At 35.6% G+C, this 72,089-nt stretch overlaps 4 protein-coding genes and 1 pseudogene across 4 annotated transcripts; 4 read left to right on the top strand and 1 right to left on the bottom strand.

Annotated features, from left to right (window-relative positions):
• Nucleotides 1-18,491: 18,491 nt before the first annotated feature.
• Nucleotides 18,492-20,401, bottom strand: LOC120013556 (1-aminocyclopropane-1-carboxylate oxidase homolog 4-like). The gene is made up of 3 exons (XM_038865390.1): nucleotides 19,745-20,401; nucleotides 18,941-19,331; nucleotides 18,492-18,862 (listed from the first exon to the last, which is right to left on the bottom strand). Exons 1-3 carry the CDS (start codon nucleotides 20,347-20,349, stop codon nucleotides 18,596-18,598), a joined length of 1,263 nt encoding a protein of 420 aa, XP_038721318.1. The 5' UTR covers nucleotides 20,350-20,401; the 3' UTR covers nucleotides 18,492-18,595.
• A 1,791-nt stretch (nucleotides 20,402-22,192) lies between these two features.
• LOC120012348 lies at nucleotides 22,193-22,601 on the top strand (annotated as a pseudogene).
• Nucleotides 22,602-25,532: 2,931 nt separating this feature from the next.
• LOC120012480 (secreted RxLR effector protein 161-like) lies at nucleotides 25,533-26,015 on the top strand. The gene has a single exon (XM_038863902.1). The coding sequence runs from the start codon at nucleotides 25,533-25,535 to the stop codon at nucleotides 26,013-26,015; it is 483 nt and encodes a 160-aa protein (XP_038719830.1).
• A 14,502-nt stretch (nucleotides 26,016-40,517) lies between these two features.
• On the top strand, nucleotides 40,518-42,058 carry LOC120012478 (uncharacterized protein At3g50808-like). The gene is made up of 5 exons (XM_038863901.1): nucleotides 40,518-40,553; nucleotides 40,646-40,816; nucleotides 40,919-40,993; nucleotides 41,641-41,803; nucleotides 41,940-42,058. Exons 1-5 carry the CDS (start codon nucleotides 40,518-40,520, stop codon nucleotides 42,056-42,058), a joined length of 564 nt encoding a protein of 187 aa, XP_038719829.1.
• An 8,768-nt stretch (nucleotides 42,059-50,826) lies between these two features.
• Nucleotides 50,827-57,888, top strand: LOC120011966 (ubiquitin-conjugating enzyme E2 variant 1B-like). Its single transcript, XM_038863169.1, has 5 exons — nucleotides 50,827-51,086; nucleotides 52,710-52,849; nucleotides 56,883-57,008; nucleotides 57,086-57,212; nucleotides 57,627-57,888. The coding sequence occupies exons 1-5, from the start codon at nucleotides 51,059-51,061 to the stop codon at nucleotides 57,683-57,685; spliced, it is 480 nt and encodes a 159-aa protein (XP_038719097.1). The 5' UTR covers nucleotides 50,827-51,058; the 3' UTR covers nucleotides 57,686-57,888.
• Nucleotides 57,889-72,089: the final 14,201 nt, after the last annotated feature.

The raw sequence follows: 72,089 nt of genomic DNA, 5'->3' as shown, positions 1-72,089 counted from the left end.
GCAGTTTACCAGCTTTATTGAAATCAGTCTTGTTACCGTTGATACTATTGATGCATCTATATATTGATCTTGTAAACAATCTTTCAACTTAATGAAAATAGTTTCCACAAAGTTCTTTATGAACTTGTGAAGGCCCCTCTCTTCAGGCTTGAGGAAATCCCACCATTGCCTCTTGCGTGTTTGGGACTCGGGAGATGGTTCGTTCATCAACAATAAGGCCGGGGTCGGCTTTTGGGCCATACTCCTTATCCCTTTCTTTTTTTTTTTTTTTTTTCCTTCTTTCTTGCATGTTCAACAAGCAAGCTCTTTACCATACTCTTTAGGGGTGTACATCGAGTCGGGTCTCGAGTTATCGATTTAGGTCTGTCCTGACCTGGTATTTTTTAAAAATCTTACGATCTAACTAGTAACTCTATTAAGAATTATCGGGTAACCGGGTTCTGGGCCACCGATTTATCAGGCTACAAGGTCCGAATCCAAGGTTACTCGATAATGTTTAAGAGCACCCACAACAACTCTTGTATATCCACTCTATCTGCTAGTTTAGAGGATTATTTGCAAAAGAAGTTGAAAAAGCTGCTCCCAACAACTCTTCCAAAATGGCGGAATGTTAGAATGTATAAGCGGATCGACAGTAGTCCGCTTGATGTTGTCGACCACTATAGATCCGCTACATATTTTTTTATTAATTAAATAATGAAATGGACCCACAGCTTTATCCAACTACCAATCATGATTTACTCTTTTATTTTCTTTCTTGATTTCTACAAAGGTCCGCCTGGTGATAATATATTATATACAATTTTATTTCTTTATTTTTCTTTAATTTAGTTTGTGCTAAAAAAAGAATTGTAATTTACAATAGATTTTATATTCTAATAGCCAAACATTCTTGATAATTAAAATAACAACATAAAATTATATTTTTATTAAATAAACTTAAAATTATATAAGAAGATAATTATAAAATAAATATAGTGTAAATTATGATTCACTATAAATATTTCATAAATACTATTAGAATATCTTGTGAAATATAGTCGTTTGATATATGACCGTTGGAATTTGATCCAATAGAAAATATTTCATATAATTGTATCAATTTTTTGTCAACGAATTCAAAAACAAATTTCTGAAAAATACATGATAATAATATATACTTTATATTAATTATTTTTAAACATTTTTCAAAACAACATTTGTATATTCAAATGGACCTAATGCAGGCCTACATAATATATACTTTATATTAATTATTAAACATTTTTCAAAACAACATTTGTAGATTCAAATGGACCTAATGCAGGCCTACAGTAGATTATCTATTACAAGCCTCCATTCCTATTGCACACCCCCATTTTATAATATAACGAGGCAGGTGCCCATGCGTTACAACGGGACCTATAAAATTTGTTAGAAAAATGACACATCGTTATCTTTCCATTATGTATATACCTTATCATATCATTCAGTATATTATTATAGAAATAATATATTTCTACGTGCACAATAATGTTCACAGAAGCCTCCAAGAGCTGGTAAAGAAGAACAATAATAAAAGTGGGGCTTACAGAGCAGAGCAATTCTATTAGGCAATAAAGAAAAGAAGAGGACCACAATTGCAAATGGAAAAAAACATGTACTTCATGGAATGCACATCATTCTCTTGCAGTCAAGTGAAGCAAAAATGCAAACTTAAATGGTTTACTGCTTACTCTAAATTGCATTGCTCCAACGCTTCAGCATGTCACCAAGATTATCTAATCTCAAATGCTTCACAAGATAGGAAATTTGTACCTGAAAAGTCAACACAGTTTCTACAATATTGAGATACAATGACTTAGCCCTTTTATCCATTCTATGTTGTCAAATATTTGAGGCTTAGCATCTGATTTTTTGAGCGATCAACTTGTTTCAGAACATAATAGATGATTTATAGTACAGTGACAATTAATACCTGATGAGCTTATTCAAGTTCAGGCAATCCTCAATGAAGATGAAAAGCCATCAAACTAATAAACATGTCTTCACGATACACCATACCTAGCTACCCAAAGATGAGAGGGGAAAAAATTCAAACATAAAAAGTAGAACTGTAGCTGCACCCAACTCCTAACCAAACCATTTCCCTCTTTAAATAATTTCATCCTGCAGCAGTAAAACTATTTCATAACAGTTTTTCAACTAAAACTACAATATCACTGTAGGGGTCAAAGTCAACCTCAGCAAATTACATGGGCCCCGAAGCCCAACGACAACAACATAAAAGCCCAACAGAGGCTAGGGCCCCAAGCCCAATGACAATCAGGCCAGAGCATACAGTCCAAAAAAGGACTTGGTATTTTAAAGGCAATACAAAGCCGATGCAAGTAAGGCCGAACCAATAACTAAGGGACGAAGCCGAAGCTAAGGCAGTTCCTCGTTAAATGGTAACAGTCGAAACTACTGTAAACTACCTCAAACTACCGTAAACTCCCTCAAACTGCCATGAACTTCTCCAACTACCACAACTGCTGGTAACTACTCAAGAAAAGCATAAAAGGAGTTCATTAGGCTCAGGAAAGGGGACTGGGGTTGGGGGGAAAAATTCTGACTTTCTCACTCACTCTGTAATCACAAGTGATAAATAAAATATCATATAGTTCTGCACTGTGGACCTAGGCTCAAAGCCGAACCACGTAAAATCTTTTTGTTTTGTCTTACATTTACCAACTCATTCTCAACAATTTGATTGTCGATAATTTACATCAACAGTTTGGCGTGCCAGATAGGGGGGCAAATGTTTTATCACAATGGCAAACTCAGAAGATTCACGAGATGATGCTGTAAGTGAGAAAATGAAAGCTTTGATTTAACGCTTCGACAAACATGAAAGAAGGGTCCAACAGTTGGAGCAAGAAAACTTGACTGTTCGAAGAGAAAATCAAAAGCTACTTGATCTTATGAATCAACCTTCAAGTCCACACGTAACCAGAACCGTCCCTGCAAGTACTGTCCCAAGTACTTCTGTTCGACTCAATGATGGACAACACAAATTCCCAACGCAAGTATTCCCTTGCCAGGATTTGTACATCAGACAGAATCATCATTGGCATCAACATCAACCCAGTTTCTGAGGCCAACGGCACAATCCATGGCACCATTGTTTCCTATACCAACGTCATCTTCGGCTATCCCAACAATTGGTGCGTGGTCAAACATAACTAAAACATTGCCAGAAATTACAACGAGCGAAGTGTCGACAAAAGACTAGAAGAAATGGAGTCAGCCTTCTTCAGAATACCAGGCATGCCACCACCTATAAAGAAAAATCGTACTTTCCTCAAATCTCCATTTGTTCATGCCATTGCCATGGAAGAGCTCTCAAAGAAATTCATCATACCACATATTAAACCTTATGATGGTATCACTGATCCAGAAGATCATGTGGATCAGTATAATCAACGATTGACTCTGGTACCATACCCATTCAACAAGCATGAAGCATGCATGTGCCGAGGATTTAGTTCAACCTTGGTGGGACCTCCTTTGAAGTGGTATCTTAATCTTCCAGAAGGGCAAATCGCTTCATTCGCACAATTGGCCGATGCATTTGTTGAACAATTTGCAAGTAGTAGGAAAATAATTCCAACATCAGATGATCTATATCGACTGTGACAAAAGCAAGGAGAATCTCTACGGTCATTCTTGACGAGATTCAATAAAGAAAAACTGGAGATTCCAGGATGCTTAGATGAAATTGCGATCAATGCATTTCGTATGGCTCTTCTTCCTGGAAGCAAATTATATGGAAAGCTTACCCGTTATCCATGTAAGTCTTTTCAAGAAGTTCAGGCAAGAGCAAGCGTTCAAATTAAATGGGAGGAAGATGAAGGAAGGCTTCTAGAGCGATTAACAGAGCAGCCTAAGAAATCTGAGCAAAAGCAGACAAGTTCAGAAGCTCCGCGATATCCTCGCAAAGATCCTAAACCAATCGATTTCAAGAAGAAACCTCGATCTCCTGAATACAATTTGGTAATTCCACCAAATGAAATCTTATCAGTGCTGAAAAAAATGGGAGATGCTGTTAGATGGCCCGACAAATTACGTAAACCGCTAGATCAACGGGATACTTCCAAATGGTGTGAGTTTCATAACGATTACGGGCATACAACAGATGACTGTTTCACCCTCAAAAAAGAAGTAATCCAATTGCTAAAGAAAGGTTATCTTCGGGATTTACTATCCGAAAGAGGAAAAGCGACGTTGTCCCAAGCTGAAAGAATAGAAGAGGAACAGAAACCACCTCCTCCAGAGATGACGATTAACGTAATATTTGGTGGATCGGAGATTAGCGGAATTACACATTCATCGGCAAAGAAACATGTCAAGCAAACAGAAAATTCTGAGGGATGGAATGATAAGCCGATGGTACAATTCACGAGACAAGTTATCAGCTTCACAGACGATGAGATGATGAAGCTACTCAATCCACATGATGATGCCCTGGTAATAACTTTGCAAATTGCCAATTGCGAAGTTAAAAGAGTCATGATTGATGATAGCAGTTGAGCAAATTTACTGTTCATGTCCACACTCCAAGCAGTGGGACTTTCAGAAGTCGATATAATTAGAAGTCCTATACCACTCATTGGCTTCAGCGGAGAACAACAATTCACCATCGGCTCTATTCCATTGCAAGTATATGCAAAAGGAATAAATCTCCAGGTTCGGTTTAATATAATAGATTGTCAATCTCCATATAATGCGATACTTGGACGACCTTGGATTCATGCAATGAGGGCTGTGCCGTCAACTTATCATCAAGTGATACGGTTCCCAACAAAAGGTGGAATACAAGAAATATATGGGGATCAACATCAAGCAAGGAGTTGCTACGAACAAGCATTGAAAGGAAAAACCAAAGCTTTATAGCAATTACAGCAAGGGCCGATTCTAAGCAATCAAGAAGAACCGACTAATAAGGAAATAGAAGAAATCATCATTCATCCTGATTATCCAGACCAGAAGATTCAGATTGGAGCCAACCTAGATCACCAACTTCGAGAAAATTTGATCCAATTCTTGCAAAATCATAAGCATACTTTCGCTTGGACGCATGCATATATGATTGGAATTGATCCGAATATCATCACTCATCAGTTGCAAGTCGATGATAACTTCCTTCCAGTGAGGCAAAAGAGACGAAGGTTCGCTCCAGAAAGAAATAAAGTCATCAATGAGGAAGTTCGAAAGCTGCTAGATATTGGATTCGTCCGAGAAGTTCAATACCCAAACTGGCTTGCAAATGTGGTTGTGGTAAAAAAGAAGAAAGGAAAGTGGAAAGTCTGTATTGACTTCACAGATCTAAATAAAGCTTGTCCAAAAGATTCTTTCCCACTCCCTCATATTGATATACTTGTGGATGCAACAGCAGGGCATGAATTACTCAGCTTTATGGATGCATTCTCTGGATATAATCAAATCTTAATGCATCCAGATGATCAAGAAAAAACTGCATTCATAACCGAACGTGGCACATATTGTTATAAGGTGATGCCGTTTGGATTGAAAAATGCAGGAGCAATATATCAACGGCTCGTCAATCACATGTTTGCCAGTCTGCTTAAAAAGACAATGGAAGTATATATCGATGATATGCTAGTAAAGACTCTGAAAGCCGAAGATCATATCGAGCATCTTAGACAAGCGTTTGAAATTATTGATGCTCATCAAATGAAGTTAAATCCTCTAAAATGTGTATTCGGAGTCAAAGAAGGAAAATTTTTGGGATTCATAGTTACACAAAGGGGTATTGAAGCAAATCCTGATCAAATTCAAGCAATACTTGATATTCCTTCCCCCACAACAATACGAGATGTACAGCGTTTGGCAGGGAAGATTGCAGCATTAAATCGATTCATCTCCAAATCTTCCGAAAGATGTCATCATCTTTTCACAGCATTGAAGAAATCAGCCAATTTCGAATGGACAGAAGAATGTGAGATGGCGTTAAAGAAATTGAAAGGATATCTGACCAATCCTCCAATTCTTGCGAAGCCAAAAATCGGATAATGTGTCACCACAAGATAAGAATGAGGCCAGAGCACTACAACGAAAAGCATCACGTTACACAATAGTTAATGGCATTCTTTACAAAAGATCATACCAAGTAGTTTTACTACGGTGTTTATCTCAAGAAGAAGCACAGTATGCCTTAGCAGAATTACATGAAGGTGTATGTGGAAACCATTTAGGTGGCCGAAGCTTAGCCAGTAAAATCATGCAAACTGGTTATTATTGGCCTATGCTCCGCGGCGATGCAGCGGAATATATGGCTAAATGTGATAAATGTCAACGATTTTCGCAAATCGCACATCAACCACCAACGGAGCTGGTCCCAATTTCATCGGCATGGCCTTTCATGAGATGGGGAATGGATATCGTCGGAAAGATTCCTCCAGCATCCGGACAAAGAGTGTTCTTATTAATTTTAACAGATTACTTCACAAAATGGGTGGAAGCTGAAGCTTATAAACAAGTCCGGGACAAAGAGGTTAAAAGCTTCATCTGGAGAAACATTATTTGCAGATTTGGAGTTCCTTATGAAATCATTTGTGATAATGGATCTCAGTTCATAAGCCATAAACTTCAAGATTTCTGTAATACGTGGAAGATAAAACTTTGCTTCGCATCACCAAGGCATCCACAATCAAATGGCCAAGCGGAAGCTACAAACAAGACGATAGTCAACACTTTGAAGAAGAGACTGGAAAACGCAAAGGGAGCCTGGGCAGATGAACTCCCAGGGGTTCTGTGGTCATATTGAACGACAGCAAGAACTTCAACAGGTGAAACTCCATTTTCTTTAACTTATGGAACTGAAGCAGTGCTACCAGTTGAAGTTGGCCTCCCAACAGCACGATTCGAATGGCAACAAGATGAGGAGAATAACATCATCCTCACTGAAGAGTTAGATATGCTCGAGGAACGAAGAAACAACTCATCTATTAGAACGGCAGCCTACAAGCACCGGATCGCAAAATACTACAACAAAACAGTTAACCCAAGAATTTTCAATATCGATGACTGGGTTCTACGCAAAGTTTTTCAGAACACACAGCAGTTGAATTCTGAAAAACTGGGGGCCACATGTGAAGGACCATACAGAGTCATAGATGTTGTCGGCAATGGTGCTTACAAGTTGCAAACCAAAGAAGGGCGGATACTTAACAACAGCTGGAATGCAAAGCATCTCAGGTTATATCTTTCATAAATATAGTATAAGGATCTGGATGATGAATCACTGAAATGTATATATTTTCTCAATCGAGTTGAATATATATACATATATATGCTCAGCATATATAAGTGCCTGACAAACCTTATTACATCACCCCCATCGTCCTATACTTGACTGTTGCAGGATCTGTTAGCATATTGGATAAAATATCAAAATTTGGACGAAGGTCAAAGCAACGAAGATCAACGTCCTCCAATTTCCCAAAAGGTCATGTATACTTAACCCTCTGTTTATTCTAAGATTATTATTTGCATCATAGTTCAAATCTTAAACGTAAAGGAGTTAAGATTGTATTAAGACTAAAAGGGAAGGTAAAAGATAGTGAGAATAAAAATACAAGTCTAAATATCGTCTTCGGCTTCAGAAGCGGAAGTTTGTGTTACATCGATGACTTTGAATTCTTCATATTCTTTGATCATTCGATCAACTTCTTCCTCGTTTAAAGTTCCAGCCTTGTATTGCATCATTACTTCTCCCAAAGCTTTGATTCTTTCCTTTCCAGCAGCAAGAGCACATTCTCCCTTGTAGAAATCGGCATCTTCCTTTGATTCTATCAACTCATCTGATAGACGATTTGCTTTCTCAATAGAAGCACTTAGCTCAATTTCACAATCTTTCAGCTTAGAATCAACTTCTTGCAGATCTTTCAATAATATTTCATTTTCTTGAAATTTGACCTTGAAAGCTGAAAGTTCCTCCTCCGTATCTTTTTGTTGCTGCATTATGTTGGACAATTGGCTACCTTGATCTGTAAAATCAGTTTTCAAAGCAATGTGCCTTCTATCCAATTCATCAAATTTATCTTCAGCTTTCTTTAAAACTTCAGCAGCAGCACTCTTCGTTTTCTCCAATTGAGCTTCGGTCTCCAACCTTAACTTTTTCTCTTGCTCTTCGGCCTTCGAAATTTTTTCAATGTCAGCCTGTAATAATCCGCTAGAAAGACGAATGCTCTTTATCTCCTCCTTTAATTTTTCGATTTCCTTACCAATGTAAAGCTGAACTGACAAAGCCTGAAAGAAGAAGACGAAGGTTACTTTTAATTTAACATTGAAATAAAAATAAATTGAGTTGCGAAAATACCTGAAAAATATTAGAAATGCTATAAAGAGAAGCATCCTCAAGGTTTAACTGAGGAGGAGTAAAACCAAGGGGATAGGCCAATTTATATAGATCAGGAAATAACTCAGCAGGCCTTGAATAAAGAGGGATGTTAGGGATCGACATTTCGAAACTCTTCGCCGGGAGATTAGATGGAAGATCAGCACCCGATAGTCTCAACTCCTTTTCAATTAGAGCTCTCAGAGGTGAAACTGGATGAACAGGATCTTTTCCTTCTCTTCTCACAGTCTCCTCTATCACTTCATCATCAGGAACCTGAATGATGTCATCGGTCTCCTTGTTCAATCCCGCACTTTCATCTACCAGAGAAGGAGACAATATCCTGAGTTTTTTCTTCCATATAAGCGTAGAATCATCATCAATATTGCTCTCAGGAACTTCAGGAGCTTCAGTTACTTCAGCAATTGTTCTTAGCTCGCTGTGAAGTCTCAAGCTAGACTCATGTTTCCTCTTTGTCCTCTTCTCCTTAGAGCTTCTCTGGACTTTCTTACTTTCAGCAATCTCCTTAAGAGTCAAAGGAACGATTACTCTTGGAGCCATATGAGATTCTGTCAAAATTAGAAAAGAAATCGTTAGAAACACGAAACAAAACTGAAGACATAAACGTTTTGTCGACTTACTTCCAAAAAGATACTTTGTTGAAACAAATTTCCAATCTCTTTCAGAACGAGGAACCGTCTTTAAGAACAATTGACAATTCCTCTGAGCTTCTTTAGTAATGGTTATCTTAGGAGATTTTTCTGCAATAAAAAGACAATTATTCATAATAGGATTGAATGAAGATAAAAGAAATCTAACGAATTTTACCTTGAATATTCCAAGAAATAGGAATAGTGTCGTCATCTTCCAAAAGAGTTTCCTTCTTCACCAAGAAATATCTCTTTTGCCAGTTATGATCACTGGATGTTGTCCCAGCGATCAAATTTTCCTTATCTTTCTTCGACAACATAAATCTACCTACATCTTTTTTATTTTCTTGCCAGGAATAAGCAGCAAGAAATTCATGAAGACCAAAAGTAAGATTGTATTTTGCACTCAAAGCTTCTAAAGAAAGCAAAATACGCCAAGAATTAGGCATAAGTTGACTGGGGGCAACTCCAAAAAATCTTAGCACAGATCTGACTAAAGGTCCTAAGAGAAATCTCAACCCACATCTTAACACTAACACATATACAACAGTCCACCCTGGAAATTCATACGAAGCTGATTCACCAGGAGCAGGAATTCGCATTTCTATCTCTTGAGGAATTCCAAATTCGGCCCTATAACTATTTAAAGCTTCTTCTGTTAACACAGAAGCAATGTCCTTGTCTACTACTATATCTTCCTCAACAACCTTTTGCGTCTTACTCTTTGAACGAGTAGTTGGTAAAAAGCTAACCTTAGATGGACTAATTACCTTCTTGCTTGATACACCTTCGGATTCAGAGTAAGATGAAACCCTAAAACTAGCAGTTTGATCTCCTAATTCTTTTTAAGGTATATCACATTCAGGAAACTCATCTTGAGTATCCCTAATAGCATGACTTTCACTCGGAATAATCTGGGGACCAAAATTAGATTCGTCCCTCTCGTTTTCTCTTTCAAACTTATCAATAAATTCTTCAAAGGAACCTAAGCAAGCCATGATTGAAAATTCGAGAAAGAAGAAGTCAAGAAACGTACCAAAAGTCGAATCGTGTTCTTGAAGTTTTTATGATAGTGGGTGGTTACAGTAACCCATTAAAAAACCCCAAGGATTAAATAGTAAATTCAAAATTCAAAAGTTAAAACTCCTCGGAAATCGTTCCTCTCTGAACTAATCAGAGCCGTTCGATTAAAAGTAACTTCTCGATAAATGGCGTAAAAGGCGACGATACATTATCACATCTCCCTAACAACTAGTCAGAATCGAAGCACGATTCAACTTCTATAGTTGCACTCTTTTCCCTATAAATATACTGAAGAAAAACCAAAGAAACGCCACTTCTAAACAAAAACCTTCTACAATCATGAGTTCTTCCAAGCTTCCTATTAGGCCTGAATATCAGAAAATAATGTCCAAACCACCAGCCAAGTCAAATGAAGGACCATTTGGAGTTACAGAAGAACTTCAACAATTGAAGTTCTATCCCGATGGTTATGATCCTTATCAACATGTCTCCGATCCACAAGATCTGGTGATACACTTAGATAAAGACCTCCATGAAGCAGAAAGAAGGATAATAGAACTCACCAGAGCCTACAAGTTGGCAGGAAGTTCACTTTATCGGCTTCGGGATATGTCAGAATACGCTGCCATGGAGGAAGATCCTCAAAAGCTGCGACAAGCTTTACAAAATATTAATCTTTTTATGAAAAATAATCTAGTTAGAATGTATCATGCCTTATGGCCAAGACCTTAAAAGCTTGAGCAATTTTAACTATTTATAAATATTATTCCATGTTTATTTAATCTCTGTCAAAAATAAAACTCTTAGACAAACCGAGAATTTCCTCACTAGATTCCAAATACATTCAATTTCTGTCAAAGATAAAATCTTTAGATGAAGCAAAAATCTCCCCTTTAAAAGACGAAGCTTTTAAAGGAAGACGAAGCTTTTAAAGGAAGACGAAGCTTTATTAAAGGAAGACGAAGCTACTTAGAGTTCCAAAAAAATTCAACTCCAATAAGTTAGCATTAATTCTGATAAATTAACCCTCGAGTAAACCAAAAGACTTTCCAACTCCTCGAAAACAGGCATGGATTGAATCCATAACCGTCCATCTTCCCATTATCTATCACAACTTCCAAGGAAAAAGAAACTTCCTTCATAGTTCATTCATATAAATATGCGAAATAGGAATTAGCAAAAACCAATATTTTCCTCAAGATATCTTCAAAGATGGATACTCCTAACTCTTCACCTGCGAAAAGATTTAGAACCGATGAAAGTTCTACTTCTAAAAGAGATGAAGATGGAAATGATCCCAGATTCAGCCTCTCCCCTATAAGGGAAGAAGTATACGAAGACGATCTCCAGAAAATCATTGAATCCCTACAAGAAGCTCTAATGGAAACCAAAAGGAGACTTAAGAAAGCAACTGATAGAGTTCAAGACTATAGAAGACAACTTATGGTCTCAAAGTATGCCATACAAGGCATTCGATATATGTCATGGGGTAAACAAGCAAGTACTCATGATCCAGATAAATTGCACGAAGCAATTACTGAGATCAAAGTATGCCATACAAGGCATTCGATATATGTCATGGGGTAGACAAGCAAGTACTCATGATCCAGATAAATTGCACGAAGCAATTACTGAGATCACAGTACAACTTGGATCTGTTCTAGATGGAATAGATGGTGTTCTGTACACTCTAGATTAAAATTCCTGTTTATTTTTCTTCCTTAAGTTTTGTTTTGAAAAAAGGTTCCCATGAAGTCTCATTTTGTTCTCTTTAATCGAAAAGAGACAATTTATCACAAATATAAAAGGCGGGATATTTGGATCGTTTGTTTCAAAATTCAATTCCAAAATACGAAGAGACGCCATAATTTCTAAAAACGGTGCAACTGTTTAGCTTCCCCACGTTCTCCATGAATAATTGCTTCTTTGAACGTGAATCTTTCGTCCTTAAATACACGACAATAAGGAAGGAAAAGACATTCCTTCTTCCTTCCAAAAATCTCTCAACACTTAACAAAATGAGTTCTTCTGATTCAACGCCTGCAAAAAGAGCATTGGATGAGAAAGAGAATCACATTCCCTCAAAGAGGGCAAGAAACGAAGATCCATCGCCTTCAAAGGCAGGGACCAAAGAGCAAGGTTCCACATCTCGAATTAACGATGAACCAGACGATTCAGTCGTTGAAATATTTGTAGTGTCTGAAGAATTGTATGAGGAAAACCTTCAAAATTCCATCGAAGGCTTGAAAGGACTCCTGGAGGAGGCCGAAAGGAATCTGCAAAATGAATATGAACGAAACCAATCTTATACAAACGTGCTTAGAGTAGCCAGAGATGCGTTGAGCAGGGTTCGTGATAATGCTTGGGGCCATTCTCGAAATCAAAATCTTTATCGATTACAAGAATCCTTATTAGATCTTGCAGCCCATGTTGGGAATGCAATGAATATCATAAACGATGTTATTCGCACCTGGGCTCGTTAAGAGTTAGGCCACTGTATATTTATTTTCATGTATGAAGTATTTATCTTGACAGAGATGTTTTCATTGTTACTCTCATTATTCTAAAATTGCAATTGCAGAAGAACTTCAACAGTCATAGATGCAAAAATTGCAAACAGAGATGATAAGACGAAGAATTCTAAAGAAAACACAACCCCAAGCAAAATATTTCTAAGTTTAAATCAAAATTAGAAATAGGGGGCAAAGTGTAGGGGTCAAAGTCAACCTCAGCAAATTATATGGGCCCCGAAGCCCAACGACAACAACATAAAAGCCCAACAGAGGCTAGGGCCCCAAAGCTCAACGACAATCAGGCCAGAGCATACAGTCCAAAAAGGACTTGGTCTTTTAAAGGCAATACAAAGCCGATGCAAGTAAGACCGAACCAATAACTAAGGGATGAAGCCGAAGATAAGGCAGTTCCTCGTTAAATGGTAACAGCCGAAACTACTGCAAACTACCTCAAATTACCGTAAACTCCCCCAAACTGCCATGAACTTCTCCAACTGCCACAATTGCAGATAACTGCTCAAGAAAAGCATAAAAGGAGTTCATTAGGCTCAGGAAAGGGGACTGGGGTTGGGGGGAAAAATTCTGACTTTCTCACTCACTCTGTAATCACAAGTGAAATAAAATATCATACAGTTCTGCACCGTGGACCTAGGCTCAAAGCCGAACCACGTAAAATCTCTTTGTTTTGTCTTACATTTACCAACTCATTCTCAACAATTCGATTGTTGATAATTTACATCAACAATTACACTATAAAATGAAGACATTTATAGAGAATAAAGCATGTAAGATAATAGTTATCCATATACAAACCTATTGTACAAAAATATAAAGGTACAAACCTCATTGTTCGAAGATCACAAAACTTGATCATGGATTCACAACTTGTAGCGACAGTGTTATCTTCATGTGGATCCAATGCTCTACCAGATAAGCAGTGCGACATACCAGTTGACTCCTTCAATTGAAGCCTAAATTGGAAAAATCTAAAGAAGTATGAACATGTGATTAGAAAACATAAATCCTTATAACTCCGCATCAGAAATATAATAATGAAAATGTCATGACATCCCAAACTCGCTCATCTTTCCCATCCAAACCCCAAATCCCTGAAATGGGAGGAAGACCTTCCTCTATCCACTTTGTATGCTTTATAACTTCCAAATAAAATCACCAAAGCTTAGTAACTATGGAAACCATATCACAAGATGTCAAGAACCCCAACTAACAAATGATTGTATATAAGGCCATAATCTTTCCAGATAACTGCAACTCTTGAAAATAGAATGAAATATATGTTCTACAATTTTTAGTTACTGGTCATAGACTCATTCTCGACAAAAGCCTCCTCTTTTTGTCATTTATTACTTCCAGAGCTTCCTTTTTTTTTCTTTTATTTTTTGGTCTATCAAAGAGAGAGACATGCAATTTTGGATTCGCCATGGAGGTCAGAGGTGAACACCTCGGCTTGATTCATTTTTCGTTATTGGTCCTTGTCTTTGATTCATATATGTTTATTGTGTGAACGTTACTAACTAGTCTATTTTCTTAAGCACAAAAAACAAGTTATTTGGTACACCAAATCTAACACAAATATTATTGGCTCTAATTCAATATCCATGGCTTCTGTAAATTAAAGTTGGCTGACCAAATTTTGATAAATCGTTTATCTTGGATGGGATCGTTACCTTCTCCAATCTGAGGTCTATAATTTAGAGATTTTAATACTAAAATTGCTGACAATGAAAGCGTCATATCAAGCATCACTTGGCGAGGAAGGGATCAACCTACCCAGGTGCATTCAGTTAGTGGTCAAGAAGAGGACATCGTCTCCAGAGCAAAGAAGATTATGGTCTCCCGAAAAAAAAAAGGTTTGTGTCAATGAAGAGAGTGCGAGATTTGAGAATATATTTAGGGTGATTTCCCCAAACTTGGGACAAAAATCCAATCCAACGGAAGGGAGATCCAACCATCCAAGAGTCATGACAGAATCTGTCGCTCCATAGATTTGGGGTGTAAATTAACACAATCTAATCAAAATTTGGGATTTAGGCTTCTAATATTACACAAACTCTTAGTTAGAGCATTCACATTGATGTCTCTTAACAAATTCTCTATTTTACCTATTCAAATATCATTTTTTTTGTCAATTTACAAATTCTCTATTCTATAACAACTGCATTAGAATTTCTACTCTAAATCTCTACAATATTAGTTTCTTCTTATTTTGTTATTACTTGTGCATATTATTTGATTTCAAGTAAAAATTAAAATATTTACAAAATATATTATAGTTTATATATTAATTTTAGAAATATAATCCAGAGGTTCTAGCTTCCTTAACAAGAGCAAGGCCCCTAGGTTTTGTCTTCGGGTTGGTTGGGCTTGACTGCGGCTTAACCTCCAATGTCGTCCGGCCCCTTTCATGCAGCCTTCTATCTCTCTTATCTTGGACTTTAGCTTGTCCCTAATTGAACTCATTTTTGCTCTTTGGGCTTTTAAGCCCTGTTCCCTTTTAGGATTATGATATGTTATGTTTGGCCCAATGGCCATTGTACTTTCTCGAGGTATGCGGTATGCCCCTCATATTTTGGGCTAGTTTGGTAGAGCATTTGTAAAATAACAGATATTCTAGCAGAAATGGTGATAGCAGAAATGTTGGACAATTTTAGTAGCAGATATGCTGCTTGAATGCTGGGTAGGTGTTTGGTTGAACTTTTACTGTTAACATTTGTGTTGTGTAACATATTGGATAAATTACGTGTAGGGGTATTATACATTTTAATTGTATACCTGTATCCAAACATACAAATTTTATAAAATCAATAAATGTATTTAAATTAATTGAAGAAAATAATAAATTATAAAATAATTAATAAATTACCAAGTTAATTAAATTTAATTAATACATTATTTGGTAAGGGTATACATTATTTGGTAAGTTAATTAAATTTTATTAGGTCATCTAAGGGTATATTTGGTAAATCAATAATATACTGGGGGTAAGATTGGAAAAAGCTGGGTAAAAAATGAAAATTGTTCATTGATGGAGCATTTCACAAAGTAGTATAAATGCTGCAAGAAATTGTCTCGGAATATGTGGCGCAAATTTTTGTTTGGTTGACATGGAGCATTTATACTAGCAAGCAGTATAAATGCTCCAAAAAATGCTGATCCAAACGGGCCCTTTATACGGTTTTTGTTTTATGAAATTCTTACTTACCAAAAACAATCATTTTATTTACTTTTGAAGGATACACTTTTTTATCGGTAAGCAGAGAATAGAGAAACGGAAAAACATATGAGATGCACATTGTTTCAAAATGACGTGAGGGAGGTTCTGTGATAGGACATGCCAATACCTCCAAAACACATTTGAATTCGATTGTTATGAATAATAGGGATTGGTATCGAAAACACTTTTGGTGTAATCAGGAATGGAGCATTGAATAAGAAAGTAAAATCGATTGTTAACAATTGAATTGGGAAACATGGATTAATGAACAAAGGGAGTTTAATTGGATAGGTGGTGGTGACATTAGGTGTCTTAGTGTTTGAATACTTGAATTAATTCCGTGTTTGGGTTGGTTACTTGCATTAACTCCACTTGTTACATTGCTTTAGTTAATTATTTAATTTCTTGTTATATGTTAGTTGATAACAAACAATCAATCTTCCATCTCCAATTGGCTTAGGATTTGGCTATAATTAGTATTTGATTAAATTGTCAATATATCCTCGTGGAACGATAACTCACTAACTCTTTATTCCCTGAAATGATTTGTGTGCTTGCAAACAATTTCGCAACAACTTCCCACACTTGCAAGATAAGAGTTGTTTGTATTAGTAAAGCTCGTCTAGAGAGCTTTGATTCTCACATAATACTCTGTGACAGATGAGAGCTTCCTTGTGTGATGTTGGAAATGGATCATGCAAGTTCAAAATCTCGTGGGATTAGCTGAGGAGTACCTATTTTTTAGATCAATCCAAAGCTTATGTGTCGTTCTTGCTGTTGATATACTGATGATCAATATTTCTTGTGACACAGTTCGAAATCCAATTTTTGACTAAGCTATCTACTTGCACCCAGTCTTGAAAATTTGGATCTTGTTGATCTGGTGTTATGAGAGAGCCATCTACGAAGCACATCTTGTTTTGTGCCTTCAAAGCTTTCTCAAGTTGATTACTCTAAAGGTGGAAATTACATCCTGTCAAAGTCAATGAAATCAAGCTTGATGTATAATCAGAATGAGTCAGATAGTATGCGTTTCGAAAAGGGTTTGTAGCTTGATTCATTGGCTGAAGATTATGTGGCAGAGGGTTTTGAGAATTTCGAATTTTATTTTTTGGAATGGAAGGTTGATTTGAGGAAGAAGGAATTGTGGTTTGATTCATTGTTGTTTGGAACTTGCTATGAGCCATTGACGTGCTCCGATCCATGTAATAATTCTGTAAGGAAGAAGAAAAGTAGTAGAGCTTTTATTAAAACAGCAAGTTGAGTTATAGTAGAGAAAGAAAGACTACATATAGTAGTTAGAAGAAAGAAGACAATTGTTGTTGTCTGATAATATCAAATAGTAACAATTGTTCATAAACAGTCGAAAGAACACTAAAACGTGGTCATTGAGGTAGGACGACTACGTATAGGAAGAAGAGAAGAAGCTCAAGAGAAAACGACACTGCACGGAAGCAGGGATTAGATGATTAATCAGACGACATTGTTTCTCTGAATAAGGCAAAATAAGCTGAACAACATTGCACTTCTAACAATTTTCTTGATGGAACTCGAACACTGAATTGAGTTAACTCGTAAGTTGTGAAAAATAAGATAGATTATAAGTTGTGAAATAAGTTTTGACACTAGCTTGTAAGTTGAGGGAAAAATTTATTTTAAAAAGATTATAAACTGCTATAATATATCCTAAATAAAGTAATGAAAAAAAATAAAACAAACCGCTGCACAATAAATGAAACTTGTAAACCACTAGTGCTTCGGACTCGTTTGGCACAGCGGTGTCCACAACAATACCTTGGTCCAATTCAGGATTTTCAAATAACGTTGTACAAATACCATACAATGCTTTAAGCAATCTACTCATTTCTTTTGTCACGGATTCCCACTATAAAGGAAAAAAAATGGAACTACTCCGGCATTTCACAGTTGAGCTTGCTTGTCCTCTCAAACAAATCATAATCTGCTTGTTTGGTGTAGCGGACTCTATTTGTTTTCGCTACACCAAACGTGCAGCAGAATTAGCGGATTTGTTTTAAAAAAAAGCTTTTGCAGCGTTTCCCTGCAATGTATTTTTTTTAGATGGGGCCCACGTGATGATTAAGTTTTACAGTGTGGCCCCATGTTGTCTTCTCTTTTTTTTACTTTTAATTATATAAAATACTTTTAATTTAACATTTATATAAATAAAATATTTATACTTTAAGACTTTTAATTTTATGGGTGTTTAATTTTAATCCGTAATGATAAATTAAAAAAATACAATAAATGTAACAAAATTTATTTGATTAATTAAATATAAATTAAAAATACAATAAATGTAAGAAAATTAATTTGATTAATTAAAAAAATACTTCAAATTAATTTTAAATATAAATTATATTTGATTAATTAAATTGAAGATTAAAAATCATATTATAATACTATAATCATATTTTAACAGTTTTAATACTTAAAGTAAAAAAAAAAATTTATTAATTAATAATTAAAAAAATTTATTAATTAATACTTAAAATTAATTTTAATAAGAATATATTTATTAGATTAATTTTAATATAAAAGTAAAAAACTAATATTATAATATTTTATTTAAACAGTTTTAAGCCTAACATATTTTTCACAGTTTTTCCAATAACATTAAAAATCAATTTTTCCGTTGTCCCAAACGAACCAAGATAACATTACACCCCCGGAGAAAATGTCGCTCGATGTAGAGCCATCGGCTTAGATTTAGATAAACATAAGGCAGTTTTATAGTCTGAACGTAAGATTACATGATACATACTACTACTGTCCATTACACCAACTCTGTGTCTTTCAGCCTATAAAAATCTTTCAAAGATCTGCCATCCAACTCTTTTGTGAAGAACCTTTGCAAGTAATCCATATATACAAATTGTCGATAAACGGCAGGCTTCTCCGGCGACGTCAGCTCAGGGAATGGTCCAAACAAGCCATCTCTATTGATACTGTTGAAAAAAACTCCAACTGAAGTTCGTGGTTCACGGCAAGGATTAGCCAACACTCTATGCTCTACACTCTTATATTCATCGTTTGAAAGAATCTGAAAAGCATAATCAAGAGAAAATATATTAGTTTTCAAAAACTCAAACCCCATTTACATCTCAAGCAGACATTTTACCTGAAGTATGTCTCCGATGTTAATCACAAGTGCTCCTGGGACGGGCTTGACATCCACCCAGTCGTCGCCGTGCTTGATTTGCAACCCACCAATTTGGCTCTGCATAAGGATTGTCAATACTCCCGGGTCTGTATGAGACGTGATCCCGAGAGTCAAATCTGGTTGAGGACAGTGCGGATAGTAGTGTCCGACCATGACTCGTGATTCTAAGAACATCATCTCTTTCAACCTTCCTTTATCCAATCCTAACCCCTCACATAACAGCTCCATCAAGTGCTCTCCAAGTTTTTTGACTGCTAAGTTCCATTCCACAATCTCATTCCTACATATCTCCGGGAGATGTGACACCGCAGGTGCTGGATCTGGACCTAGCCTAACCTGCAAAGTATCCCTACCACAAAAAAGATCAATTCGTAATTCAATATTTACACTCCCAACACCCAAGAGAAGACTTCTTTACAGTATTTTCACAGATGACTTTAGAATTGAAAAAAGTTCAAGTAAACAATACCATCAACTGACAAGCATGATTTTCTTTTCAAATAAATCCCAGTATATAAGAGTCCACTACTAATTCAGGTTAAAAACACATTGTTTCTCCTCCGCGTTTGTTCCAATGAAACAAAATGGATTATTAATTCATTGTCAAGAACAAAAGAACAATTAACATTTCACAACACTCATTCAATCTGAAAGACTAAGCAACAATCGAGAATTATATACATAATTCAAGGACTCTTAATTGATTGAATTACGAAAAGAAAAAAAAAAAAAGAGAAGATAAATTGAAGAATTATTATTTACCTCCAACTTGCTGCTTTAGATTGAAACAAATCGACATTAGAAAAGAAATTTACGCCCGTTCCCGGACTCCGGCCGTACAGCGGGGCCTTCATCTCCGGCGGCTGCTCATGAAATCCCTTAACAGCTTCGATTGTTTGGTCCATAACCTCCAAAGGAATTCCATGATTGACAATCTGGATGAAACCCAGTTCGCGACAAGCACGCGCGATTTGCGAGACAACAGAAGGCCTTTTCTCGGATAGATCGACGGTAGGGATACCATTGACGTCAGGTCGGGCGGAGGGATTCGGTTTCAAGTCCGAAAGGGTTTGGGGTGGGAAAATGAAGAAGGGAGGGATAGAGGTGATACCGGAGTCGACGAGTCCTTTGACTCCCATCTTGGTATCTTCGAAGGCTTTGATCGCTTTGAGATGATCGAACGGTGGTGTCTGACTGGCGGTGGCCATTGCCGCTGGTGTTGGGGCTGCTGTTGCCATGTACTGCGTAAAAGTCCTCTGTTTGCTTTCCTTGCTCTGATTCGTGTACGCCTCTGCGACTGCGAGACTTTTTGCCTTTTTGTTAAAATACAAAGAATAATAAGGCACGGGTAGTGTCATAGTGTGCATAAAGTCAATTGCTAGCAAAAAAAGAAAAAAAAAAAAGAAAGAAAGATTACTTGCCGTTTGAGATTCATATGCGGTGTGAGATTATTTATAGCATATTGGATTTGGGCGGTGGACCTAAACTCGATTGCTACAGAAAAAGAAAGAAAAAAACCAGGATTACTTGCCGTTTGAGAGTTAGCTTGGATTTGGATTCATATGTGGTGTGATATTATTATAGTATGTATCTATTGATCGGTTTGTGATTGTGTTGCGCTTTGATGTTACGTGGTGAGGTGAGACGAGTTTTGAAATTGTGGTAAGGTGGGGTGAGTTGTAGTATAAAAAATGTTTGGGCGAGATGATGGTAACATTATATATTTTTCATTAATATTAATTAATGTTTCTTGAATTTATTTTTGTACAAATATAAATGAAATAATAAAATTAATTGAATGTATAATTGAAAAAAAAATTCATGTTTTAACGTTTAAAATATGATCAATCAAGTTGTATCAAAAACGGAAGCAACTCTATGTAATTTTAGTTTCGAAGTTATCGTAATGCGATGATAGGTAACACACAACCCAATTGAATATTTTTTTTTTGACCAAACGCAATGTGTTGAACAAGTTAGACAAATACACATGGGCCCACATCCACGTTTTTCTAAGTTAATCAAGTGGGACAATTCAGCCTATGGAATTCTCTTAACTTTCTAGTACCAACTCGTATGATTTCTCTATAGATCTTGAAAGGTTGGGTCCCAAATTTATTTTTCTATGAAAATGTTCTGGTCTTTCGCTTATCAATACGACACGTGCTTGTCACGTGGAATTACCCACACGGTTCCGTCAAGCAAATAGAGTCTACCAGGTTAAAAAAATACTTGGACTTGTCCAAAGAAAATTAATTTGCAAGTAAAATTTATAAAATCCTTTTGTCAGGGCTTATCATGTGCGGCTACTACCCCAAATAAATTAATTATGGACTGTGCTTCTTTTTTTTCCCCTAACTTTCAATGTGTGTGAGCTACCTAAATCTATTCATCCATCAAATCAAATGGAAATGGATTTTGGATCATAGGTATTATTAGGGGCAGAGTTTGGAAGTAATATTCATGTAGGCTAATCAATAAATATTACTTTGGTCTAGTCGGGGAAAATTTTTATAGGTGTCCAGGACAACATCCTCGTAAATACTTTTAGAGCTATTTACAATAACAAAACTATTGGTTACTCTTATTGGATCGAGAGTTGTTGTAGAATAAGATTTGAGGGTCAGTCCAATAACATAAGTTCATACGTTGGATGTTGGAGTTTGTTGGAGTTACTAAAGTTTCTGTTAGTAGTTTGACTTAGTCATTTGTTTCTGTTGTTAAATTCCTATTCATAGGGAGCAGATTTTTCACGTCAGTTAGTGCTGAACATGTTATTTCCATTCCAGCTTCTAAGGCTATAAATATAGCCACTTTATTCTAATAGAACTTAAGCAAATCATTCAAGCAATTTATATTGTTCACCTTAAATTCAACATTTGGTATCGGAGCATATCTGCAGTAGCAGTACGAAGGATGACGTCGGAAGGCAGCTTTGTCCAGCCGGCCATACCACGGTTTGATGGCCATTACGACCACTGGAGCATGCTCATGGAAAATTTCCTCAGATCAAAGGAATATTGGAGCATAGTAGAGAACGGAGTTCCTGCAGAAGCGGATAGAGTTGAACTCACTGAAGAACAGAGAAAGACTGTAGCAGACCAAAGACTGAAGGATCTAAGAGCAAAGAATTACCTCTTCCAAGCTATTGACAGAGCCATCCTCGAGACCATTTTGAACAAAGACACAACCAAAGACATATGGGATTCTATGAAAAAGAAATATCAAGCGTCAGCAAGGGTGTAGCGTGCACAACTCCAGGCCCTCTGGAGAGATTTTGAAGTGCTACACATGAAGTCTGGTGAGTCTGTTGATGATTATTTTGCCCGTACTCTTGCCATAGCAAATAAAATGAGGATCCATGGAGGAAAAATGGCAGATGTTGTTGTGATTGAAAAAAATACTAAGATCTATGGTTTCTAAGTTTGACTATGTTGTTTGCTCCATTGAGGAGTCAAATGACTTAGACAAAATGACAATTGATGAGCTTCAAAGCAGTCTTTTGGTTCATGAGCAAAGGATGAATAGTCATGTTGTGGAGGAGCACGCCTTAAAGGTGGAATATGCCGACTACACAGGAGGTAGAGGTCGTGGACGTGGTGTATTTCGCGGCAGGTAGAGGTCGTGGCAGACAAGTGTTCAACAAATCCATTGTTGAATGTTACCATTGTCATGATCTTGGCCATTTTCAATATGAGTGTCTGAAAAAGGGAAGGGAATCACGGACAAATTTTACAGAAGCAAGTGAAGAGATGCTTCTTATGGCATATGAAGAAGTGAAGAAAGATCCCAATGAAGAAGTTTGGTTCTTAGATTCTGGATGCAGTAACCACATGTGTGGTAAGAAGGAATTTTTCAATAATCTGAATGAAAATTTTTGGGAGACAGTAAGCTTGGGAATGATGCTTGTCTTAGTGTCATTGGGAAAGGAAGCATTCAGATGCAAGTTGGAGATGTCACACAAGTTATTACTGAAGTATATTATGTACCCCAGTTGAAGAACAACCCTTTGAGCATGGGTCAGTTGCAAGAAAATGGTTTGGCTATTCTTATTCAAAATAATATGTGCAAAATATATTATCCAGGAAGGGGTCTCATCATGCAAATCATTGTCTCATAACCGGATGTTCGTCTTTCTCTCAAAAATTCAATCACCGGTTCCACAGTGCTTCCAATCCCTCACCCATAACTTGGACCATCTTTGGCATTGTCGGTATGGTTATCTTAGTTTTGGAGGACTCAAGACTCTTTATGGGAAGCAGATGGTGAAAGGTTTGCCTCAACTTAAAGATCCTAATGTTGTCTGCAAGGATCGTGTAATGGGCAAACACTCTAGAGACCCTTTTCCATGACAAAGCAAATGGCGAGCTTCATAGATTCTTCAACTTATCCATGCTGACATTTGTGGTCCAATATCCCCTGCATCCAACAGCAACAAGAGGTGTGTATTGACTTTCATCGATGATTTTAGTCGTAAAGTATGGGCGTATTTTTTGGTGGAGAAATCAGAGACGTTTGCTGCATTTAAGTTATTCAAATATCCCGATGTGCTCTTTCTATCTTCTAAGTCTCCAGCATAGTCACTGTCTGTGAAGGCCATCAGCTTTGTGTTTCCTCCCTTGCTGTAGCAAATGCCATAGTCCATTGCCCCCTTCAAATATCTGAACACTCTCTTTGTTGCTTGTAGATGCAACTCTCTTGGTCGTTCCATATACCTGCTAATTAAACTAACAACAAACATGAGATCAGGTCAGGTTGCCATTAGATACATGAGACTGCTAATCATCTGTTTGTAGAGAGTGTTGTCTATTTGTACTCCATCCCTATCTTTCCCAAGCTTGTACCCAGGAACTATGGGATTGTGCACTGGATTGCACTCTGTCATTCCAAACCTTCCCAGAACTTCTTGTGCATATTTTCTTTGACTAATGAAGATGCCATCTTCTTGCTGCAATACTTCTATACCCAAAAAATATCTCATTTTCCCCATATCAGTCATATCAAATTCTTTTTTCATAGACTGTTTGAAAGCCATGAACATGTCTTCATTGTTGCCAGTAAAGATTAAATCATCAACGTAAAGACGTACAATCAAAAACTTACCTCCTGATGATGCCTTGATGAATAAAGTATGCTCATAAGGACATTTAGTAAAGCCTTCCTTCTCAAAATAAGATTCTATTTTACTGTACCATGCACGAGGAGCTTGCCTTAATCCATTCAATGCCTTTTTTCAGCCTATACACTTTCTGCTCATTGCCCTTCTTTTCATATCCAGGTGGTTGTGCAACATACACCTCTTCATCAATCTCGCCATGTAAAAATGCTAATTTCACATCCATCTGAAATATTGGCCAGCCTTTTTGTGCCGCAAGAGGTATTACCAATCTAATAGTATCAAGCCTGGCTACTGGTGCAAAAACTTTCGAGAAGTCAACCCCATGCCGTTGGACATAACCCTTTGCAACTAATCTCGCCTTATACTTATCTATCTCACCATGCTCATTTAGCTTTGTCTTGAAAACCCACTTGACTCCAACTTTCTTTCCACCTTCTGGGAGATCAGTCAATTCCTATGTGGAATTCTTTTCAATGGCAGCAATCTCAGCATCCATGGCCACCCTCCACTTTTCACTCCTTACGCCTTCTTCAAAAGTTACAGGATCACTATCAACAAACAAAGCGAAGTTAGCATTGTCTTCTTTTGAGTCTCCCAATTCACTAATATAATCTCTCATCCACCCTGGCTGTCTTCATATTCTTCTTCTATTTGGACTAGGAGGCTCCTTAGCAGATAAGTTTCCATGTTGTTCTCCAGTAGGTGAATTTCCAACAAACTCCTCATTTAAATCTGTCTCCTCTTCCCCGTGGCGCTCTAAGCCATCGTCCCAAACATCACTGTCCTCCCTCATATCAGAAACATCAACATCTTCATCTTCTATTTTGCCCATATCGGTCCACCGCAGTTCAGCCTCAAGACCCTTCTTATGACTCTTATCCCAATTCCATCCATCACCTTCATTAAAAATCACATCCCTGCTAACAACTACCTTTTTTGAAATAGGATCATAGAGTCTGTAGGCTTTAGATTCTTCACTAACACCCAACATCACACACGTCAAACTCTTTTCTTCCAATTTGGTTCTTCGATGATCAGATACATGTGCATAACAAACACATCCAAAAACCCAAAAATAATCGACTAAAGGTTTTGAACCACTCCAAACTTCCTCAGCAGTTTTGTTGCGCACAGCTAGTGTTGGACTTCTATTAAGAACATGAATAGCCCAATTAAATGCTTCCGGCCAGAAGGTCTTGGGAACCTGTCTTCCTCTGAGCATACAACGTACCATATTCATGATTGTACGATTCTTCCTCTCCGCTACGCCATTTTGCTGAGGAGTGTAGGCACTGGTGAGTTGCCTTCGTATGTCGTTGGAAGAGCAAAACTCAGCAAACTCATTTGACATAAACTCTCCTCCTCGATCTGTTCTAAGACCCCTTATGCAGGCATTTTTTCCTTTTTCAACAAAACTTTTGGATAACTTAAATGCAGTTGCATCTACAAGCAACAAAGAGAGTGTTCAGATATTTGAAGGGGACAATGGACTATGGCATTTTCTACAGCAAGGGAGGAAACACAAAGCTGATGGCCTTCACAGACAGTGACTATGTTGGAGACTTAGAAGATAGAAAGAGCACATCGGGAAATTTGTTTTTGTTGAGTTCAGGAGCTGTGTCGTGGTCTTCAAGGAAGCAACCCGTAGTCACGTTATCCACCATTGAAGCTGAGTTTATTGCAGCAGCTTCGTGTGCTTGTCAAGCTGTGTGGCTTAGAAGGTTGCTGGAAAAATTGGAACATGTTCAAGAAGGGTCCACAGTGATCTACTGTGATAATAATTCAGCTATTAAGTTGTCGAAAAATCCTGTTATGCACGGTCGGAGTAAACATATAGACGTGAGATTCCATTTTCTTCGGGACCTTAGTAAAGATGGGGTAGTGAAGCTGATACATTGTGGAACTCAGGAATAGATTGCAGATATTATGACGAAACCTCTTAAACTGGATTCATTCGTGAAGCTGCGCAGCATGATGGGAGTATGTAAAGATCCTACTTTAAACTGATTTCTATGGATAATCAGTTTAAGGGAGGAAATGTCGGAGTTTGTTGGAGTTACTAAAGTTTCTGTTAGTAGTTTGACTTAGTCATTTATTTCTGTTCTTAAATCCCTATTCATAGGGAGTAGATTTTTCCCGTCAGTTAATGCTGAACGTGTTATTTCCATTCCAACTTGTAAGGCTATAAATATAGCCACTTTATTCTAATAAAACTTAAGCAGATCATTTAAGCAATTTATATTGTTCACCTTAAATTCAACATTGGACACATGATAAACTAGGGTGGTGAAGTCCAGACCGACCTGGTGATTATCAGGTTGAATCGATAATATTTTTATCGGACCGAACAAGACCCAGACCGGAAGCAATTTTATCAGTCCAGGTCCCGAGTACAATTTTTGCAATTTTTTGGGTTTATCGGATAATAAAAAAAATTTAAATGAAAGAGTTCGTAACTTGTGGTCCTGTTACTCCTGTACAAACACAATAGTGACATAAATAGATATCATTGTTTATAGATGGTTGTGTACTTGTGTGATATAACAGAACAATCATGATATGGCTTGAATTTTTTTATTATTTCATTAGCTTACTTACAGTCTTGTATAAAGGTCATATTGAAATGTATATAAATAAGTGTGATATGACAAAAACAACTATGATGATGTGACCACAATAAAAAATAATAAATTCAATTTGTTACAGTACAAAATTAGACAAAGGCTTAAACGGTGCATTGAGATTTGAGAAGACAAACATTTACTCTAGTAAAATAACTGGGTTTAACTCAATTCAGTCAATCAAACCAACCCTCTATTTGTCGTGGGTCTTTGATCATCGGCATTTTTGATGCTCCGATGATATCTATTCAAAATTTTATTGATGAGATTTCAGATCTGAGGGAATTTGGCCTCTCTTGTTATAGGGGAAGCCAAGATCCGTGTTGTAAATCCAAGTTGCAGTTTGTGTTTGTTTTTTATGTTTAGTTTTTGTTACCCGGCTTAGACCGGTGGAGTCAGACTGATTGGACAGTGGTTAGGGTGTTTCTGGTATAATCAAGTGTTGTCCAACAATGTCTGGCAATTTTCGATATAGTGTTTGTGTTTTATTATTTTGTTTTTGTTTTTTAGTTCTTAGGTTGTATTATACCTTTATGATGACCCCTAGTGCTTACAGGCCTCAGTTACTCAATTTATTGAGCATTCTAATGCAATTAGATTTATGACCTCTTTTTCATAATATTGACTCTAGTAAAATAACTAGGGTTTAACTCAATTCAGTCAATCAAATCAATCCTTGGTTCCTCACTGTGCAAGACAAAGAGCTCTAAACTAACCTTTGGTTCCTCATTGTCATTTAGCAACTCTCTAGCTCGTCACAGTGCAAGTGCAACCGAAGCCCTAAATCTCATATCTTTTTTTCTCCATTGTCAGTTCGTCTCAAACTAAAGCAAATCAAAGTTTCAAAAAACATAAATATGTCTAGAATTGAAGTTAAAGACTCACCAATTATTAGCTCCTCTCCTCCGTCCTTCAACAACCATCGATTGTACAATGTAGTGAAGGAAAAGCTTAAGAAAGTGTTACTTAGGTACAGAGAGAAGCGTGGAGAGATAGAAAGGGAAAAATAGTGATGATGGTGGCCGGTTTGAGGATAAAAGAGAAAGAAGACGCCGACAGAGAGAACTATTAGGGACATGTGTGACTAAGGTAATCCTGTTAAGGATTTCTTGGTCACCCGAAACCTGATCCGGTGACCCGAGACATGGTAACCTTGTTTCCCTTAACAAGGTTACCGGATTGTCCTCGTTTCTAAAAGATTATCGGGTCGGGTCAAACCCAATCCGATAACCTGAAACTCGATCCGATGTACACCCCTAGTTTAGTGGGAAGAAAAGGGGGCCTTAGTTTATATATAAGGATTTAGACGTAATTATATAAGTCCTAATCATCAAAAGAGGAAGACTTGAGCTCAAATTTCAGTATTAGATCTGATATGAATGAAGTAAGATAAGCTTATAATATAAATAATGTTATGGGTATTTAAAACAATTATTTATGTAAATTTTGCTTCAAAAATAAGTATATTAACCCAGTGTAGTCCCCTCTCTCTGTCTCTGGGTCCTACATGTATAATTTTGATGATTGTATATCATATGTTATTTGATTATGCGATGAATTTGCCTATATGTTAAGTAAATGTTAAATGACTTACATCATCATGGCAATTAGTTTGAACATCATATCTATTTTAAATAATGATTAACCATGTTTTAAATGAATTAAGTGATTCTGGACTTATTTATTTTCGAGTGCTTAAATCTGTCCAGAAATTAATTTGTGCACACCTTGTTCCAAATGGCATATCATACGCATATGAATTTCAATTGGTGTGATTCTTGAACTGAAATGTAGATTAAGACATTAAGAAACATTTCATATTTAGAGTTCTTAAATTAATTTTAATTTTTCCCTGGTCAATTATGTGCTAGAAGTTGTTAAACCTGTGCAGATCCGAATCTGTGATATGTGAACTTTCCTTGTTAAATTCAGTGACCATATGTGTGAATCTTGATCTGAAAATTTGCATGGATATTATAAATGACTTAAGTTGACTTATCATACATGATTTGTAATTTATTGAATTTTTTTAGAATATGATTAACCTAAGTGCTTTCAATAAGCTCTTTTAAACTTACGTACAACTTGGGGAGTTCCGTCTCCAACTTCTTTGAAGGTTAAATAATCATTTTAATATCCTATGAAGTTTGTGATCTGTTAGTGTTCATAAATCTTTCCACTAAGGGATCTATTTAAAGAGTTCATTGCATACAGCCTTAGGACTATGTGATTGAGCTTGTATTAAAGATGGGCTAGCTATGTGAGTCGTAGAGGATAATATATATTTATATATATCTACGTTGTTCTAGAAGCTTTGCTGGAGCCAAGGAAAAATGAGAGCGAAAGAACTCAAGTCTTGACATCATATGGACAAGAGGCAAAGGAGAATACATGACTGAGGTTTGTCCAACATGACACTTCATGAAATGGTCAAAGCATGTGTTGAGCCACGTTTGGGAGCACTTGTAACTCAAATATCATGCCCGTTTGAAGAAGAAAACAATATCCAAATACAGTCATGATTCTTGGTTGTCAAATGCTTCAACGGACAGATTTTGAGTGGCTAAGATTAAGTTGTACAAAATGAATCAATGGCTCATAATTGAAGATGTGATCAATGGTTAAAAGTGCTTGATGGTTATTGCAATGCTTTGAGTCAAAAGGGGGTCCAATGGCTACAACATGGACAGCTGAGATTTAATTTTTTATTTTCATCAATGGTCCAGATTGAAGCTACAATGAAGGGTCCATAATTGATATGGGAAAACATACAAGGGCTGAGATAGTTTGTACCATTGAATCAAGAGGAGTCCTTCCTCACTCTTCGGAGAAGCCATTGACAAACCTTGGAAGAGTTTTTGCTCTCGACATGTTCAACTAGCAAGCCATCTTTGCTACTCAATCTTGCTTCTACCCAAGTCATACAATCTCAAGACTTTCTTATCAACTTGCTTTTACAAACAACAAGTGCTTCTCATTCCAGGGCTTATTTTTAGATTTGAACAACCTCACTTTACTCTTCATTTCTATACTACCTGTGATGTCATTGTTGTAATTGTTGAGTATTCTTCACCATATTAGTTTAGAGTTGTACTTCAGTGTACCCATTTGAAAGCTATTTGTAAAAGTCCCTTTGTTGGGCACAAACCTTGAAGAGGTAGAGTTTGAGGGTGAGCTGCAAAACCTTGTTTACAAGTTGGGAGATTGTCTTGTGAAATCTTCAGTTTGAGGGTGAACTAAAAAACCTTGTGAAGTTTGTGTGGTGAGCTTGCAAAACCACACCCTTTAGTGGATTCGAAAAATTCTAGATTGGTGAATCTAGATAGTGGATGTAGGAGATTGTCTCCAAAACCACTCTAAATTGTCTTGTGTTGATTTTATTGCTTGTTAGGTGTTTTTTGTTTTCAAAATTATTTTGGTCATTCTAGACCTTTGCATTAAAATCAATTTTCTTCCTTTCCTTTGTGTGTTGAGATCATTGCTTGAGGGTGCTTGTGTGACTTAATGGAGATCTATTGATCAATAGGTTGCTTGTTGGTCGATTTATTACCTTGTTAATATAATCACTCAAATATGCCTCTAGCGGAGACCTTTTGGTCATTAAGATTTTGAATTGCTTATTTGATTGTTTACTTTATTCATATTGATATCTAAATTATGCTTATCTTGTTTGTCAAATTAGGGTTTGATTGAAATTATTTTGCTCTATTGTATTATAGTTGGCCGACTACACCAAATTATTTGTGATCTACATTGTCATATATATATATATTGGTTTCATTCTTGTGTGACTTGGTAGTCAAATTGCTCAAATATGTTGAATCTTGATTTTGTTCGTGTACATTAGTGAATTCTGATTTTTGGGGCATAAATTGCATTTCACTTCATTTGTATCACATCACTTGGATTACTTGAATTGGACTACAAAAATTATTTAGAGACCAAGTCTTACTTGTATTGTGATATTTGGTCCATTATTTGAAAAGGGGTTCCTAATTAGAATTTTAGGGACATAATTTACCCCTCTTGTGTGAGCCTAGGTCCCTCAATGGCTAGCCACTTTGTTCATTCACATTTGTTCTTTTTGAAGGATTCTCGAAGATATAATAAAATATGTCATTTTTCATAATTAGAGTCTCCACTCCAACATTAAAGAGATGTTGTATAGTTGAATTTATCATCATCATCATCAAAGCCTTTATCCCAAAAGTTTGGGAATCCACCACGTGTATTTGTTTTCTCCATTTTCTTTCATGGATCATACATTCATTAACTGCTATTAACTTCAAATATTTCTTAATACTTCCAGCCATATCTTTTTATGACTTTCTCGTCCCCTCCTACTCTCTCCAATACAAATTCTCTCGTTCCTCCTTGTCGTTGCACCGCTATCTCTATGTTGAACATGTTCATATAATCTTAAGTGATTTTCTCGTAATTTATCTTCAGTGGGTGCTACTCATACATTAAATCTAATAATCTCATTTCTTATCTTATCTTTCCTAGTGTGACCACACATTCAACAAAACATTTGCATTTCTACTACATATATTTTTTGGATATGTTATCTCTTGATGGCCCAACACTCAGAACCATATATTATAGCAGGTCGTATAGCTGACTTATAGAATTTTTCCTTCAACTTTAAGGAAATCATTTGGTCGCATGAATCCCCAAATGCACTCTTCCACTTAGTTCACCCGTTTTTAATACTATTAACTACATCATCACTTATGTCTCCGTCTTCTTGGAAAATCGATCTAAGATATTTAAAAGTCTTACTTTTTGTTACTTCTCTCCCATTTAATTCAATTGCTTATTCGTTCATTTGTTTACTCTTACTAAGTTACATTTCATATATTCTTTTTTAGTCATACTTAGTTTAAATCCTTTAAACTCTAATGCTTGCCTCCATATTTTGAGTTTTGAGTTAACTCTCGATATCGTCCCATCCACTAAAAATATATCATCTGCAAACAACATGCACCAAGGTACCTCACCTTGGATATGTCGTGTAAGTTCATCCATCATTATAATAAATTAGAATGGGCTTAGTGCCAACTTCTGGTGTCACCCTATTGTGATGGAAAACTCCCCTATAACTCCTCCAATAGTTATAACAATAGTTGTGTCTCTTTCATACATATCCTTAATCATAGTAATATAGCTAATCGAGACTTCTTTCTTCTTTAAAATCCATTACATTACTTCCTTAGGCACCCTATCATATACCTTCTCAAAATCTATAAATATTAAATGAAAGTATTTTTTCCTATTGTACATATTTTTCTACAAGTCTTCTTAATAAAAATATCGCATCCGTCGTGGATCGTCTCGACATAAAGTCAAATTAATTTTGTGTGTGGTCATAAATTTGATGACCTTATAATTGTTACAACTTTGGATATTACATTTATTCTGTATATAGATACTATAGTGCTTCTCCTCCACTCATCAGACATCTTAGGGCTCCTAATAATTTGATCAAATAACCTAATGAGTCATATTATACCTACATCTCCTATGTACTTCCATACTTCAATTAGAATTTCATCTAGTCTCATGGCTTTACTCGCTTTCATTTTCCTTAAAGCTTCCTTCCCTTCAGTCACTCTAATACGTCTTACATTTCACGGATCCCTATTTTCATGAGAGATATGGAGACTTCAATTGTAATATGATTACTCAAGTAATAATTCTCGCAAGTGCACGATTGACTAAAAATAGTATAGCTAATGAAGGTATGAGGTTGAATCCTAGAGAGGCAAATTTAGCCTAATCGTATTACCCAACTCAATAAAATAGAGAATAAAATTAAAGAAATTGTAAGAGAGGAGATAAAACAAATTTAACAAGCAAATAAATAAAATTCAAATTTTTGTTGATTTTTTTGTAATCAATATGAAAAAAAGGCTAGGGTAATGATTTCACCTAACAATCCAATCACAAATCGCAATTAATAAATATACAATTATTAGTTGCAATCCAATCAAAAGGTTGCAATTAACAACTATACAATTATTAGTTCCAATTCAAGGGTTGATTCTCTCTCAATTATGTTAGTTTGTTCGTTCGCAGTGCCAACAAATATCACTAAACATCGAATTAATTCTATTCATTTGCAGTTGTTAACCCCAAACTAATGATTCATTAACAACAAGAGAAATATAGCAACCCATCACTCCTCTAAACCGTGTGTTCTCTGCCTTCGATAATTGACCTTCCTAATGTCAGTTCTACTAAGACATGTGAATAAGGTGTTTTCCTTAGCCTTAGATAGATTAGTCTATATGCATATTTGAATGATGGCCAATCAATCAAACAAACAATAAATTTTAAGTATAGAAATTAAAAACAAGAATCATTGAACGAATATTACATACTTATAATTGAATAAACTTGTAATATTCATCCTAAATACATCATACCATAAGAAAGAGAATTAGTTACAAACCATGTATGAAAAACACATGAAAACTAAATATAAGAAATCCATGAAACAAGAACAAGAATAAAAGTTAGAGAGAAGAAAAAAAATAAAAGCTAGAGGACTCTCTTTTATATTGCTCACAAAAATTTCCTTATAATTTAACATTCCTTCTCTGAGTTGAATTCGTATTATTTGATTTCCTAATTTATTTCCAAAAGGTTTCTTCAATTGCTCCTCCTCTACTTGCCATGAAGTTTTATTTCTTTCCTTCTTTGATTTTTCTCTCTAGTTGGCCACCGCACCTTGTTGTTTTAATTGCAAGCCAACCGGTTTCCCACACATTTGGACTTCTTTATTTGTCTTTTCCTTCTCAAGCTCCTCACGTGATTCCTTTGTTTGTCATTTCAATTTCAGCTGGGTCCCACACAAGTTTTTTCCTTCTTTCAATTCTTTTCAAGCTGCCAATCTCACATCTCTTTTGCTGCAAATATAATCGGGCCCATTTCCTTTTATTTGTTCTCTTTAAACCCTCCAATATTTCTTTGTGAAGTTCAATATATGGGCTTAAGACAAGTCTCTTTTTTGGGCTTTCATTAATTTTTAACTTTTCTCAACACTTTGCGCATAAATAATCCTTAAAATCCAAATCAATATAATTCTTGTAATAGACATGCTTATTTCGATAAAAAGAGACAAAAAAAAAAGGTATATAAAACAAACATATAAATATATGTAAACTATTAAAAAAACAAAAATGATATAGGACCCAAGATCTGGTGACCCAAAGTAGCCCAACTACAACTAGAACTAATATGGCAATGCCATGTCATTTGACAGGGTGGATGATTTTTGAAAAAATTTCAAGCTGGTACCAGTTGTGAAACTTTTGAACACTTAGGTCTAGTTCAAAAAACTTTATCCCTCTAAGATATCACTAATATGCTAATTACTTTATTACCCTTATCTTCTTCCTCCCACAACAACTACACTTCTCTTCTCTTTTTTGCTCCTCTCTCTTTATTGTTGCCCGTTGGTATCCAATCTAAACTAAAGCTCACATCAACACGTACATATTTTGACCTTCCACCACCACCAACGACAGTCCATTTGGTCGAAAAACGATTGGAGAGCCACAACCACCACAAGACAAAAGTCTCAGATCCGACCTATTTTGGAGACGGTTGGCTACACCACCACTACCGTTGGACTCTCCTCACTAAGACGCACAATGCCTAGTCATAAATGGACCAAAACGGCCATCGAAAATGGCCGTTTTAAAACAGTAACATTGGTTGACCAATGTTATTATTTCAAAACAGTAACATTGGTTGGCCAATGTTACTGTTTGGAAAAAAAACTTTGTCGATTCTGACAACGGTTCTCCACACCACCATCACCGTTGGACTCCTCTCATTGAAGCACACAATGCCCAGCCATATACGGTCCAAAACGACCATCAGATATGTCTGTTTTGAAATAATAACATTGGTTGGCTAATGTTAATGTTTTGAAATAATAATAGTGATCGAATAATGTTGTTATTTTAAAACAATAACATTGGTCGGCTAACTTTATTGTTTTGAAAAAAATTCAGATCCGGCTGATTTCGAAGGTGGTTCGCCACACCACCAGCACCACCACCATTGGACTCCTCTTAAGGAGACGCACAATGCCCAATCATATTTGGATCAAAACGGCAGTCAAAAAAGAGAAGAATGAGAGAGAGAGAGAAAGAAAGATGAAATAATAAGAGAGATATGCAGCATGAGAGAGAAAGATGTAATGATGAGAGAGAGAGAGAGATGTAGTAGAGAGAAGATGTAGTGAGATGAGAGAAATGTAGCATAGAGAGAAAGTAAGAAGAGAGAAAGCATATTAGATCTAATCATCTTTGAAAAAGCGCAAAAAAGAAATTTGATAAAATTTAAATGATTTAAATAATTACAAAAAATAAAAATGGACTTTTGAGAGATAAAGTTTTTTAAAGTGGATCTAGATGTCCAATTGTTTTGAAAGTGGTATTAACATGTCATTTTCCAATGATTTTTAAAGATGAACATTATTTACACCCATTTTTTACTAAGTACACTCCATTAACTCTTTAAAGACACACTAGAATGGGGTATACTTAGTAAAAAATGGGGTGCAAATAATGTTCATCTTTTTAAATTTCAAAATCTTTGTATTAGTAATTTAGTTAGGGTAGAGCTGCAATAGCCGTAGATGAGTCCCGTCAAGAAAGGTTTTGAAAGAAGAAGCTTGGTTTGACGAACGAGCTACGTCAGAGGTGATTAGCAGCTCTCTGTGCACCGCATTGAAGACTAACAGCCAAGGTTTGAAGTGAGTTTTCGACTTAGCTGGTTTGTGATGTCTTGAAATGGGTAAATACTCTTTGTCTACTTTTACGGTTTATGTGACTACTTTTTTTATTGTTGAGTTGTTATGGGTTACATATCTGTAGAATGGGGTTATATAATGAGTTCAGACACAATTAGTTCATGATTAAACAAGGGGATCAATGGTATACTAGATAGTTCATTATTGTTAGTGGATAAATGAAGGCCACATGTATTATTTGGCATATATATGATATTCCATTGTTGAAAAAAGTGGATTGTCTACAAATAGTCAATTTCATTGAAAATATAAACGGATTATATAATTAATGTATATTTTCATTTGATTTGTCAGTAATGAAATGGTGGATGATGAATGTTATGTGTTGGGTGATAGTGAAGTTATTAATGTCATTAGCTATCAGAGCCCTAAGATGGTTGCCAATGATTTGGATAGTATAGGAGTTGATTTTAAAGATATTGTTCCTGCGTCTGGAATGATGTTTGAAAGTGAGACAGAAATGTTTGATTTATACAAGAAATATGACGAACTTAATGGATTTCCTGTGAAACGAAGAACATCAAATAAGAACAAAGATGGAATGTGTAAATATGTTACATTTACTTGTGGGAGATCAGGTGAGTGCATGTTCAAATTTGTATATGTTCCACTGATTTATATAAATGGAATGTCATATTTCATTGTTTTAATGTGGTTCTATTTGTTGCATGTATATGATATTTACATGTTAAATATCATGTAAGGTAATTAGCCGATCCAAGAATGTTATATGTCATTGTCTGACTTAGAAGAATGGACGCAAAGCAAGGTTAAGAGCTTGGGTATCAGCAGAAGGGAAATGGGAGATAACTTTGTTTGAGGACCAACATAATCATACATTGAGTCCCAGTAAATCAATGTTTTTTGTATGTAATAGGGAGATTAATCCACATGCGCAAAGACAGTTAGTTATAAATGATATTGTTGGGATTAGGCCTAACAACAGCAACAATGCACGGGTTATTACAGCAGGAGGTCATGACAATTTACCCGTTTTGCAAAGGGATACTCATAATCTTATTGCGAAAATGAGGCGTATGCGAATGGGCAAAGCCGATGCTAATGCAATACAGAGTTATTTTGCTAAGATGCAATGTAAGAATGAGGATTTTTTTCAATGAATGGGATGAGGAAGGAAGGTTAAAAGGTGTTTTTTGGGTTGATCCATGTAGCTAAGCTGCTTGTCGTGAATTCGGTAATGTTGTTACATTTGATATTACCTATTTGACGAATCGTTATGACATGCCATTTGCTCCATTTGTAGGCGTTAATCATCATAGTCATGACGACACAAACACATTTATATGGTTATTTAGTTTCTAATGAAGACACATTGGCTTACATGCATGTATGGCGTAACTCCTCAAGGGATCATGACGGACCAAGATAGGGCCATGAAAAGTACAATTGAAATTTTTTTTCCTAATATCAGGCATAGGTGGTGTTTGTGGCATATCTTAAAGAAGGTGCCTAAGAAGCTTAGGTCGTTTAAGGAATACATTTGTATAACTTATGCTATGGGTAATGCCATCTTTGATTCTCAGAGTGTTGATCAGTTTGAATATGGTTGAAAAGTTTCGGTTGGAAGACAATGCATGGTTGTCCTCTTTGTATGAGGACAGGGAAATATGGGTCCCAATATATGTGACAAAGTTTCTTTTGGACAGGTAATATTGGACACTAATGTTTTACCTTATTGTTATACAACTTCCATTGGTTTTTTTTATAAATGGAATAACTATATCCATTATTTTTTAAAATGGGTTATCTTTTCCCACAAATTTTATACAACTGGGTAGTTAAATTCATTGGTATTAACTTGTTTGACGTTATGGAATCAGACGACGTGCTCTATAGTCAACAACAATGATTTTGAATCCGTTAAGGGCTTAATGTGTTGATGAATGCTTGACTGCTTCTGCTACTTAGGACTTGTTAGTGAACAGAAGCAAAACTATGAAAGTAGAGGGGCTATGGGCTTGTAAAGTGGACGGGCTCACGATAGAGTTGGGCTAGGACTTACTGAGTATCTTAATGGACTTGACCTCTTCTTTCTCAGCTAGGGCCTATACATTAAACTATATTAGAGTTAGTGGAAAAATTGTTAGGTCACTTGGGGGCTGCCCCCAATAGCCGAGGAGTGCATCCACCTCCATATATATTAATTAGGAGAAATTTCAGGTCGATACTTTAAGGAGACTTTTGCACATCTAGGTCCACTCAAAAAATATATGGACACATAAGTACCCATGAAAATGCCAATTACATCACTACCATTGCTATATACCAGTTCATGTTACTGTTTCAAAGAGTAACATGAAAGAAAAGTCTCAAATCCAGACGATTCCGATAATGGTTGACTACACCACCACCGCTGTTAGACTCTCCTCATCGAGATGCATAATGCCTAGCCAGATTTCGCCCAAAATGGCCACCGAAAAGGGAGACCTGAAGTTGACCCATTTTGTTCACATAATGTTACTGTTTCAAACTGTAACATAGACATTAAAAAGTCCATCTACGTCAAATAATGATAATATTTTGATTGTATAGTTTTACAGTTTTGAAATATAAATGATTAAGAAAATAAGTCAAATTATTTGATTGTATAATGTTACATTTTCAAAACTGTAACATTATAACTGTAAGATCTCATATTTGTACGATTTTAGATCTAAACTCAGTGCATCTCATATTATGATCTTAGATCTTATTTACATCTCAAATTTAAGAAGAAGAAGAAGAAAAATAAGAAGATGAAGATGAAGAATAAGAAAACGAAGAAAATGATGGTGGAGGTATGATGGTGGTGGAGGCGAATGGTGGCAATGGTAGAGGAGGAGGTGGCAGTGGTGAAAATGGAGGGGAGATTTCTTAGATTTAAGTATTCTTATGTCTATGCCTATTGAAGAAAAAGAGCAAATATCAGAATATGAAATTATTACTTTTTTAAAAGATGTACCTATGTGGAAAAGAGATTTTCAAGTAGACTTATGTGTTCATAAATTGTCAAAGTGGTACTCATATGGCATTAGCTATATTAATTAAGGAGGAGTTTTGTAATTGGTGGAGACCATGAGTGGATTGTTTGCAATTAAATAAAACTGTAAAGTTCTTATAAATATTTTTTTTAGATAGAAGCTCTGATTTTATTAGAGATAAGAACAACAGACAAGGGATCAGGTCATGTGGGTACCTATCAGGTATGAGTATTTTTGACATCTCTACACAAAACTACCCAAACAAGAACAACGCGACAACCAAGCCACCCTAGCAACACAAGAGAAACAACAATAGAAGGAAAATAACAACAAGAACCAGCAGCTACCAAAAGTAGCCCAAGACACAGCTGCCAAACAACATACCAAAAATCCTAGGATAAAAGCCCACAGAAACATCCATCTATCCTTCAACACTAATCCAAGCCATGAAGAGTTCTTTTCTGCTGGCACCTTGCTTGGCTAGAGCATCAGTCACATGATTGGACTCCCTCCACACATGGTTAACGGTGATGTTTGATAAAATAGTACATGAGTTTCTGATTGCATTAAGATCCTGAGTCAAAGACCAAGGAGTATCAGAGCCTTTCTGAAGCCAGTTAACAACTGTGAATGAGTCTGATTCCACAATGATGTTATGATTATCTAAGGCACCACCCTTCACTGAATTCTCCAAGGCAGTCTTGATGGCTTTTAGTTCGACTGTAGAGGAGTTAAGAATGTCTGAAGGACCTGAAAAAATACAAAAAAAATCACCATTGTTGTCTCTCAAACCCCACCCACCCCAAAAGTAGTTCCTTGGAAGGAATCGTCAGTGTTTCCAGTGGCTAACCTACCTTATATAGACTGGGGGCACAGGCCCCCAGTAAATTTCCAAATTTTCCACTATGTATGCATGTGTTTTTGATAATTTGATACATAAGCCCCCAGTCTACTAAATAATTTTGACCCAACCCTCCTAAGTTCTAGGCCCTAACTCCATTTTATTGTGTGCTATTTACCTTGTAAAGCCCAATGGCCCAAGCCCCTCAATCTCTAACCCAACTTTATTGTGTGTCATTTACCTTGTCAAGCCCACTAAGTAATTTTGACCCAACTCTCCTAAGTCCTATCAATTTTTGAATGATTATATCGTATGTTATATGGAAAATTGAGTTGATTAAAACTATTATTAATGTTGTAATATCACATTCTCAAAATATGAAAATTCACAGAAAATAATTGTGATAAATTATAATATTTTTTATTGTTTTGAAATATTATTAACATGTTTTTTGTCTATATTTGAAAATCCATTATATAAAGAACCCAAAAAAAATTCCGTAGGCGTTACTCCCGAATCCCCGAATTATTTTTGTGCTCCCAAAGATCACAATTCCTGAGTCCACCACTAAGTGTTTCATTTAAGATGAGTGCATTATCTCCTACCCACAATAAGGGAGAGGGATATTCAAAGTTTTCAGCTAGATGCCAAAACCAATGTAAAATCACAAAAGATATCTTTACACATTTTTTTAATTTTCCTTTTAGAAATGAACGAGATCAACAAGAAGTGAGAAGATGTGAGTTCTCCACAAATTTCTTTGCACACAAGGACATCTTTTTTTCCCATGATAGTTATCTAGACCCACACCACATCATTTCTCACTTTTGTCCCTATTTATTAAAACCGTTTTTATAATATATAATTAATTATAAATATCGTCCTACAAAAGAAGTCCAAGCCTAAGGAGGAATTTGTTACAACCAATAATTAATTGATTATTATTAAAACAACCATTATTTAATTGATTAATTAGCAATCGAATTTCTATAAGAAATTTAGTTTATTTAACACAAGTTCTTAATTAGAATTCTAGTGAAGTGGGGCTGCAGATAATCTAGCTAGTACTTCTCTATCTAATATATATGTAGGAATGATATAAACAAAGAAACTTGAGTCTCTCTCTGCCATTCAAAGAAAACAACTATGGTCACCAGAGGACTCCATGAATCAGAAAAACAAGTGCACACAATTCCTCCTTATTTGCTTTTCATTTCTCTTTCTTTTCACACACAAAAACATATATTTATATGTAATTGATTTTGATTTCATAGGTGGTATCTGTACCTTCATGGATCAATGTCATGAGCAGAAGTAAATTCTTCATCGGCTGCGACGTCCATGGAAGTTCAAAGAAGACGGAATTGGACAGATTTTGCATCGACTGTTTATCGTCTTTGTGCCCTAGTTGTCTTCCTAATCACACATCGCATAAGCACGTTAAGGTCTCTAGTAGGTGAATTATATTCTGTCATTGTTTCTTTCTTTTTGATGAATTGAATTAGTTTTATAATCTTCATGTATGTATGGATTGGATTCTAATATAGATTCGTAGATACGTCTACAGTGATGTAATCAAGCGACAAGATCTGCGTAAGCTCTTTGATTGTTCAGGCATACAGGTATGTATATATATATATATATATATATATATGGACTCCATTGTTACTTTACTTATGTCTTTCTACAAACAAATAATGAAAATTTATGATTTTTCTTGAAACAAACCAAGGATATTTGATTTCTCTACTGTGAACTTTTTCATCGTATTTTTTACTTTTTACAAAAAAGAGCTGGGGAGGGGGGAATGGAGCGACGCAGAGATTAGATTCAGTACTAAGCCAACATGCATTCACAAAACTGGGAACCAAGCAACCAACATAATTAAGATGCCTAGCTATCCACTCCAAATCCGCAACCGCATTGATCAGGTTAGACAGGAATCTAAAAGCCAAGCCACCATCATATTTTTCCTATCTACGCCCTTCTTTGCCATGATATCCGCTATATACCGCATTGGCTTCTCTCCAAATATATATGATTGAATGTAACCGGAGATTATTGATGACATTAAAATACTGATCCAAGAACCGTTAAGGAGCCAACTCTTATTATAGTAATTTTATTTCAAAAGTTCATAGCATGCATAAACAATGATGTTTGTGTACTGTGTTGTGTGCGTGTATATATATTTTTTGATAAGCGTTTGTGTGTATATATGTGTTTGTGTGATATATGTTATAGGATAACAAGTCTATTGTTGTGACAGACTTATCGTACTAACAAGGCAAAAGTGCTGTTCTTGAGACGAAGATCATCAACTTTGCGGCAGCAACGACAAGAAAACAATTCGAGGGATTTTTACAGTTGCATTGTTTGTGGCCGAAGCTTGCAAGACAACACTCTCTATTGCAGCATTGAATGCAAGGTATGTATATATATATATGTTTCGCTAATTAAATATTGATCAACTCTGGTCCTGGCTATTAAATGTTTTAATTAACAGGGCATACAGGCATTGCATGTTTCCTACCTACCAACATTTCCTTAATCCTTCACAGGTTTTAGCCGTTGATGGAGAAAATCACAAAGACGCAGACGAAAAGCGGATTGATGAGAACATTGTGAAGTTAAAACCAAGACAATCATCAAGAAAAGGAGTCCCATTTAGGGCCCCAATGTTTTGATTTCATGTATGATAATAACAATAATAGCTAGAGATTATAATAAAAGCTTAATTTTGTAACCATTTTCGTCTTTTTCAATCATAAGTCGTGGTAGGTTTCCAATAAAGAAATGGGTATTTATTTCTTAATTTTGTTTTTTTATTTTAGGACCATTTCCTAGCTTAACTGATTCTTTAAATACATATTCTTTAGTAATTGATTTGCATCGATAATTGTGTGTTGCTTGGTTTAGAAAAATCTCACATCAATAAAATGAGAAAAAGTTCCACATTACTAAAATAAAGATCTAATAGATATGTCACGTAGCTACAATAACAGATCTAATGATCATGTTTAGCATAGTTTTAAACCCGACCCACACATCGAATCGTCAATGCTGAAGGTTCAAGGGTTTCAAGGTTCAACCGCTACACCCGATCGAGTGACTTCTTGAACTATCCTAATCTTGTAGGTCTTGGCTTGCATCAAACTTATCATATCATGGTGTGTTGTATTTTTATCAAATGTTTAGTGATGTAATTAAATGAGCTAACTTAAATGAGGTTTTTAAAATAGATTTGAAAAATGGTTACTCTTTTGGTTATTTGGGTTGGAGTTGGTGACTTTCTGAGAAATCAAATGAGGTATCAAAGTATTAATATAGCAATAATCAAATTAGTGTTTTGATTACTAGTATTTGAAAATGTTCTAATCAGTTACAATAAACTAGTAGTAGTAGAAGAAGAACAAGAAGTAACAAAAGAAAAAAGAAACATAAGAAGAAGAGAGACAAATAGCTTTGAGATGGGTACAAAATATAATTCGGGAATGATCAAATTGGAATGATGAAAGAGATTTCGAGCCCAAAATATCAGTTTTTAGGTTTTTTTTTTATTTTTTTATTAAAATTAGAGTTTGGAGACATAATTTTAAAAACCGATCCACGTATCAAACCGTCAAAACTAAATGTTCAATATTTTTAAGTTTCAACCGTTACAATGAAGGTTGAACAACAAATTTTTAATAAATAATAAAATAATAAAAATTTAATATAATATTTAGCAATTAGTAATTTAGTATATAACTATATACTATATAGCATATACTATGTAGTTATATACTACTATCACTACCAATACACAATTACACATACCCCAAAAATAAAAAATAAAAATGAAATACCCATATGAAGTCATGAACAAGTTAATGGTCAAATAGATTGAATTATGTCCAAACAAAAACAAAAGAAGATTTGAATGCAAGATTAAAAGAACAAATAAACAACCTGTAGAATGAGAAAGTTGGCCAAGCCTTTCATTAAACAATTCATGATTCAAATAAACAAATCATGAACCAAACACAAAGTTGTAAAATAAACAAAATCCAAACACAAAGTTTCAAGTTTCAAGTTTCAAGTTCCAAGTCCAAATCCAAACACAAACACAAAGTTCCAAATAAAAAGTTCATGAACCAAGCATCAGTTATTTTGTTCACTAACTTGAGTTGCTCCAACAACATCCTCAGTGAAAAATGAGGTACTCATTTCAGCATTAAATCGTCTTTGGTTTGGTGGCACATCATCATTATACTTTAATCTCAGCAGGAACCTTCATCCCTCTTTTTGCAGTGTTAGTTCTCTTGCACATCACATCTTCAACTTCTTCATTTTTAGCTCTAGGACCATCTTCATGTTGATCCTCGTAATGCTCTTGGGCTTGGCTTTTTTATTCTCGTAAGATGTAACATTTGACAACATTTCATTCTGAACCTCAGCTTGAACCTTCTTGCATCTCTCAACTCCTTGACCACTAACTCCAGTTAAATAGGTTTAAAACAATTTATTCCACCACATTTAATCTCTTTGAGACAGTACATACATATTATTTTACTCTTTGTTCTTCCAGTTGAATCGGTTTATACACATGATTATAATACCTCCATGCTGGATCAGTGTTCCCCTTTACATTTTTGTTATTGTCACTATCACTTTGGGATGAACCTTCAAGATTAGAATTTGATGCCATCTTAATTCAGACTTTGCTGCACATTATTTGCATACAAGAATACAACATTACCAGAGCAGATAACAAAAGAATTGAACAAGACAAGAGCATAAAAAATATAAATCACCAAGACAAACCATTAACAAGGATGTATAAGACAGGGCATAGTTCATTACATTTGTGAAAGCACATTATTCGCATATTACTTAATCTATTCGATTAAGACAGGTTGAATCAATCTTAAATTTCCACAATGGCTATATTTTCCTAGACACATCAAGCTTACCTAGGATCTTAATATATAGCACAATCCATGAAAGCTCCTTCCTATTCCAAGTGCTGCTATATTGGCAGCTGCACTAAAAATAAAAGGAAATCTAGATTCGTCTTAGCACCTTAATAAAAAGATTGACAACATCTCAACAGGGTGCAGGTCCATCTTCATTGCGCAAGCATGGAATTGCCTCCCCAAATAAAGATCTCCCAGCACGGTCGAAGAGTGAATGACGGGCGGGTAGAGTGGCTAATTACGGTAGTTGACGACACCACATTCAGTTCAGGCATATTGTCGAACACTTGACGAGCATGTGACTTTGCAGTTGCTTCTTCGTAGTGGGGTCCATGTGTAGCTTTTCGGTGTTTCTACTAGATTGCTGCATGCTAAAGTGCATGCTTCTCGGTGTATGAGCAGAGAATGTAAAAAGTGCACACAAATGGTGAAACTAACATGTTCCTCGTCATCAAACTCTTCTCCGTAGAGGAAGTGGTCGCCGTCGGTTTCTCTTTCTCCGTAATCCATCTATTCTCCGTCGTTAGCGCCTCCGTCGAAGATGAACAGAGGATTTGGGTGGGTTTCATTCTAGCTGATGAAGAAGAACATAGAAGGAGAATGGTGAAGAATTTGGGGCTCATATATATGGTAGGGACAATGAATGTTTAACGATTGACTATTTGACGAGATTTTGAGGTGTACTTAATAACTGGTGGGGTATATGTAATGCTCCAAATTCTTCACGGTAGTTGCACGGCACGATAACTATTCGTACTTTCTTGATTACTCGGGTTCACACAATCAAAATACCGCAAGCCTTAATTATCGGATCTCATCATCTTAACATCAATATTCCAAATTATTTAATATTTCATACAAACGTCACAAAGCAAATACATACTTATGGATCTAATATATATAAGTTCTTACATCTCTTTATGAGAATCTAGACTTATTACAAAACCTTGGCCCTTAAAATGCTCTCATCATCTTAACATCAATATTCCAAATTACTTAATATTTCATACAAACGTCACAAAGCAAATACATACTTATGGATCTAATATATATAAGTTGTTACATCTGTTTATGAGAATCTAAACTTATTACAAAACCTTGGCCCTTAAAATGCCTAGAACTCTTCACTTAGCACTCCCATTAATCTACATGTATGGAAAACATGTAAGAGTGTTAGTCAAGCTAATCATAGAACAAACTTTTAGCTATTAAAGTTCAGCATTCAAGAAATACTAGTAATTTAAATGATATCATTCATATTATATTTTTAAAGAAATAGGTGATTAAATAAGAGATTTAATGAAAGAAATGGACAGCGGAATAATAATTGTGAAAAATGTTCTTTCTATAAAAAATGTAACGTCAAATCACAAATCATATGAAAATATTCCCAAGTACGGTCACTCCCGAATTCATCAATCCGGTTAGTAAGTGGGAATTCCACTTGTATGCTTTCCCGTCTGAAAGATCGTGACAAAATTATTTCAAGGGTGTGGCAATATAATCGCTTCCACCACACCATTAATTCTAGTCACACTATGGGACTAGTTGCATAACCCACAACCGGGCCAGGGTTGGGGTGGTCATGTGCACAGGCAATGCAATAAATATCCGTCAATTTCCAAGTAACAAAGAATGTAGCACAGGGAGTTTGAAATCACATCTTCACAAGTATTAATTGTATTTAGTAGAAAATTTAATGATGTTCAACATCTCGGCATTGCTTAGCAAGACAACTCCATCTCCTTTAAACAATTTCAAAACATTTAAATGGTATTCTCAAATCATATAATCATCACTTGAATTCTCAAATCACGAAGTCATTATTCCAATATAATATGTTTCAAACTTTGTGTTGCCGAGCATATGCAATGGTATCTTTAAAAGCAATATTCATATCGAAAATGATATGTGTCCCTAATTTTTCCATCCCTAAACTTCCCTAATCTATGTGGCATGCCAACCTAACATGCCACCTAGATTGAATTACAAAAATAAAAAAAGTTGTATATTTTCTCTCGTTTCTCTCTCATGGGAGTTTCTTTTCTTATTAATCTCTCTTTCTTCTCTCACATGTCTCTCTCCTCTCTCTCGTTCTTATCTTTCTCTCTCTTTCTTCTCACAACAAGGGTGACGTTTCATGGATGCTTCCAATTCCAAAATGGCAGATCATCTGCCACTGACGCTTCTACAAGCTCAATCGCCCAACTCACCAACCATGGCTTCCTCTCTCAGTCGTGCCGTCGCCACTCGCTTCCCGTCACTTCCAGAGCATGATTTTCTCTCTCTTCCTCCTCTGTCGCTTCTCACTCTTCACTCTCTCTTTCCTCACCATCATGTCCTTTCTCCTTTGCCAAATGCTTTCGTTTCTCTCCTTTCATCTCCCATTTACGTCTCAATAGTCAGCTGTTCTTTGGTTTATTAATTATCAATATGTGTAGTTTGGTTTTTGTGTTTATTGTTCTTGAACAATAGTGTATAGACGTGTATGTAAAATAAGAATTGCTATTGATTGGGTTGGTCTCTGAGTTATAGAGATTGAACAGGTTGTCGAACGTAATTCTACATGAATCAGTCACAATTACATCCGTACATGAAAGACCACTTCTATCATCACATCAAATAGATACATTTTCTTATTACGCAATGTAACTAATTTATTGATAGTGTAATAAGTCATTGCAAGGTTTGTTTGCGTTGTTCAAAATGGAGAAATTGTTGTGATCTATTTTGGAAAATGATGATTGGTCACGCTATTAATAACTAGACAATGTAATAAGATAATATCCTATTGGGATGTTTTGGCTCCAATAGATACGGTTCTTTATTGCGCTGTCCTAATGGACAGTGTAACTAATTATTTTGACAGTGTAATAAGTACCTGTAAGGTTTGTTTGCGTTGTCCAAAATAAAGAAAGTGCCTTAGTGCGAGATCTCTTTTGGAAAATCATGATTATTCACGTTATTTGCAACTAGACAATGTAATAAGGCAATATCCTATTTAGATGCTTTGACTCAAATGGATACAGTTTCTTATCACGTTGTTCTATTGGACAGTGTAATTAATTATATTGACAGTGTAATTAATTAAATTCAATGAGTAATAAGAAGTCAAAGTATAAAATCTCATGAAAATTCCATCTACAATAATTTCAATTCATTTTCTATGACAACTAAAACACAACAAATTGACTCAGTGCCTTTTTTACACTGTCCAATCTGGACAGTGTAATAAGATACTATGCCCCTTCAAAATAATGTAATAAGGCATTGTACACTTCAATCATTAAAATAAGCCCAGATCGACAATATGAATGGGTGAAACAAAAGGAAACAGTAAGGGATCTTGTAGGTCATCGTCGTTGAAGATGAATATATTGAACAAGAAACATCAAGTGTCTTTTCTTCTTCTTGTAGGTCTCAAGATCTCCCTAGACAGCATCATTGGAGGCTCAAATTTGCTGGTAGACGCCATTAACGGCAAGGGATGGAGAAAAATAGATGGAAACCCGAATCGAAAGGAAGAGCTTGAGAAGGAGGTTGTCGATGGAAACCCGAGTCACAATGTTGATGCCATGGATCTTGAGGAGGAGGGGGAGAGGTGGAGAGAGAAGAGAGAATGAGGGGATGGGTGGAGGATGGGGAGAGAGGCAAGAGAGAGACACAAAGAGAGAGAAATTATTTTAAAATTTTTCTTTTGCTTTTATTATATTTTTCTTTTACAGGTAAGCTATTCAAAATTTTTTTAAATTGCTTTGTCATCATGTCTAGGTGGCATGCCACCTAGTTATGTAAGTTTAGGGATATATATTTTAGGGATGTGTAGTACTACCGTATTCCTATTTCATAGCCACTCGCATAAATCACAATTTGGCATAATACTTGAACATTTAAAACACATGCATTTCTCAATAAAACATGTCAAACAACTTGCATATAAAACAAATGCTTTTCTCACATAAAACACCTCAAATAACTTTCTAGTCACATTAAAATACTTTGAATGTAGTAATGGTGACAACTCTCACCTTTGCTGACAATTCAAGTTTGAGTGGGGCCTTTCCCTTTTCTTTTATCGTAAACAAGGCTTGGCCCAACGTCCTCCGTTCTTAGTCAAATTATTTACTTTTACTTCAACAAGTACACAAGCTTAATGGACATATTAAGTATATTTTTATTGTATGACCTGAGTTTATTAATCTTTAAAATTTCATCCCGAGTGACCGTATTTTCCCAGTTTTGAAAACACAAATTTCGCCTGACTTGACTATATCACGCACTTAAACACAATCTGGTTATACTCGGTTTACCACACATTTATATATCAAATAGATAGAGCAGTGTTAGTCAACATTTTTATATACCAAAAGTATATCATTCGGCATATATATATAGCTTACAGGTTACATACTTGTACGAAAATTTTAAGGGTATAGGTCCTGTACATCTGGATGAAAATTCACCTATTATCTTGTATTTAATTGAAAACTCTTCAAAAATCATTTCATGCATGGATACTCCATTTTTCCTTCTCAGTAATCTATCAAATGCAAGATTCACTTCACTTTTTATAATAATGTACACTTTACAAATGTCTCGTGATTTGTATGTCATCTAATCCTTATTTTCACACTTTAGTATCCACCACATGTGTGATTCATTACAGCTTTCAAGATTATCATGGATGCATGGATCTATGTTTATTCTTCCATGCATGTACTTAGATCATGCTTAAGACACCCATCTAACCTGTTTGCTCCAAACCTCACCCAAGGTCACATGCATTACCTCATTTCCTCATAACATTACACTGCTATTCTAAACCATCAACTAATAGGAATTGATTCACCTTTACTTACACTCTTTCAAACGTTGGAGAGCCCTTCTTTCCTTCTTGGTACTTTTCTTGATTGTCCACTCTGTACTTCCCTTACTTTTTCACAGAACCTTAGCAAAAAATAGATTCACCTCATTAGATGCTTATTCAAGTGTCAATAATTATCTCACAACAAGGTTGGATTTTCTCTTACCTGGACACTCGGTGTTCTTGCTGTTTGTATTTCCTTCTTCTTCTTTTTTTTTACACCATCTTCCTCTCCCCTTTCCTCTCACGCTCAGCTTCTTTCTGTATGAGACTTCTTTGCTCAAATGTCTTCTTATGGCCTCCCAATTTTCCATAAATCCACCTCTGTTATTTCCTCTCTTGTTAGGTGTCCTTCATGCACAACGATTGATTGATTTTCTTTCAACTTCTCCATATTAACACATCAAACCAGGGCATCATTAATTCCAAATCATCTCTATTAACTCAAGTCATTTCATCTCTTTGCTATCACACAACTGTCATAGCATTATTAACTCTAGTTCTCCTCTCTCTTCTTCTCTTTTTTTTTTATCATCCCCATGCCATCTCACGGTTCCAATTTCTTCATTCATTTTCTTTTATTTAAAAGTCATTAATCCCATTGGTCTCTTATGCATTTACTTGTCTGACATTATCCCTCTCCTGCACACAATTACCTATTCCCGTACCAACTCTTCCTCTTATTGGTCCTCCTATCATCATTGGATTTTATCCTTTATTCTCTCTTCTGTAGAAAACAATAGTTCTCCATGTTCTTTCTCCACCAATTAATTCTTTCACTACTTGTTTTCCATTGTATCTCAATCGAAACTTTTGATTTGTCACTTTGCTAGGTTCACACCTATCACACAGAGTCTTTATATGCTCTGTACATTTTAATATTTCATAGATCACTATCATACTGCTATGATAGGTATGAATGTACATATAGTTTGTTTGTTTCCCCATATCAAAATTCAAGTTGTAATATTTAGTTTATTAAATTTCATTAAGTGTTAACTACGAAAATTTTCTATTTATTTTATAATCTTATTATTATTTTTAACCATGTCTCAAAGAAAACTTCTGCATAAAATCCTAGTAATTCTATACGTGTAAAAAAAAATTTTTATGACGTACTTGGTAAATTTTCTAGGTGTTACAGTATATAGCACTCATTAAAAAAAAAAACTTTTTTAGACAAGTGAGGGAATAAAACCCCTGCAATAATTTTTGCTTAAATTTATTCACTCATCCTATATAAAATATTTAAAAGCTGAAACATTTTGACAAGCGCATGACCAAATTTAGAGCATCTCCAATTGTAACGGAGAATGTAATACTTAATATGTCTTGATAATAATGTCAAAAACAAATATTAAGTGTGTATGCTATAATTGTAACACTTTTTTAAGTATTTCATAACATCAATTATAAATTATTTTCCCTCCCTTTTGTCTCTCTTTCTCTCTCTTGAGTACAAATGACGAGATTTTATTGATTTATATGGTTATTGAACTATTCATAATTTCAAAAACACTTCAAAATTCAAGTATCTATAAAATTATTATGTGTTTATTTTCATCCATTATACAGTTATAATAATCCAAAACCTCCATAAAGTGTATTTTCAAGGACTTGGTCCATTCGAGTTGGTCTGAGGGGGTGTATTTACTGTTGTATATATAGTTCAGGGGTCAGGAGCTAGGGGTAATCCATCGTGCCGACGATGGAACTGGAAAGGCATTTCTGACTCTACTTTTTTGGAGTATCTGGCTATCAATCTCCACCATCACCAGTCTTTCATCTGCAATTGAAAGCAGAAACGATCTCTTGGAAACCCTAGTCTCTTTCTTCTTCGTCTTGCTAAATTTCAATATCCAGTAATGGGCTCTGAAGGATCCAGTGTTGTTGGTTAGTAAACTTTTTTGGACACCCTTGTTTTCTTCTATCTTCAATTCAGTTACTTTTTATGATTTCCTTGTTTCAGTTGGTCCCAATTTGTCGCAATTGAACTCATAGTCTGTATGTACTTTTTGGATACGTGATTAGGTGTTCTCGGATCGTATATTCTTCAATAGGGTTTGTGTGGATTTTGGTTTTGAATGCTTGAAATGGTTAGACGTTTGAGTTGAATTCGTGGGGTTTTTGCCTTTTGACGGGTAGAATGGTATTCGAGAGCTTTTTAGTTAATGACTTAATGTAGGTCTTCAACGAATACTCAGCCACATTACGTGCTTTGATAATTTGTTTCTTGAATAATATTAGTTAAACCAGAAAGCATATGGTAATGGCAGACAGAAAAGGCCTTTGTAATTGTTCTGGATGTTTTGGAGTGGGTCTCTGAAGGTGTGTCATTAGAATCTGTAGTTTAGTGATAAACTTCCTTGAAGAAATTTGCTCTTTCATTGGCATCCACCCACAATCTACCCCTCCCCTGCGTTCTCATACTGTTCTTCACTATATGTGATAAACCTTTGTAGGCTAAGCATATTGTTGCAGCTTGAAGCATATTTAAACTTGTTTCATAGAGAATTTAAAGTGGTTAGGTTTGTTATGGTGTAGGAGGTTCATTTTGTGACGACTTACCTCTTATGAGGAAAAGAGTTCATTAGGTTCCTGATGTGGTTAAAATGGATCTGCTTGTATGTTGGTCTCTAAACAAAATGAGAATAATCCAGTCAGAATAGTTATAGCTGCTTATATTTCTATCTCTTTGCTTTGTATTTTGTCTCATCAGAGTCGCACCGGGACTTGAGCTACATGAGTGTCTGTACTCCACTGTCAAAATGAACGAAATTTGAACTTGGTACCTCCAAATTGGAAATTTCATATTCAAATTATTTGGGTGTACTTTTATTGATTGCTCAGGTTTCTCTCTATGGGATCTAAACAAACACAAGCATGCCTAACTCATTTAGTGCACAGCTATCATTTAATAAATGCTGTGTGCGAAGATCAAGTTCTGAACAAGCCACTACATAGTACTGTCTAACTAGGGAAACATGTGAAGAGAGGACTTGAACCGTTAATGTGTTCATATAATCAAGTGAGGATGCCTTATTTATATTCTGCGTGGTGCTTATTTTCTGTGTATACTTGGAAAGCAGAGAATAAAGATGAGAATACGAATTGTAGAATCACATGCGTTTTATTAGCAAAGGACCACCCATGTTAGGAACACCATAGCAACATATGTTTCATCAAAAATTTTCAGTAGATGTATTATAGTTCTGTACATTTTGGTTGGATGTTAACTTTAGTTGGGTATGTTCTATTGTTCAGGTTAGTTTTATCGGTCATTCTTCTTCTCAAACAATGTATGACATTTCCCTGGGGTAAATAGTATCTTTTGTAAGTAAATGTACGCAATTGAAACTGTCGTTCTTTATCAGCTTCTGAGATAAAATATTTTGAAACTTGTTTCTCTGGCCATAATATTGTTTTATTGGTCTCTGTCATTATTTTGTATCTTCGTGGTTCTTGAATACGGAGCGTGGTTATAATAATGTGGCTGAATTTTGCCATCACTTGCAGTTCCTAGGAATTTCAGATTACTGGATGAGCTTGAAAGAGGAGAAAAGGGAATTGGGGATGGAACAGTCAGCTATGGCATGGATGATGCTGACGATGTTTTAATGCAGTCATGGACAGGAACTATTATTGGTCCACCCAATGTATGTGATTTTCTTTGTTTGTTGTTTCTATTATCTTGCACCCTTCCTACCCTTGTGTGCTTGCATCTCTGCATCTTAAACTATATTACATGCTTAACTGACTGGATATGGAAGGTGAAAATAGATGTACTAACATTATATGCTTGAACTATGTTGGATTCAAATAATAGCCCTTGAGTTCTAGTTCACGAAAAGGTTTGCGGTGAATTGGGCACGAATTTTATGGGACAAAATTATCACCTTAATATAAATGTAATTCAAGCTGTGTCTCCGAACCAATGGCATGTATTAGATAACCTCATTCCCTTAGAAATCCTTTGGGCTTAGGCTCAAATATGGCCCATTTGTACACAAGAGCATGGGACAATGCCAAGCCGGTACCCATTAGTGTACTTTTGAACATTTAGGTTTAACAAAAAAACACATGGACATAAAAGTACTCATGTGATGATCATTTACCTTTATACCCCAACCTCTTTCTTCTCTTTATTTTCTTTCTGTTTCTTCTTCGTCTCTTTTTTTCTTTCTTCTACTTCTTCTTCTCCCATCTCTCTCTCTCTCTCTCTTGATCTATTTTTTTCGCAATTTAAAGCTTAAAAAACTTTAGATCTATTGTTTCTATTCTTCCTTACTTTTATTTAGGTGTAGATGTTGGGTACATGATTTTCGTTTAGGATTTCCTTGAGTTTATGAGTGCTAGATCTAAAATAATTAATCTATCAAGTTCTGCAAAATCATTCAGACATGTTCATATTACTGTTTCATAATAAACAAAACCCTTGTCATATTTCTTACTGGAGCAAATGACCGTAAAAAATACTCAATCTATAGTACATCGTTCTACATTACGACGCCAATACATTAACATGATAATGTAGGTCAATATTAGTCTAATACATTAACATGATGATGTTACTGTTATAAACAGTAACATGAAAGAAAAAGTCTCAAATCCAAACGATTTCTGTAACGGTTCTCTACACCACTGACGTTAGACTCCCCTCACTAAGATGCACGATGCCTAGCTATATTTTGTCCAAAATGGCCACTAGAAAGGGAGACCCGAAGCTGGTATGTTTTGCTCACGTAATGTTACTGTTTCAAACAGTTACATTGAAACAGTAACATACAATATCATATATGTAATAATATTTAAATAGTAACATACGATCTCATATTTGTATGATCTCAGATCTGAACTCATATTACGATCTCAAATCTCATATTACATCTCAGATCTAACAAGATAAAGACGAAAACTAATAAAAATAAGAAGAAGGTTAATGAAAAAAATGAAGAAGATGATTGTGGAGGTGCAATGATGGTGGAGATGCGATGGTGGTGGAGGAGCGACGGTGTTGGTGACGGTGGCGAAGATGGAGCGGACAGTGGCGGTGGTGGAGGTGGAGGCAAACGTGATAATGGTGGAGATGGAGAGTATGTGTCTGAAATCTAGGTAGTTTTTATATCCATTCCTATTGGAGAAGGGGGGCAAATGTGGGATTATGTAATTATCAAATTTTAAAATAGGTACTTATGTGGAAAAGAGGTACTTATATGGCAAAGTGTTTCTTTCTTTGACCTAAGTGTCCAACCTTCATATAGTAGGTACTAACCTGCCATTTTTTGCAAAAACATCTATATGAATCCCATACGAATTGGAGCTGAACCCGGATGAATTGGAGTAGTGCCCAAAAAAAATTTTTTTAAAAAAATAGGGTGTGGGCTGCAGGCTTGTCGCAGCCGGTGTGTATGTTGGTGCACCACACTCGGAACGCACTCAGGGCAGTGTGAAGACCCTTTTGGCGTGTCAGTGCTTCATAGGTTTTCCCCGATCCCGCCCATTGTAGTCTTGTGCCTAGGTGTTGTTTACAATGACTGAAATTATATGATATTGTTATCCTTTACTGAGTGATGCTAGGTTGGACACTAAGAAGCTAATAGTCACCCAACCCACCCTTACCTTCCCCCACCATATAAACCATGACATTTATCGCTACCATCGTCACATTTTTCCCGACGCTTTTTTACCCCCTCAATGCCTGCCATCGTTATTGCCCCTTCATCCTCTGATACGGGATACCTCTTTCGACAGACAACAGCTCATCCACAACCACACAACATTATCTTCTCTTTTTTTCCCCCCTGAGGAAACCACGCAACGTTATCAACATTCTTTTCAAGATTACCACAAATGTCAAAGAGTGGCAGCAAAATGGAAACGACAAACCCGAGAACGCCATCATTAACCAAATTCAGCCTAAACCCTCTAAAGCCTGAATACCAAAAAGGAAGTATCAGAATACCAATCCAGAGCCCATAACCCCAAAGACCTTATCCTGATATGTGCCTGAATGGAACTCACTAAGTAAGGCCAAAGATCCCTCTTTGATGTTACTCAGAAGTCAGAACACTTCGAAAGAGCCAGAACAATGATGCAGGATGCAGATGATATGGAAGGATTCTCTCGTAGAGATAAAGATAGAGATTTAGCGGAATAGCAAAGCACATGATTTGATCAGTATGACTGCGGACCCCCCCCCCCCCCCCAATGTTCTTTCAGCTCTCTGAGTCACAAGTATACTTGAAAATCGAGGGTCTTTTTTTGATATATGGGATCACCGGAAAATGATTTGAGCTTATAAAAAAAGGGTCAGGAGAAATTGAGATGGATTCTCCGGTTCGTCTCGCCAACACTCCTGTTGTATATGTGATTGCATGCAATTGAGCAAAAAAGGACAGGGAATTGCCGAACAGTCCTTATAAAAAAAAGTGCCACACAGAGAAAGCATGTTGAATCGGGTCACTGCTGAGTCCAAAATGATGAGATATTTCCTGGGAGTATCTTATAATGGGATGGAGGCTGAAGCTTGCGATCTTCTAAAGGAAATAGAAAAGTTATGGAAATGGGAACAAGGAAGGAGCTTCAAGGAAAAAATTGATAAATGATCTTCTGCTCTTTGGATCTGCAACTAGGAATCTTTATTACATCAGAGACAAATCTATTAATGGGAACTCTTTTGATTATAGAAGTGTCATGATGATTGCAATTACAGTTTTTTATAAATTCTGTTTCACGAAGACAGAATTTATAAACTGAACATCAACTAAATTAGACTTCGTTGGGTTCTCTAGAGATAAAAACTATTCAGTTGGATCCTATTATAATGAAAGTTCAGCATCATTGTCACATAGGCAGAGCAAACTTCCGTTGGGAAGCACTTTGAGTAAAATATTAACGACATATAACCGTCATAGGCAAAGTCTGACCAAGATGTAGTTTTTGTAAAAAATGATGTAGAATTTGCGAACCACATTCTATTGTATTGTAGCTGCACCTACAATATATGGAATTTCTATCTGCTAAATGATGGGAATTTTATCGGTAATAAGTGAAACTTGAGTATGGAGTTGTGTAGCTGGAGTTTGCTTTCAGGAGAATTAATAGGAAACTTTTTCTGTAGATCCCCATGATTAAATGCTGGTTAGTATGGTTGGAGAGGGATAACTCCTCTGAGAAGGAAACTGGGTTAGACAAAGGGAACGCTCGAAAAAAAAAAGGGAACGCTAGATTGGACAGCTTTGGGCATATTGTGCAAACTTGAGGTATGCATGTCTATGGTATGAGGAAATAAATCTATAGTTCAATTAGGCTTGGTCTTCTTCCGTCTTGAAGTTAAACTTGAAGTTTATAATCATTGAAGTTCTTGCTAGTTTCTCTCTTTCCGCAAGAGGTTCAATGTTAACTGATTTGGTATATGATGCAAGCACATCTGAGTGTGTGTGTGTGGAATTGTCGATGCCTCCTGGCATGTCTAAATATGGTATCGAAGCATATGCTTATAAGTTATAAGTGTTCGATTTGGTCTATGAAATCTTCCCTTCAAGTTCTGCAGTTTTTAAGGAAATTTCTTTGTATATACGGTCTATTGCTTTAAGACCAGAGGTTTAATTTTGCGGTAAACAGTATATCTTAACCTTTCAGTATATTATGAATAAAGAAAATGCATCGATTTGTTTACTCTGTTGCCAGACTGTTCACGAGGGGCGCATTTACCAGTTGAAATTGTTCTGCGACAAGGATTATCCTGATAATCCACCTAGTGTAAGGTTCCAAACTCGGATAAACATGACATGCGTCAACCAGGAAAGTGGATTGGTGAGTGAAATTCCTTTTGGTGCAGTTCATTCTTTTAAAATAGTTGAAAATGTGTTTATGGATGGCCAACTTGCTAGGTTGAACCAAGTCTTTTCCCCATGCTTGCTAATTGGCAAAGGGAGTATACGATGGAAGACATATTGACTCGGTTGAAGAAAGAAATGATGTCTTCGCAAAACCGTAAGCTAGCTCAGCCTCCTGAAGGTGTGTCAAATCTTACTAATGTTCTTATATTGTTTCTCTATTTATAATTGTCATTTCAAAGCCTCAATTTGGATCCGCTATATAAACATATTAAGTAATTGGTATTCAGTACATTATTTCTCATTTGCCAGGAATCTTATAGTTTCCACACCCTTTTGTTTCCCTTGCATCCATGTTTTTAAGACCACCTCCCTCTTCTCCTCTTTGCGAGGATACTTAAATTTTTCATAAGGGGAAGCACTATTGTCTCTCTTATTCATGGCCAAACCATTCTGGATGATTTTCTTACATCTTTTCTACATTTATGGTTTAGATGCAGTAATGCGCATGCACAAGGGTGCTTGTACTTACATTTTTGGCTGTGGAGTGTTGTTATCCTTGTATTGATTATAACTTCATGAAGCACTATTTCAGGTAATGAAGAGGCAAGAATTGATCAAAAGGGGCTAGTGCTCAAGTGTTGTATAATGTAAGTGTATCTGAGAGATGAATATGTGATGAGTTGAAAGAAGGAATGACTGTATATAATAATACAAGATTCCAGTCACTGGTTAGGCTTTATTATTTATTTATGATCCTAGTCCCGGCAAAAAGTGGCTAAATGAGCGGATAATTGAATGAATTGATAACTGTTCTCTATCTTTTGATATGATTTGTGTTCTTGATTCCCTATCTATTTCCAGCATTTTGAGTGTATTTTTATCATTGTCGAAGCTTTTACTCAAATATTTAGGTAACTCCAAAATTGAAATAAATAAATAAATCATTCTCCAAAACTTGGTGTCCCATTTGTCAACCGGATTGTCTTTTTTGAAACCATCTGCCTCGGTTGTTTTGAGGAACCGAGTACCCAGTTTCAATTTCCAACCATTCTTTCTCGTCTTCAGCTTCAGCTCTTAGGAAGGATCTCATTTCAGCCCTTCCCAAAGAGAGTATTTTTCCATCAAAGTAAGGTGGTCTTAGAATAGATGCACCCTCTTTCATCATCATGTTTTACAACAACTAAGTCACACAACAATTGTACCAAATTGGCCTCAACTATTTAAAGGAGACCTTTGCTCTTATACCAATTGATATTTTGTGGTGCATGTAAATGTATTGTGATTGTCTCTACATATATATATATATATATATATATATACACGTTGCTAGCTAGTTGTGACTATGAGTGCTCTGCCACTCGGGCTGCCACCCAACGAACGGACCATGTCGCGGTCTACCGGCGCGTTTGGCGCTGTCTGCTGTTTGGTTGCCGATCATGAGAGGTGAATCGACTACTGCCGTAATGTAACTGTTGCAACACGGGATATTTCCACTTATGCCCCCATCATAAATTTTTATTCCATTTTTGTCCATGTGGTTATATATTAACGATTATTTCCTCATTATTGATTTTCCATTTATGCCTATATATATATAACTCCACATTTTTTCCCTCCCAAACTTCCAATTTTTTTTTTTTTTTAATTTTTATTATTTTTCAGATATTTCAATTTTTATTATGTTTTAGTTATTTAGTCATAATTATCTAACAACCATTTAAATTATCGTTTATCTAAATTCCAATTTAATGATTATCCTTTATCATTATTTAAATTATAATATAAGTATTACTTATTAATAATTTTTTCCCTCCTAAACTTGCAAGATTTTTAAAGTATTAATTAATTAATTTATTTATTTATTCCCTCAACATTGAAATATTTTTGAATCAAATATATAGTGGATAATAGAATAACATAAAATATTAACATTTCACCTTTTTTTCCTCCTAAACCTGCAAGATTTTTAAAGTATTTACTAATTAATTTATTTATTCCCTCAACATTGAAATATTTTTGAATCAAATATATAGCGAATAATAGAATGACATAAAATATTAACCAACAAAATGATTTCCCCCTAAGTTAATTTTTTTCAAATATCATACAGTATATTAAAAAGGATTGTAATAACCAAAACGATATATAAACGTATATGACTAACGCTTTAAAGTTATATAAATTTTCTTATAAAAATAGTTATATACATTTTTAAATAGGATAATAAGGTATTTAAATAGGATAATATAGAACTAGCTAAAACTCATTGATTAGATAATTTCATTCTGAAAATCTATTTAATATTTGCATAAAACTAAATCCTTCTGGTACAAAATCATCATTCAAAATACATATAGATATATAATGATGTTGTTATTATTATTACTATATATCTATATTATCTTTTTTGTTGTTGTTTCTATTTTAGATGATAATTAAGAAGTTTTCTAACGGGAATCAATGAGGCAGGAATTAAGAGTTTATAAGCATAGTTTTTTTTTTATAAGCATAGTATAAGTGTAGGTCCACAAACTTCTATTCAAAACTAAACAAACTATCCAAAGAAATCATTTCTCACAAATTGAATCCATTCACGCTTCTCATCTTGAATTACTTCTTTGATGGCAATAAGCACCTCCTCAATCCACACCCGCATCCCCTGCTCTTGAAAAGAATATTTCGCTAGATTATGCGCAGAAACATTGATATTGCGAGGCACATGAGACACGGACCATATATGTTTTAATATATTGTGATAACTAACACTTTAAATCTATTGTAAAATTAATATATTATTTAACCAACGTTAGGTTGAAGGATGAAATGATGTTTCATTCTAGGGGTGAAACCAGGACATACAAGGAGGGGGGTCGTCGGGGTTGGACACTAGATTTTATGTTGAGATGACAAAGCTAAGCGGGGGTCTTAGGGCAGCTCCCCAGAAATTTTTTTGGGATTATCTGTTAATTATATCATTGAAAGTACGAAAAATAACACTAAAAATCAAAAGTTTAAAAAATAGGATAAGTAATAATTGTCACATGTGTTCTTGTTTCAACCATTTGAACATAATTTTTTGCAAGAGGGGGGTCTAAATTGAAAATTCAGGGGGTCTTTTTTAAAATTACTATGTAATTAGCACTAATTAAAAAATTTTGAGGGGGTCAGTTTGCACGTAGTTTCGCCCCCTTTTCATTCACGACTTTCTCATTCGGTCCTATTCATTGTTAGACTTTATGATGTCATTCTCACGTTGTTTTCAATTGTTACCAGACTCTTCTTGACACAACATCGTTTTATGCTTAAAGCCAACGTCGTCGTTTTCCTTCTCTTCGACCGTTGAAGATTTGTTTCTTCTTTTACCTTATTTTCAATCTTTGACAAGACCACCAACGGTCATCTTGTCCCTGCTCTCTGTATATGTTCAGTTTGCTCTTCTTCTTGCTTTGCTCAAGCAATTGTACTCAACCAAGATTTGGTTTACGATATTCAAACTTTCCCTTTGATTTATTTACATGGTATCGGAGCCTATGGGGCGTATCAAGTTTGTTTCAAGATTACCATCCCCAAGCCTTCCTGGTACTTCAAAAACTTCACAGGTTAATCAATTCGTTCCTAATACTTCAAAGCCTTAACAGCTTGATCAATTCGAAAATTCCAATTCTCTCAATCTTACGGTTCACAACCAGTAATGACTATAAATCAAAAACCCTTTCCGGAATCCATACTTTCTTACAAACTCAAATTTCACTTCAAGTCTGATCAAATTAACTCTAACCGGAGGAAATTATCACCTGTGGAGCAACCAGTTCATCAACGCACTTAAAGCAAGAAACAAAATGGTTTCTGTGGATGGTACTCTCAGCACACCAGACGAAGGTCACCCCAACCGGCAAGATTGGGATCAATGTGACAGCTTGGTCAATAATTGGATCACTAATTGCGTTTCTCAGGAGATTCAAATCAGTGTCTCAACAACTAGAACTTCACATGAGTTATGGATGGATTTGAAGAACATGTACTCTGCTTCCAATCTAGCCATGGACTTCAAGATTACAAGACCCATTTCTAACATCAAGCAAGGGAATTCCACGGTCACAGAATATTATGCTAGACTGAAGGCTCTCTGGGATGAGCTCTATCAATACAAGCAACTACCAACATGCAGTTGTGGACACTACACTTGCAATGTTGGTAAGATTGCTCTGGTGTAACAAAATAAAGAGAAACTCTTACAGTTTTTGATGGGGTTGAATGACTCATTTGGGCATGTGACTAATCAAATTTTATTAATGGACCCTCTACCTGAAGTTAGCAAAGCTTTTGCACAGGTGGGACAAGTGGAAAGGAAGCTTACTGTCAATCAAAGTACCAAACAAGAATCAATAGTTCAAGTTTCTATGGCAATGCAAATTTCTGCTCGGAATTCTCACAATGGGGATAAGGATTTCATACTAAATAAAATAGCTACTCCTGAGAAAGAAAAGTTATTCTGCAGGTATTGCAGCAAGACAAATCATAATATTGATAAATGATTCAAATTGGTGAGTTTTCCAGCTGATGGGAATAATCCAACCAAGAGGCCAAGAAATTCTGGTTTTCACGACAAAAGAAGTGTGAATCGAGTGGATGGTGGTGGACAGAATTCTCAAGGATCATCTGCACAACTGTCAAATGATCAATGCCAGCAGCTTTTGGCATACTTGAAGAATCAAAATCAAAATATGGACACTGCAAATCACTCTGCTTCAGTATCTGCAATGGGAGGTAACAAAAACTTAACCTCTTCTTGGATTATTGATGCAGGAGCCACAGATCATATAACATGCTTGCCTAATCACTTTCATGCATATAAGAAAATGCATAATTCTTTTGCTACTCTGCCAAATGGAAACGAACATGAAATTAGTCATGTAGGAAATATAAAATTAAAATGTAACATTCATCTGAGAGATGTGTTACTGGTAAAAGACTTCAAGTTCAATCTGATTTCAACAAGCAGGATGTAATGAACCGTAATTGTGCATTGGTTTTCACCCATGCCGCTTGTTATTTGCAGGACTTAACCACTTTGAAGAAAACTGGGATGGGAACTGATAGCATGATATTTTACATATTATTAAACCTTACTTTACACTTGTTTTTGTCTCTTTTAATTGAACTAAGCATGGATTATACATAACTTCTCATTATTTTGATTTCAGAATATTTATGAGGAAAGTGATGAAAAATACTTGCTTTGGGATGAATCCAATACGAATATGGGAAAGAAGACTTGCGGCTCTTGCATTAGAACGTATGTACAAGTGATGACGAAATAGGGTTTGGACTTTTGGCTATTAAATGAAATAAAACCCTTGAGAGTTGAGACAAAGGAAGTGGCAGTGCACTAGAAGCAAGAGATTTTATGTTGCACGTGATACTAAAACAAGGTTTTGGTATTGACTTTAAATTGAAAATCAGTACATGGGAAGGAAGCCGATTGGCATTAGGAGTGTACATGTAAAACAAGGGTTGTCTTGCATTGAAAAAGGAAGTTCAATTGATGGAGATTTCTCGTGCAAATTTAATCAAATCAAGGAAAGTGAATCTTGGAAGGTTTTGAAGAGTGAAAGAGGTGGGGCCACCACTTGACAATAGGAAGAAAGAGACGTGAGAGGAAGGAAGGCACAAGGAAGCTTTGATATGAAGGACTTTGAAGGAAATATTTTGGCAAGAAAGAAGAAAACAAAGAGACCGAGTCATACAAGGAATTTGACTTGAATTTTGGCATTAATTGAAGGAAGCTTTTGCCACTATAAAAGGGAGTCCTCTAGCACAATAGAAAACACGAATTGGAGAGCCACATTCTCTAGCTTTTGCTCTTGTTCTTGTCTTTAGCTTTTCTCTTTGTTCTTGTTCTTGATTCATTATGTTCTCATATTTAGTTTCCTTGTGTTCTTATAACATGAGTAGCTAAACTTCTTTGCTAGGGCTTGATGTAGCCTAGTATGATTATTGTAAGTACTTCAATTAATTGAATGCATAATTTTGGTTCATGATTCTTGTCTTTAATTTCTATGCTCATAATCTATTGTTTGTTTGGTTGATTGGCCACCAATTGAATGCTCAATTAGATTCATCTAGCTAGGACTAAGGAACGAACCGAATTCACATGTTTTAGTGGAACTGAAATTAAGGAAATCAATTGTCGACTGCCATGAACAAGGTTTAGGGGATTAATTGGTTGTTATAGTTCTTTAGATCGTAATGAGTTGTTAGCCTTGGTTAAAAACTAGTCCTTCCAATCTCGCTCAAGCACCAAAGATGTCTTATAAACTAGTCATTAGCTAAAGAATTTCACAAAGAATCATGCTCAAATATATATGTTTAGAATTAGGCTAATATCAACACAACATATCTCAATCGAAATAGTGCACATTCAAACTCAATTTCAGGAACCATGCATGAAGGTTTATATTACCTACTTGAAGAGCTGAAGCCTAAGAAGAATAGCTTGATTCAAGTGAACAATGTTGTCAAGGATAAATCATGGCACAAGAGATTAGGCCACCCTTCACCTAAAGTAGCTGAAATGATAGGCTCTGATTTTGTAGAAAATTGTCAGGATTGTGATGTTTGCATTTTAGCAAAGATAAAAAGGAGACCTTTCATCCTCAGTGAAACTAAAAGTTTAGCTATTTTTGAATTAGTTCATGTTGACATTTGGGGCCCTAATCATGTAACATCTTTTGATGAATATAAGTATTTCTCAACTTTGGTTGATGATTTTAGTAGATACACGTGGGTTTATTTGATGAAATCTAAATCTGAGACAACAAATCATATAGAGTCTTTCAATAATTATGTTAAGAGCCAATTCAACACTAAGATCTAAATTCTTATATCTAACAATGGTCTTGAATTCAATATGATGGACTTCTATAATAAAGAAGGCATCATTCATCAAAAAACATGCTCATATACTCCTCAACAAAATGGGATTGTTGAGAGAAAGCACCAACATCTATTAAATGTTAGTAGGGCAATTAAAATTCAGGCTGGAATACCAGAACAATATTGGAGTTCCTGCATTCAGACTGCAGTTCATTTGATAAATAAACTGCCTATAAGAATTTTGGACAAAAAGACACCTTATCATATATTATATGGCAAGGAACCAAACTATGAACACCTAAGAACTTTTGGATGTTTGTGTTATGCTAAGATTCTTAGACAACAGTCATCTAAGTTTGACACAAGAGCTAGGACTTGTGTTTTTCTAGGTTATCCAACCAACATCAAGGGATATAAACTAATGGACATGGATTCTAATGATGTCTTTGTCTCAAGGGATGTTAGATTTCATGAGGATAAATTTCCTTTTAAACAAAGAAATAATGATTTAGAAAGTTACAATGTAGATATTCATGATGACATATCAATAGAAAAGGTTGTTATTGAAAATGAAACAAATGTGAAGAATGATGTGTAAGTAAAAGAATAAGAAAAACCCCTGATTACCTTAAACGTATGATTGTAATGCTGCATCTGTTCCAACTGCTGCATCTAATTTGCATTTGCATCAAGCTCTATCTGCTAAACATCTACACTTTGTAGCTGCAATCACTGCCAATCATGAATCAAAGAATTATGTACAGGCTTCTAAGAATCCTTTATGGTCTGAGACCATGAATAATGAGATTAATGCCTTGAATGAGAACAACACTTGAACTGTTGTTCCTCTGCCTAAAGGTAGAAAGGCTATAGGGTCCAAATTGATATACAAGATAAAGTATTATCCGGATGGCACCTTAGAAAGGTATAAAGCTAGATTAGTTGTACAAGGCTATAGTCAAACTTTAGGATTTGATTATCAAGAAACATTTGCCTCTGTGGTTAAAATGGTTACAGTAAGGACATTCTTGGCTATTGTTGCTTCAAATAATTGGTTTGGTCACCACATTGATGTGTATAATGCATTTTTAAATGGTGACTTGCTAGAAGAGGTTTACATGAAAATGCCTCCTGGTTTCAGACTCATTCATCTGAATATGTTTGTAAATTAAACAAATCTCTCTATGGGCTTAAACAAGCCTCTAGACAGTGGAATATCAAATGTAGAGAAGCCTTAATCAAATTTGGTTTTAAACAATCTAAGTGTGACTACTCCTTGTTTACTTATTCTAAACATTATTTTAAAGTCTTATTGCTATTGTATGTGGATGACATGGCTATAGGTGGTGACAATCTTGATTTAATTGAAGAGGTAAAACATTACATTACATCATGTTTCAAAACAAAAGATTTGGGAGATCTCAAATACTTTCTGGGGATGGAAATTAATCGTACTAACCGTGGCATGACTATATGCCAAAGAAAATATATTCTAGACTTGCTTTTGGATAGTGATTTCAAGGACTGCAGCCCTGTAAACTCTCCTATGGACATCAATGCTAGACTGGCCAGTGATCAAGGTGAAGCTCTAGAAGACCCCATGATGTACAGAAGATTAATTGGCAAGCTGATTTATCTATCCCTGACCAGACCTGACATAAATTTCACAGTAAATCGACTCAGTCAATACATGAAAGCTCCCATAGATCTTCACCTCAAAGCTGCTCACAGAGTGTTAAGATATCTGAAAGGCACCTATCATCGGTCATTGTTTTATCCAGCCAGAACAGACCTTAAAATTCAATCCTTTTGTGATGCTGATTGGGCAGCATGCCAAGACTCTAAAAGATCTACCACAGGTTATAACATCATGATAAGAGGAGCCCTCATTGCTTGAAAATCTAAGAAACAACAGACTGTGTCTTGCTCCTCTGCTGAAGCTGAATACAGGAGTATGGCTGTTGCCACAAGTGAATTGGTTTGGTTAAATGCTTTACTTATGGACATGAAACAACATATGGCCACGCCAGTTCCTCTTTACTGTGATAGCTGCGCTGCTATCCACATTACCACCAATCCTTTCTTCCACGAAAGAACCAAGCACATGGAGATTGACTGTCATTCTGTCAGAGAAAGAGTGGACAAAAAGGTTATTGATTTGAGGCATATTCGCACAAACTATCAACCAGTTGATCTTTTCACAAAGCCTATGACAGTTTCTCAACTTCAAAGCTTCATGTCCAAGCTCAACATGGTCAATCACCACGTTGAACTTGAAGGGGGTGTTAGACTTTATGATGTCATTCTCACGTTGTTTTCAATTGTTACCAGACTCTTCTTGAAACGACACCGTTTTATGCTTGAAGCCAACATCGTCGTTTTCTTTCTCTTCGACCGTTGAAGATTTGTTTCTTCCTTTACTTTATTTTGAATCTTTGACAAGACCACCAAAGGTCGTCTTGTCCCTGCTCTATGTATATGTTTAGTTTGCTCTTCTTCTTGCTTCGCTCAAGCAATTGTACTCAACCAAGATTTGGTTTATGATATTCAAACTTTCCCTTTGACTTATTTACATTCATCTCCTTCCTTCTGCACGATTTAATTAACGCCTCTACTTAACTTCAATCTTTGTTTGTGCATGTACGTCGGCTTAATTTATTTATCCAAGAAGGCTGAAGATTCATTATTTTGGGATATGAAGATTCATTATTTAGGGGCTGATTTTGGATTTTGGTTTTTTTTAAAAAAAATATTTGGGGTGGGTGAAGATGAAGGCCGCTTCTAATGCTGCGAGTAATCGGCATAAGAACCGTCCTCTGGAAGCGGCAAAACTGTGTAATTTACAGGTATTATAGAAAGAGATTTATTATTTAGGTGCTGATTTTTTTATTTTGGTTTTTTATTTGGAGTAGGTGAAGGTCGCTTCAAATGCTTCGAAGCGGGTAATCGGCGGAAGAATTGCCCTCTGGAAGCGGCGAAATTGTGTTATTTACAGGTTCTAAATGTTTTATGCTGTTAAGACTATTAATTATACAGAAAATAATGAATGGTGCTTAAATTTACATGTTTGCTTGAGTTTCATTCACATGACCTCACTAATTTTGCGAGGTGTTCATTATGTCATATCGATTAAGCAATGCCCAACCAATGAGATAATAAAAGTAAAGCCCATCCTTCACATCCAAAAAGGCTTTTTCTAGCCCAAGTAAGTTGGGCTTTGACCCATGATCTTTGACCTGCAGTTACTGGGCTTAAAAGGAATAAAGTTGTGCTTACCCGATGTATCCTCTGGAACTGGACAACCCAAAGAGAACAATATTATTGACATATATGGAGGTGTCGATTTTTATAATAGCACATTACTGTCAGGAGGTTTCGATGACGTTGAGATTTTATCTCCTCATATATATTTATTTATATTTGAGGATTGCATATTTGGTTATTCTCGAACTACATGCAAAAAGGAGACAGAAGAGAGGATAGATGGTAAAGTGTGCAAATTGTACCGCGCTTAGCGTGGGTATTACCTAGTTATAAATAATCTAGCAAATTTTGGTTAATTAAAAAATAACAGAAAATAAATAATATTAAAATTGACTAAATAATACTAGAAATTTTGGTTAGTTAAAAAATATTCAAAAATAATTTATTAGGATACATTACAATCAAAATTACACAAAGTTCACTTCATCGCAATTTTGTTCGTTTAAATACTAAACTACACATAAACTCACCTTAACACAATTTTTAAGTGACACATCAAATACTAAAGGGTCTATTTGGAAGTGCTGTGTATTTTGACCAACAAAGGTGAGGTGTTGTGAAATAAAAATTTATGGTATTGTGAGGTGAGTTATGCTGACAAAAAGTGTTTGGCAGGTTACAAAAAAAAAAATTGTAGTGAGGTGAATTGATGTGTAGTTTAGTGTTTGAATGGACAAAACTGTGGTGAGTTGAGATAATAAAATTTGACAAATATTAATTGTAAAATGTAATAAATGATTTTGTAAACTTATTTTAGTTAACTAACATAATTAATTTTTTTTATGAAATTTATTGTTTTGAAAACAAAGTAACAGTTTTGTTAACAACACTAATTTATATCATACATATTGATACCAAATGTAACAAATTTATATTACATGTTTCCCTACCAAAAAATCGAATAACTCTGCGGCAATCATATCACGTAAAACAGTCATCTCAATATCATACCAATGTTGTTGTCATTTTGTATGTTCACAGTTTCATTACCAAATGTGAGAAAATCTTCATCCTCAATGACGTGCCTTTGTATGAAGTTGTGCAATGCCATGCACGTGACAACAATCTTCACTTGATTCTTATATTTATATGACATCATTCTCAATAGGATCAACCATTTCTTCTTTAATACACTAAAAGTATGCTCAATGACACTTCGTAGAGAAGAATGAGCATGGTTGAATATTTCCTGGGGATCCGAGGCTTGTGGACCATTGTGAAATACCTCTGAATGGTATCTATGCCCTTTGTAGGGCACAAAGTATCCCTTCTGATTTGCATATCTGGTATCGACCAATTCCTACATTAAATGAAATATATATATATATATATATATATATATATATATATATATATTAATTCTCACATAAGGGTCTAAAATAACGGTGTAAAATAAGGGTTTACATTTACATCATTGATTTGAAATATCTGGGACCCAAAACAGTAAACCCCACTTGTCATCTCACTCATCCACACCATTAAACATAGGCCCTTATTTTACACCAGTATTTTAGACCCTTATGTGATAATTCCTCTATATATATATTTAGAGGAATTTTCCTATACGTATTTAATTAGCGCACTTAAAATATGCACCACATTTTAAGGGTGTGGATGAGTGAAATGACAAGTGAGACCCACTATTTTGGGTCCCATATATTTCAAATCAATGGTGAAAATATAGGGGCATATAGGAGAATTCCTCTATATATATATATATATATATATGAATTGTTTACAAAATTTTAAAAAAAATTGTATGACTGAATTGAAACTTACCAGCAGGGGTGATGGAAATTGCTATGATCATTTCTAATGACATGATTGAATACTCAGGAGTCATGAGCTGACCCTTCCCACCCTGCATAAACAAACGTGAACGACATGTCAATCGCAACTTCGTATATGCCTGTACATTGAGCATATATTGGTGAAGAAGATAAATAATTGACAACACAAGGGTGAAAAAGATAACTATTTGACAAAAGAGGAGAGCTTTGTGAAAAAGACGTAAAACCTTAAGATTGAAGCTTGGTAGAAACGACGCAGAGGGGAGAGGCAGATGAGTTACATTTCGTAAGGGGTAGGATAGTCAATCTGTTAAAATAATAAGGGTAGGCGAGTCAAAAGCCACGTGTTATTTTTCGAAATGGAGTTTTTAAAACGCGTTCTCGCATGCTCGCCTAGATTCGATGGGGTCAAACCCCAACGAAAATCACTCCCAAGCGCAATAAATACGGACGGTTGTTAATTCTTGAGACAAGGCAATGTTTTTTTACGTGTACCGGGGACGCAAACGGGCACTTTGTCAGCAGAACTCAGCTACCCTTACCACAATTTTTTTACTTCAACTCATCTCACCTTGGTAGGTCAAAATACAAAGCATTCCCAAACGGACCTATATATGAGATTAATTTTTTCTAAAACTGAAAATATGTTGTAGTCCGTTTGCTTCTATCCTTTAATTATTTTTATTTCAATTTCTTAAATTCCCAATACTTATCTATATACAATACTTAAAGGTTAAACATTTATAACTTATACGTCCCACCACATGACAGTAGCCAATAATAAACATTTTACTAAAAAAACTATGTAATTTGTATGTTAATTGTATTTTGACTCTAAACATATATTTGTAATAATAATTTGATTATAATTCTACTATATATATATATATTAAAAAATTAATTTTATATATAATGTTTAGACCGCTATTTGCACACATACTCGGACTCACTGCACACACTTAACACACCCAAAAATTTTTAATACACACAATGAGCATCCCAAATTACCCTTTCAGACATATTAATTACATAACATTTCATATCTTAAACTATCATTTCTCCTAACCGCATATCTCTGTCATCTCTTCAACTACTTCAACATCTTCATTAACCCTTGCCAAACCCTGACTGACACCAAATAGTGCGTGTGTGAACTTACCCCATGTGTAGGATAGTTGACAAGTAATAATATCTTAGAGTTCGGAGTCGAACCACAAAGAAGCTAAATACGAATTTGAGTGGATGAAATGCAAGCAACTAACTAAAGAGATAAACACAAAGAATAATGAAGAAGATGCAAGAAAAGTAAAAGGGACCGAATGACTTCCTAAGCATACGATTTTTATAACCAACTAAAGCAAGAATAAAGAAACGATTAAGTAAGAACTCTATCCTCTAATTTGTCCCGATGGATGGTCAATTCTCATGCTCAAGGTACGATTGCAAACACACACATCCATGCATAGTGAAATTGTGTGATACCATTAATCATGCATATGTAAGGAAAATTGGGCATAAAGACTACCATTCCAACATGGAGGCCATAAGACCTCTTGGTCTACTATGAACGCAAAGGGATAGACGCGTAGTCTTATGGATTAATGTTTCCCCTTGGGGCGCGGCTTTGCTAGCACCCCAGTTTCTCGCTCAAAAACCAATTAACCATAGCTCTATCATGCTCATCCATGAATTCCACAAAATCCAATCATCAATACACATAGTCAATGGCTATGCAATTTAGCTCAAATAATTGGGAAAATCATGCATTGGATATTAAGGAATTCGATTCAAGCATGCTAAATTGCGTTCCTAGATTTCATGATGAATACATAGTACACAACATACCAATTTTTATGAATTAATGTTCTCCCTTGGGCCCTAGCCTAGTCGTCGAACCCAATTCACACTCTGAATCAAGGAAACACAATAAAAGCATACCCATTCATATACACCCAAGACATAACTATCATAAAATTGAAAGAGAGAAATCGAAGCTAGGATTCTATAAATAAACCTTGAGCAATCGAAAATCACATCCACCTATCGGGGTTAGAGACTAGATAAACAATTAGCCACTCATAAACTTGGTGATAAACAATAAATTTATTGTCATCTAAATCGGTGTTTACACAAAATCAAAGAGAGGAACCAAGACAAAAACATAAACCCTAGAGAGAGAAACTAACCTAAACTACACTACTCCTATGGAGGCTTGAGAGACTGTTCAATGAAAGATGGGAGACAACCCCCTAGAATAGGTTTTTAGTCTCTAACCTATTACTAAAAATACTAAACTATCCTTACAAAACTGTTCTCCATTGGTTACAATTGAGATTTGCCCCAAAGAGTCCACTGAAAAACTATTCTGGAAGTGCTGGTTCGCGACACCCATCCGGACGGGCTACAAGGGAATCTGGATGGAAATTTGCCTGTCTTGATTTTTGATGCTAGGAACTGCCTCCGTCCGGATGGGCTACAAGGTTGTCCAAATGAAAATTCTTCTATCTTGGATTATGAGTACTTGTCTATTGAAATTTGTTGTCACCCATCCAGACGACTGTCCAATGATGTCCAGACGTTCTCTACTGTCTCACTTTATCAGCGGCAAAATGTCTACTTTAATCATGTTTCTTGCAATACCATTGAGAAACACTCATAAGGGTAAAAATATACTAAAACAACATAATTATACAAAATGTCTACTTTAATCATGTTTTCATACAAGGTGTTCGGACACCTGCTGTGTAAAAATAGCAGTTGATTATTCCAACTCATTTCCTATCTAACCCACTTAATTATACTAATTTCAATTATAAAAAAATATATCTTCTACCCATAAAATTTTAATTTTATTATTATTGGGATTAAGTCAAAATGTTGTACATTTGATAGCATCAAATTTACACGTGGAGCCTTGCCAATAGTCATCAAAATTTTAAAATCTTACAAATGGCCCCAAATCACCTTACGGGTTGTTTGTCCAATCGAAAGGCTCCCACTCTTGAGCAAATTTCGCATAAATGGTTCAACTGGAGATTAGATTGAGTCTAAACCGATTCAATATAATAAATAATAATTAGAAATTTTCGTACTTCAAAATATTAAAAATAATATAGAAATGTTAG

This window comes from Tripterygium wilfordii, chromosome 13 (genome assembly GCF_013401445.1).
Source record: "Tripterygium wilfordii isolate XIE 37 chromosome 13, ASM1340144v1, whole genome shotgun sequence".
In the NCBI taxonomy this organism is placed as follows: Eukaryota; Viridiplantae; Streptophyta; class Magnoliopsida; order Celastrales; family Celastraceae; genus Tripterygium; species Tripterygium wilfordii.
The sequence above is the reverse complement of the archived record's forward strand: the minus strand, read 5'-3'. Positions and strand labels throughout refer to the sequence as shown.

Excerpts from the sequence above, each read along its gene's own strand:
- LOC120012478 (XM_038863901.1), top strand. The coding sequence starts at position 40,518 with ATGGTCACCAGAGGACTCCATGAATCAGAAAAACAA. Across the intron at positions 40,817-40,918 it reads CATCGCATAAGCACGTTAAG|ATTCGTAGATACGTCTACAG; the intron begins GTCTCTAGTAGG and ends ATTCTAATATAG. Across the intron at positions 40,994-41,640 it reads TTGATTGTTCAGGCATACAG|ACTTATCGTACTAACAAGGC; the intron begins GTATGTATATAT and ends TTGTTGTGACAG.
- LOC120013556 (XM_038865390.1), bottom strand. The coding sequence starts at position 20,349 with ATGCACACTATGACACTACCCGTGCCTTATTATTCTTTGTATTTTAAC. Across the intron at positions 19,332-19,744 it reads TCTAAAGCAGCAAGTTGGAG|GGATACTTTGCAGGTTAGGC; the intron begins GTAAATAATAAT and ends TTTTTGTGGTAG. Across the intron at positions 18,863-18,940 it reads ACATCGGAGACATACTTCAG|ATTCTTTCAAACGATGAATA; the intron begins GTAAAATGTCTG and ends TATGCTTTTCAG.
- LOC120011966 (XM_038863169.1), top strand. The coding sequence starts at position 51,059 with ATGGGCTCTGAAGGATCCAGTGTTGTTG. Across the intron at positions 52,850-56,882 it reads CTATTATTGGTCCACCCAAT|ACTGTTCACGAGGGGCGCAT; the intron begins GTATGTGATTTT and ends CTCTGTTGCCAG. Across the intron at positions 57,213-57,626 it reads GCTAGCTCAGCCTCCTGAAG|GTAATGAAGAGGCAAGAATT; the intron begins GTGTGTCAAATC and ends GCACTATTTCAG.
- LOC120012480 (XM_038863902.1), top strand. The coding sequence starts at position 25,533 with ATGCAGTTGCATCTACAAGCAACAAAGAGAGTGTTCAGATATTTGAAG.